This window comes from Herpailurus yagouaroundi, unplaced genomic scaffold (genome assembly GCF_014898765.1).
Source record: "Herpailurus yagouaroundi ecotype Mexico unplaced genomic scaffold, PumYag 28, whole genome shotgun sequence".
NCBI classification, from domain to species: domain Eukaryota; kingdom Metazoa; phylum Chordata; class Mammalia; order Carnivora; family Felidae; genus Herpailurus; species Herpailurus yagouaroundi.
In genome coordinates, this window is record NW_024412376.1 from 3,303,372 (window position 1) to 3,375,460 (window position 72,089).

The 72,089-nt window shown below is 43.6% G+C and overlaps 1 long non-coding RNA gene across 1 annotated transcript; it reads left to right on the plus strand.

The window, feature by feature from the left end:
• The first annotated feature begins 1,733 nt into the window (after positions 1-1,733).
• LOC121015376 (uncharacterized) lies at positions 1,734-49,420 on the plus strand. The gene is made up of 3 exons (XR_005783814.1): positions 1,734-2,321; positions 41,472-41,807; positions 48,651-49,420. It is a non-coding gene; the product is annotated as an uncharacterized LOC121015376 (long non-coding RNA).
• Positions 49,421-72,089: the final 22,669 nt, after the last annotated feature.

Here is a 72,089-nt window from a genome sequence, read left to right on the forward strand (position 1 = left end):
CTGAAAAGAGGCAGAGAAGGATTCTTCCTTGGAGCTCTGCTGACAGGTTGATTTTGGACTTCTGGCCTCCAGAACTATGACAGAACACATTTCTGTTGTTTGCAGCCTCCCTGTTTGTGGTATTGTGTCATGGCAGCCCTAGGAGGCTAACATGAGCGCTTTTGACAGATATGGAATAAAGGCTCTGAGAGAGTCTGTAACTTGCCCAAGGGCACACAGATCCAAGTAGCCTAAATGAAACATAAGCCCACTTCCTGTTGTAAAGCCTGGGCTCTCTCCTGCAGACCCCAGCTGGGAGACAGTAGCCTCATGTTTACACACACTGGCCCTCACTGCTAACAGCGCTATTCTCCCACCTCTCCTTCTCCTAGATGCTTTTGGGAACTCAGTTCCCAACATGGGCACTAAGATGGTATTTTGAAAAACGTACATATGGAGAGTGCCTCACACATAAAATGTGTCATTATATTAAAACAAAAAGAGAGTTAAAAATCTGAGCCCATGTAAGCAAATGCACATGTCTGAGGCTGTGGCTAGGCCATGCCAGCTGTTTGAATCACAGAAGTGGTAAATGTTCTTTGGGCCAGTGTTCTCTACTATAAAAATAGCTTTGGGGCACCTGGGTGGCTCAGTCAGTTAAGCGTCCCCGATTTTAGTTCAGGTCACAATCTCATGGTTTGTGAGTTGGAGCCCAATATTGGTCTCTCCGCTCTCAGCCTAGAGCCCGCTTCAGATGCTCTGTCTCCTTCTCTCTCTGACCCTCCCCCATTCTCTCTCTCTCTCAAAAATAAATAAACATTTTAAAAAAATAATTAAAAAAAGCTTTAATCTGGAGAGCGTTGAACCTTGTTTGTGGAAGTTCATAACTGATTCAGTTTGTAACAGTGAAGGCAATTTTTTAAAAAATTCTTTCTCCTTTCTTGGTGCCTCTGGGACTTAGTTCAACACAACAGAAATCAGGTCAAAGTTTGATCTCTGAGGTAAAAGTTGACGCTGTAGCTGCTCTGGACAGGCGCCAAGTTTTTGCTGTAACTCCCGGGGTCCCTGGGGTATATCCATTTAGGTCTTGGTGGGGCTCCTCCAGTAAGAGTCAGGTTGCCACCCCAGCTGCTGTGATTGCTGCTGGCCTGACTTTCTCACAGAAAGGACAGACGCTCCTTGCCTGGCCGACTAATACACACTTGTGCCAAGTGTCAGAGAAATGGCAGCTGCAGTCTCTGATTCCAAGGATTTAGGATCTCAGCAAGGAGTCAGGACTCATTTCCTCAGTACAAGTGAGGCAGCCAAGCTTCAGGCCTGGAGAGGCTAGAGGGTTTCAGGGAAGGGGTGTCCCTGTGGCTTGTAGTGGACAAGGGAGTCTTCATGAAAACGAAGGTGGGGCCATGCCCCACCAAGGGGAGGATGGAAGTTTAGGAAGGCAGAGGAGAAAGGAGGGAACAGATTCTCCACCCAGTGGTCCAGGGTCTGGGGATGCTGAAGAAACCGGGTAGCGGGGAGACATGGTTGAGAGGTAGTGAAGACCAGCATGCCTACTGACTTTGCAAGTCACATGGAGGGGTAATTTCGAGACAGGTAGCTACTTCTTCCCAGTTGCTTAATGAGGGGCTCTGGGCCAACTTTGGGGATGGAGGTGGTAAAGGATCTGGGGATATGGAATGAGTCCTTAACATAGACAATGGCCAAGATTTTGTTGAGGCTCTGGGGAAGGCTCTGGTAGGTGCATTTTGTTTTGTGTTTTACTTGCCCTCACGGAATTATTCTTATTTACTTGCTTTGTTTTGCTATGTTACATTCTTAAGTACTTCAGTTACTAGGGCTGGAAGGTGCAGTTGAAAGTGGGGAAGCAGGTCTCTTGTGGGGAGGTGAGTGTGGAGCGGGTCCCTTGTGAGGAGGTTGGTTCATGGTAGTTTCTGGTGTTCAGCCATCCCATTTATTTGGGGAGAAGTTAGTGTGTGTGTGTGTGTGTGTGTGTGTGTGTGTGTAGGTGTTGTCCTAAGCAGACACACTCACTAACCTTATGCTTATGTCTTCTATGTCTGTACAAAATCAGGAATAAAATGAAGCACCAGGATTATTATCCAGCCTAAACCCCATGGCAGAAAATTAAGAAAGGCTTCCAAATTTTTGGTTAATAGTGATATTGCTAAAACTCACCCCTGCAACTGGTAGGCTGGCCGCCTTTCCTCTGACTCAGCCTTGCTCCCCACTGCCCTTTCCCTGGATTGATTGAAGCCATGTGAGAAATGAACCCGTGCAACTTAGCCACTGAGAAACTACACAGAAGCAAAAGGGCACCAGGAGATGCTTGTTTCCTGAAGCTGGTGAGGTTCCTGATCTTTATCATTAGTGTTCTTGTCACTCTAGTGGTCGCTCCTGTCCCTTTGGGCTTCATCTCCCAATGCCCCCTTTCTCTCCCTGTCTTCATTCTTCCTTGAGGTACCCCTGGGAAGAGCTTGGCATGAGTCTGTCATGGTACTTTCTGGGCTCTGGAATACTCAGGATTGGGGTTCCCAACTCTAGCTCTGCCATTTACTATGTGACCTGAATCTCAGTCTGTTTCCCCTTCTGTAAGAATACCTGTGTTATGGGGGTTGGTTTGATGCTTAAATAAGGTGTTTTGCTCTCAGTTGGGGACTGTTTGATCCCGATGCTGGCTTTCCTGCTGCTTATTCCAGTCACAGTGTCTTGGAGAGTGAGGTCCTGACCCCGGTGGACTCTGGGGACTATCTACTGCCTAGCATCTTAGGGCATGAATATCTGAGTCAAATCTGACTATCAAGACAAGCTTAGAGAACCAGTTTCTTTCCTCTGCATGTTTGCTGATTGGTACTTCATCTTGCAAAGGATAATTTTGCTTGGAATTTTAAATGCATCATCCAGGCCACTCCTAGCCCTCTCCTAGCCTTCTGATCAAGATGGAAGAGAAAGCCTCCTCCACCCACAGAAAGTGTTTATACTTTCCTTTCCATTTCATATTCTGCCCTCTCAGTCATCCTAAATGTTTATTTAACGATGCTCAAAGACCTTTTAAGCTTCCTTGGTTTAATGTTTGCTAAACACCCTGTCACTTCCACTTCTACTGATAATTTCCTGCTTGCTGCAAAATTGCCCTTGGTTACGCACCGTCTGGAAACTCTTAATAGAATGACTAAAGGCTCAGTCTCTCAGCGATGGGCTCCCCACAACTGTGTGGGCAGCCCATGAGGTCAGGGTGCTCTCTGGGGCAGAGAAATGAAGAGGGACTGTGGAGTCGGAAACTCACTTGGAATTCAGGAGTTCCTAAGATTTTTGGGAAAAGTTTCAAATAGTTGGTGACAATTGTCAGAATCTCAGTCAGCAGCATGTTGGTTCATCCCAGATGGCCCCAGGCGCTTGGTTTGGCCCAAAGCCTGGCCCAGAGTTTCTTCATCTTGAGCAGGGAGTGAAGGACATGACCAGACTCCAGGTGGTGGTTTAGCGCAATTCTTGGCACATGAACTACAGAGTGCCGAGGAGAAGAAGCTGGCTCTTTCTCAGGCCACAGGCTGAATGCTCAAACTCTAAGCTCAGCTGATGTTCTGTGTGATCTCTTTTTTCTTCCTAGTGGCCATAAATATACAACCATAAAAAGATGGACTTCTGGCCACCTTGGCAACAGGAAGTTGGACAGTACTGACAAATGCAGTTGCACAGGTTATGCACTGAGCAACTCTACAGGGCTAAGCCACATTGTAGCCTAGGTGAACGGCACTCTCTAGAGTTGTGTAGTGACACACATTAGGTGTAGATCCAGAAGCAAGCTGGGCAGTTCTGTGTTGAAGAACTGAGGCAAGTTCAGTTCTGAGGCTGAAGGTGATACTTGTATGGCCAAAACAAGGGATCTCAAGCAAGACTGTCCTCACCATGCCAGCCCCAGGGACATTCTACTCAGTACAGCAATTCTAAATGGGAAAGCTGCTAAGAGGTATATGGTAGCCTAGGATTGTTGGCACTTAAGTATGGCACCCAATCATTCACAAAAAAATATTTTTTGAAAAATGCAAGGGATTTCTCCACTTCCAAGCTTACAGTCTAGGGGAAGTCATAAAACTGAATCACCAGCTACATCAGGACTTCAAGTTCCTCCAGTAAGGATATTAAACAGCAAGAACTAGACTATTTCAGAGCAGAGTTAGACCATTGTCAGCTGCAGTGGTTAGGAAACCCTTCTTGGAAGAGATGGGTCTTCATATGTGGCTTGGAGAATGGGTTAGTTTGGATGGGCATGGGGGCCAAAGGAGCAGTGTTCACATGTGCAGTGACTGAGGTGAGGGCCAGAGGGTGGGAAGCATGTGAACTTGGGCCTGGATTGAGAAGTGAGCCAGAGTGGGAGTGAGGAAACATGTTAGTTGACACTGTGTCCATGCCGAGTGGTGGCAGAGACATTGGGATTGTCAAGTGGGGCTATATTTGAGAGGTTTTAATCCATAATACACTCTGTTGGGGAGCATAGAAGGCTTCTGAGTGGGACAGGCTTACGAAACAAGAAGAGTGCTGCAGATGGATCCCCCCTCCTTTTTCATCCAGGCTTCTCCCACTTAGGGAGAGCTCAGGAAGTCCTCTCAAGAGACCCTAATGGGGACAATTAGCCAATTGTCTTAGGCCCACACCTCTGCCCTTCCCCAACCCAAGTTCCATTCTCTGTAGGCCATAGTAGAGCTACCCACAGGGACAGTGGTGGCTGTCTTTCCTGGAAGCACAGCCAAATCTCTAACAATGACCACTGCACAGTGGGTGAAACAGGCCAAATTCTCTCTTGTTGCTCCTCATTGTTAATGGCTGGCTACTTCTAAATGACTGAGAAACTCTGCCATTTCATGTGGTCTGCAAAGGCCTTTCCTGACCACTGTGGAGGTGGGGAACCCAGGTAGGAAGAACCTCAGTGAACCCCAGGAGTAGATCTCAGCTAATGAGGGGCTGCTGCCCTACTGCTGTCCCTCTCCAGGGTGTCAGTGTCCAATGGCACACCCATAAGTTGCCATTGGCGTGTTCACCAGAGCAAACATGTATTTGAGATGATGTTGCATGAGATGGCTGTAGGCAGTTTGGTTACTTCAGTCCCAAAGACCTCAGCCAGTATTAGGACCAGGGCTTCCATACCAGTTAGCTTTTCCCTCAAGTCCCTTGCTCCCCAGTTTGAGCTTGTGGAGATCTTTCATCTCATCCTGGTGAGGCTGAGGCTTCTCTGGGAGTTGACTATCCCAAGCTTAGAGCCTCCCTGTCAAACTCCTATTCTCAGTCTGAGAGCAAATTGATGAAGGACAAGAGCAATGGGCCTGTCTTGCTTCCATTCAGTCTGTCAGTGAGCAAAACCATCTGCTCCCAATTATAGCTGTGGAGGCTGAGCAATGGATTGATGGGGCTGTCTCCTAAGCTGATAGGAAAACCCCATCAGTCTGTAGCTTCCCAGAAAACCATCAATGCATCTCCTTATCAGCCTAGAGGAGCTGCCACTGAGCTTGAATGGTGACTGTCATTGGCTAGATTCAGGCTCTGCAAAGCAAAAACAGAAAGTGGTTCCATTTCAGTAGTTCCCAATTCTGACTTGTGAGGCTCACTTGAGAACTGATGAGGGTTTCCTATTCAAAACAATGGAGAGGCAGATCAGCAGCACAATCCATTATGTCTTCTGACTTCAGCATGCCACAGGGAACCTGGTGAAGCCAAGATGTATCATTTTAGAGCAAAAGAAGGTGCTTCAAAGTGTCAGAGCCTTACAACACTGTTGTTGAGGTCTGGAGTGACTGAGACTCTAGGACTGTGGAAGATTCTAGAAGTGAGAGCCACTTCTTGTCTTCTTGGGTTAGGAGGCCTCTAACCTTTTCTGTTCCTTGTAGAATGGTATCTGAATTTCTCCTTTGGTGGCCTTAAAGCAGATCATGGGATGGTTAGCAATTCTCTTTTCTTTTACTGTTTGTTATATCAAAGACAGATCTTAGATCTCTTCCTATATACCCCCTGGACCTGGACCCTAAGAAACTGGGGCTTAGGAGGTGGAGTAACACATTGAGGGTCACGCAGCTAGTGAAGGAGGAGTTGGACTTTGAAACCTGATCTCTTCACTTTCAACCCAGGGTTCTTTCCCTCCCACCAAACTGCTTTCCACTTTCTGAATGTTTACATCTCAATCAGTGCCAGGAAGGAGGTGGGGATTCCACCTTTTGAGCCCTGGCAAAAATATCTTAAATCCACCATCCTCCCCATGCACAAACACACATAGACATGAACACACAATTGATTCTAATGGAAGGTAAAGTTGAAAACAGAAATTCTGGGGCAGATGCCTGGCCCCAGCCCTGACCTATTAAATCAGAATGTTCCATGGTGAACACAGCTCTATAGGAATTCTGAAGTTCAACCAGCCTTGAGAACCATGGCCCCATGAGTGCTTTCTGGGGGACCCCAAGGACAGCAAGGCGGATCTGATGGAGGTGAGGGGCAATTGAGGCTTCTGTAGGGCAGTTTGAACAAAAAAATCTCTGCTTTTCAATTCTTTCGAGTGAGGATGGCTTATGATAAGGAGGGAGCAGGTGGGAGTAAGTGAGACCTGATGCCATGACCATGCAAGTCTTTGAGGACAAGAAACCTCTTGACTGTACAGTCCTGGCTCAGTGCTGTGGACATGAGCAACCTCCCTGACTATTATTAAATGAATCGATGCTGCAGCTGGAGATTGTGCCCTCGTGCAGCTAGGAAAGGTCTCCATCCTGCTCTGTGGATGCTATCCATTCAATCCCAATCGACTTAGCCAAATTCAACAGATGCTGGTGAAACCTCTGCCGAGTGTAGTCCAGATGCTAGGGACCACACACATCTGGGTGAGCTGAGAGCTCTGACCTCAAGACCCCTTGTGTGGAGAGGGGAAAGCCTCAAAGTGCCAGGATCCCTGGAAGAATGGAAAACTGACCCCAGAAGTATTGGGTTCTGATCCATAAGTGCAAACCCAAATCTTAGCTGTTCTTCAAATAGCTTTACTGGGAAGAGTACTGTCATGTAGGTCTAATCGTGTGTGTGTGTGTGTGTGTGTGTGTGTGTGTGTTACAAAATACTTTCTTAGGCAGCCTGAAGCACTCATTCACTTTTGTTGACCTTTTAGTTATCCTTAGCATTTTCAGGGTGATGATATCATTATTGGAAATGAATGGCTCTGTAGAACAAGGAGGTGGCTATGTCCAAAACTCAGTCTGTCCATCCATCCATCCATCCATCCATCCAAAATTTGTCACTAATTTTTGTCTGAAGTAGACAAGGTGGGTACGTACATAGGTTCTCAGACAGTTGATTCACTGAAATGGAGGAAAGCAGCTTGGAAAAATGCAAATCCCGTATATGGGGAGGTTTTCAGGGGAGGTTAGCAAAACTTCAGAGCTTTTACAAAAGTGGAGTTCAGAAATGTTGAAGAAGTTTTAACTCTGTGGCCTCAGGCCAGTGGCAGGAGAGCTGACAGGGACTTTGAGTACATAGAAATGACTGCCAGGTCCCAGGTAATCCTGTGTCTGATAAGGTAAGGGATTCCAAAGTTTAGGCAAGAGGGAGACTGAGACCTGGAGGAAAAATAGTTGCTTTTCCTTGTAAGAGTTGTAAAGAATTTTGCTTTTTAAAGTTGGAAAGATGATTACTGGCTGACCAAACTATCCTCCAGGCACCTGGTTAGTATGGTTACTTTCTGGGAGACCCCAACTCCCCTGCAGAGCCTGGGGAATTGCCTGTCAAGCCTCATAAATGTTGCCACAGGCCTCGGGACTCCTCAGCGGGTCTGTGCCTATACATGGTCTCGCCACCTTCGGGACTTGTTCTCAGCGAGCACTGTCTCCTTTCAGGTTTGGGTTTCTCCCTGCCCACACTGGGCCCACCTCTGCTTCTTGGCAGACCCTTGTGCTGGTCACGGCCACAATCAAATCATCCCTGACATTTGTATAATCTCTTTATAGTTTACAAAGTGCCTATCCTGCACCATCTCATCAGCTTCTCCCAGCAGCCGTGAGCAAAAGGGCATGGGTTAATTAGGCAGAGTCAACACACATTTATGGAGAGCAGACTGTGGGTGGGGGCCAGGCACAGCTAACTGGGTTCTTGTCTTTAAGAACTAGATTGTAGGCTCTCCGAGAGCAGTGCCCTTGTGCATTTCTCCTCAGCATGCTCCCAGCTCCTAGCAGAGTGCTTAGCATACAGTGGTGCTCAATGAAAGGATGAATGAATGAAAGCTGTCAAGTAAACTCTTAGTTCTCCCTGGGTGGAAGAGATGAGGGACAGAGAAGAGACTGGACTGGCTTGCCTGTGGTCACGCAGGTAGGGCATGGCAGATGCAGAAATTCCTGCCTCCATACCCCACCCATCCCTTCCCCTCCCTACAAGCCTCTTGAGAGCAGCCTGGGAGCAAGCAGGACCTGGGTGGTGTGGCTGCAGGAAGCTCCACCCTCTCCCCCATAGAGTGACTTCAAAGAGGTCTGAAGCATCAATGCATCGGGAAAGCCAACACAGGCTGTTCTCAGGATGTTCCCAGGAACTCTGAGCCTCTTCCCAGAATGTCTCAACCTGAGAAAGCACATCCCAGGCTACAGCCACTTTCCAGAGGGATGCAGCCAGCTGGCAGGCCCAGAGCTGCTCAGGCTTGCTCTTCCCTCAGGAAGCAGCCTTGCTAGGATTGGGGAAGGGGCCAAGCTGCCCACCTTCCAGTTCCCCCAGGCCTTGGGGCACTCAGGGGAGCAGGGAGGGTGTGTCTTGGAAGGTGAGGCTCTTCAGGGGATGACTTATCTCTCATGCACAGGGCTCCTTCCTGCAAACAGCTTCCAGGGGAGGCTCCTGGTCCCATGGTTGGCTGCACAGTTGCCTGTCCTGGCAATCTGTGTTTGTGGAAGCTTTGCAGAGCAGTCCCAAGGGAAGAGAATGTGATGACTAATGGAAACATGTCCCGGCAGAAGGGTGGGCAGGCCTGGCAAAGGACAGGCTTCTTGCTGACACAACACGGGTTCACAGCGCAGGCTGGCTGTGGCCCCTGGGAGGAGGTGGGTGCAGGCTCCTGGTAGGTGGGCACACAGGGTCTCTTCCCACAGACTCACAAGGGGCAGCATCTATTTGAGGACTGATCAGACGGGAACCTACCTCTCCCTGCCACAATGGCTGGAAAGGAGAGAAGCATGAAGCAAAGTGATGGAGGTAACTAGCTGGCAGGACATAGAGCCAGTGCCATGCCCAACTCCCAGCTGGGTGATAGGAAGCAAGCTTGTGAATGGCTCTGAGCTATGGCTTTCTCACCCATGTTGGGAATATAACGGTATCCTTGACTTAGCTCCCTCTATCACAGAGTTGCTGTGAAGGTCCAGTGAGGTGTGTGGGTTTTTTGTTTTTGTTTTTGTTTTTTTAACCTCATTAAGCAATAACTTGACAAACTGAAAAGTGTTGCCTGACATAGGGGTTTCATGCTTCTACCCAATGGCTGGTGGCAGGCAAGTGCAAGCCAGAGTTATTGATCACTTTAAGTATTGTGAAATTCACCACCATCTTAGACTTCAAACATGTCTTATGTCCTCTCCAGAGTTTTTCCCGGTGACTACTTTCCTCATCTCTCCAACATATTATGCCTGGCAGCCTTACCTTTGTGGCTGTTCCTGTCCCCAGCCCTGTGCCATCCTGGGCTCTGGAGATAGTCGCCCTGCCCCATCAGTTCCTGACATGTGACTTCAAACAGGACCCTGGCCTCTGCAGAGGCTCGGCTTCCTCTTTCTACAATCAAAGATGTTAATAAAGCTGTTTGCTTTAAAGGACTGAAGTGAGATACTGCATGAGAAAGTGCTGGAAAGCTGTACAGATGTCAGTTTTTCTCATTGTCATTGCCAGTTATTCCTCCTCAAACCGGAGCGCTATTGGCAGTGACCACTTCTGTGAGCCACACTCCAGACTGCACTGGGGGGTGCTTTTCTCTTCCTCTTCCTCTTCCTTTCCCTTCCCCCTGGGCGAGTCCAAGGGCACAGCATGATGACCTCATTGTTTGATAGCTCAGAGTTGGGGTATAAGGCAGGAGGTCCTCCTGCCTTCCCAGGCCTTCCCAGTTACCCTAGATTATCTTGTGATGCAGTGCGCATTATTGTACACAGGAGTCTCCAACAATCAGCCAGGTGCAGGCAGGCAGGCTCCTGGAAGATGCCAACATGACAGACACTTCCCAAAGAAAATAAGCTGAACCGGGAGGTTACTCATGCCTACGACCTCCTGGAGCCAGGGAGAAGAGGCTTTTATGGAGCTGTTTCCTGCTGTTCACTGACTCTCCTCCTAAAGATGCCTGAGAGGTTGGCCACATCTTAGCTGACACTAAGGGAAAAATCTGGAAAAAAAACAAAAAAACAAAAAAAAAACAAGGAAGATTTCTCTATGAGAAAGTCAAGGGTCTTGGGTAAGGATGTGTTTCTCTGGAACAGGGTACACCTCTTGCAGGACGTTTTAGAAGATGGGGAGACATCGGGGCGCCTGGGTGGCGCAGTCGGTTAAGCGTCCGACTTCAGCCAGGTCACGATCTCGCGGTCCGTGAGTTCGAGCCCCGCGTCAGGCTCTGGGCTGATGGCTCAGAGCCTGGAGCCTGTTTCCGATTCTGTGTCTCCCTCTCTCTCTCTGCCCCTCCCCCGTTCATGCTCTGTCTCTCTCTGTCCCAAAAATAAATAAACGTTGAAAAAAAAAATTAAAAAAAGAAAAAAAGGAAGATGGGGAGACATGCAAGGCTGCAAAACCAGATATCAGTTACCATGTCTTTGGGCAAAGGCAAAAAGTTCTGGGTGTGAAGTAAGTCAGCACACAGAACACTTGTACTGGAATGAAGATTGTAAGATTACATAACCATTTTCTAGGGGCACGGGGTGGGGGGGGGGCACCAGATTTTATCATTTTATTTTGCCTAGTGTGAGACCTTTACTCTAGTTCTGTGCTAGTCACTAGCCATGTGTGGCGATTTGAGTTTAAACTACCTGAAATTAGACAAATGACAAGTCCATTCCTCAGGCCCACTAGCCGCATTTGAAGTCCTCCACAGCCACATCTGGCCAGTGGCTACTGTCCTGAAGAGCACAGATGTAGAGCATTCCCACCACTGCCTGAATCTCTCTTGGACAGGGCGGCTCTCATCTGCCCAGACATTCTTCTGTTTGGGGGTGGGAAGCCACAGAGGAAATGAGAAGAGTTATTCAAGAAATGTGAAGAGGAAGAACAACTTAACATTCAGCCATTGACGTCCAGAATCTGATCCTTCAACAATAAAATGGCTGTGCAAGCCAGACTGTTGTCCTGAGAAACAAATTTCCGTATCTCTTTACCCACCCCACCCTGCCCCCTTTAACATTTCAGCAACTGAGCATGCACAACTCAGCTTGGAAATTTCTCCACAGCATAGAAGAGAGCCAGGCTTAGCTGCAGTCAGAGGGAAAGTGGGTGTGAAGTAGGAAAAGCAAAATACAAACCAGACTATGTATTTTCGGAAGCACAGGCAGGGTGTGTGTTCTGCCTGAAGAATGTGGACAGAAGAGAAAAAAAAGTGAGAACTGGGAAGCACCTGGACCTATGTTTGTGGAACCGTCCTCTCCAGTCCTGGGCTGGTGAGGGGCAGGGGAGTCCAGCAGGATGGAGGCCATACTGAACAGAGTCTGCAACACATCAACCTATGCACAGCCATGCTAAGGTCAACCTGTGGCATACATAGGGTAGCCTTGGAAGCCCCTGTGGGCTGACCTCCTCAGGCTGCCTTTGGTCATGTGTGGTGTGGACACTGGGCTGGCAGCCAAGGGGTCTTCCATGGCATACACCATGACAGGCAGAAGTGGCCCACTGTAAGGCTGGTGTTGGACTTCTAGGGCACTGAACCAGATGGTGGGTAGGCAAAGTGTCAGCATCTGTATCCAGTAGTGAGGCCAAGGCAATCTGAGGTAGATACTTAATTCTGCTTAAAGATAAGCAAGACCAGCCTGAGAGAGATCTACACTGCAGCCTTCTGGTAGACAAAGGATAGTATCCAGACACTGGAGGAGGTTGAGAACACCAAACCCGAGGTCTCTGCTCCATTCTTGCTGACATAGGATGAGCAAGTGCCCCTCTTTTCATGCACCCAGAGAACATTTTATAAGGAGAAGCAGGAGGAGGGAAATTTTATCTTAGTAACAGAATTTTTAGCCAAAAGAGTCTGTCTGTTTCCTAAAAAAGCTTTTAACATGACTGGATTAGAGTAAGTTTAAACTGGATGTAGTTAATATTTTTCTTGTTAATCAGTAGGTGGAGACTCAAGAGGGGAAATATCAGATTAGCTATTGGCAAACTAGAAACACTACATTTTCTCTGTCCATCTGTGTTGTGGTGGGAGTTGAATCTAGAGACCCTGACATATGAGCAAAAACTGAATTGATGATCAAGAATCAACACCACTCAGAAGACCAGACATGGTAGGATTAGAGCAATGTGAGACCCAGAGAAAAGGACCCAACTGGGTGATCATGGGGACCTCCACCATACTGGTTCAGAATGATTTCTTTTGTCCTAGTGAGGAGGAAATGAGACCTGCTGTCAGAATCTACTAGATAAGTTATACATGTGACCTTCATGGTTAGTTGTATCATGTCATATCAGTTGAGATACTGCAAGTGACACAAAACCCAACTGAAATTGGCAAAAAAGGGAGTTTACTGCTTCATGGAACTAAGAGTATAATATTCTCTCCCAGCTTTGGGTGTGGTTAGATGCAGGGCTCTAATGATGCCAGTACATCTCAGTCTAAAGTTTTCTCTCATCTCTGCTGTTCTTCATCTTGACTTCACTGCCAAGTAATTCTCCAGTGACAATATGGCTGCCAGTAGCTCCACGAACCCAGCAGGATCAACTCACGTCCTTTCCCCAGAGTGCCATAAACTGTCTCATTGCATTTCATTGCCACTGATTGTTTCTGACAGGCATCTCTCATTTAATTGCTGTGACCAGAAGAATTCCGTGCTCTAACTGGCCATGTGTCAGTTCACACATCTACCTGGAGGCAGATGTGGAGTTAACCCCACGTGCAGGTGACACATGGATGGGTGGGGGAGGGAGAAAGGATGCTGAGCAGTCAAAAAACTGTGGTGTAAACTGTATTTGTTAATTGTTATACAAGGCAGTGGAGTTGGTCATTCTCAAGAGATTATTTTGTTAACATTACAAGGACTTAGGCTTTAGGTATTGGCAGATAGACTGTAGGTAAATATCTACTGACCTGACTTGGCTTTTTCATCATCATAGTCAAGATTCTGATGTTCAGAGTGGACTGAGGGGCACTTACAGAATTTGTCAGAGTACACGGTGTATTTTGAAGGCATGCCTTGCAGTACCAGTTCTCCTGAGTCCATAGGAAATATTGTGGCCAAAGGGTCATTAATGTCTAACCTTCTGTTTTATTCTGGTTGTGATTCTAAAGCCCAGACCATTGGTGACCCCTGGAATTTGCCCTTGGGTCACAGGACACTTTAAGATATTGTTGAGGAGGTTGTGCATATTTACATCAGCTTTCAAGGTGAAATATTTTTAGTGTTTTTTTGTGGCTGCTACTTGTTTTTCTTTCTCTTTCTTTTCATTTACTACCATTGATTCAAAGCCCTTAAGCCCAAAGAGGACATAAGATCAAAGAGACTCTGTAACTGGAGGGAGTGTAGCAGTGGAGACCTGGAAGGTATTCTAGAGGTCTGGACAAAGGACAACAGATAATTGTCAAAGTCTTCATTTTTATGTTCCCTAGACTTCAATTATGGTGTCAGTAGCAGATTGAATGTTGTTCCCTAAAATTTATGTCCCCTGAAACCTTAGAATGTGACTTTATTTGCATATAAAGTTTTGCAGATATGATCAGTTAAGATGAGTGCATACAGGATGAGAGTGGGCCCTAGATCCAATGACTGGTGCCCTTATAAGAAGAGAGGTCACAGACACAGGGAGGAAGGCCATGAGGATGGAGGCAGCAACTGGAGCTACAAGTCAGGGAATGCCATGGAATGCTGAACTGGAAGAGATAAGAAAGGATTCCTCCCTGCAGCCTATGGAGGGAACACTTCTGTGTTGGCTCTTGACTTTAGACTTCTAGCCCCCAGAACTGTGTGAGAACCAATTTCTGTTGTTTTAAGCCACCCAGTTTGTGGCAATTTCTCACAACAGATCTAAGAAACAAATACAGGGGCTTTTAAAGAAGTCTAAGGCCTGGAGCCTTTGATTGAGTCAGAGAGTAGACATAGTGACATAGAGGTCCCCTTGGAGGATCCTCGACAGGGTCTGTTTGAAGGATTAATTTTTGCTTCCAGACAAGGTTGACCCATCCACACCACATTCTTCTATAAGGCCACCACATTTGGCTCTACAGTTCGCATTGCTCAAGGGGTGAGAAGAGACAGGAATCTTGTCTGCTCCATCAGCCAAGCCCTGTGTGTTGGTGCAAAAATAAATACTCTGGAGGAAGGAGCTTCTTTTCTTCACTGCTCTGTCTGTTCCTCAAGCTGCGTGCCATAGGGTTGAGGTTGCCCAGATAGTGCACCACTATCTAATTCACACAAAGCCACCATATAGACAGCAGTGGCCTTGATCTGGCTCTACAGAAGCCCCAACATTGCCCCTCCTTAGGCAGGATCCTTTGTTCTTTCCATAAGCACACTCCTCCAATGCACACACTTTTTCAATATTCAGTTAATCCCCATTATTTGTGGATTCTGTGTTTGTGAATTCATCTACCTCCTAAAATTTATCTGTAATCCCAAAATCAGCACTCATGGTACTTTTGCAGTCATTCATGGACATGCCAATGAACATTTCGGTCTTCTAATGAGTGTGCTCCCAGCTGATGATCCACTGTCACCTTGTTTCATACCGTTTCAAACAAGTGTCCTTTTGGTGATCGATTTAGTGCCACATTTTTTTGCATTTTTGTGCTTTTTGTTAGTGCTTTTCATGTTTAAAATGGCCTACAAGGGTGAGGCCAAAGTGCTGTCCAGTGTTCTTAAGCACAAGAAGGCTGTGATGTGCCTCCAGAGAAGATACATGATCGATAAGCTTCATTCAGGAGTGAATTATCTTGCTGTTGGCCTTGAGTTACACTAATGAATCAACAATAAATATTTTTTTAAAGGTGTCTTTAAATTGAAACAGGCATCAAATGAGGTTATGTATTAATAGGTTGATGAGAATGTGACTAACCCTGAATTTTCTCTAGGAGCAATGGTTCCACACTCATTCATTCTGTGTTGGCAGAGGCTTTATAAAACATAACTACTGCGAATAGCAAAAACCGTGTGTTTTTCAACTAGGGCCTGTGAGGAGAATGGGGATGAATTGGTAAGCATTTATACCCCAAAGGGCCTCTCTCTATGTAACAAAATGAAGAAAGCCCTAGATTACTGGAGCTCTAGAAAGTTCTCGGTTCGCATGTGCAAAGATCACTGCTTTCATGTAGCCAGCAACTGCAGAGCACCCATGACATGGGGGAGGGCAGTGCCAGTGCGAAGTTAAGTTTCCTCCTTGAGAACTGAGCACACTCTCCACAGCAGTGATTTACTCAGCAACCATCTGGGCCCCCCAAACAAAGTGAGGCAAATGAAAACAAAATAAAAAATAAAACAAAACAAAACTAGAGATCTGGCTGCAAATAGGAGTACAGAAATCAGAGCAAAAAAACAATAAAAGCAAACTATTACTTAATAACAGGCATCTCACAGGAAGCCATGGCTATTGAGTCAGCTGAGTTACAGGGAGCAGATGGGAAGAAATTTCAGAATAGAAGTAATGGAGAAATCCATTCATTCTCTCTTCAAGATGTATCAGAGTCACTTTCATTATTTTAATTCTCATTAAAACCAAACCAAAACAGCTATACCAAAATACCAAAAAAGGAGAAGAAGATAAAGGGTCTCCCTGTTCATCATACCAACTAGTCTGAGAACTTCACAAAGCCAGTTAGAAAGCAACTGTGAAAATTCTAAGACTGGAAACACTGGCCCAGGGACCTGATTTATAGGAACAGTAATTCACCCACCAGTAATTCAGAATTTGGATTATTTTCAGAGGGTCAACATTTAAGTTTACCCTGGAGCTTACCTGAAGAAATTTAACCTTAACAAATGACTCATTTCACATTTTAAAAAAAACGGAAAGAAATGACTCATAATGCAAACTAATATTGGAAAATAATTTACTCAAGGGGAATGTTAAAACACTATGGAAGAGAACAATCTTTTTAAATTAGCCTCAGGCAACAAGGGGCCAACTAGCACATATTTATGGTATTTTTAGTGCCTTCTCATGCAAAGTGCTCTGTAGATTCCTAGCTTAAAAGCAGTTTTTGCCACTGAGTAACCTTGTGTGAGTTAGGTCAAAGTCTTATTGAGCCCGAGTTTCTTTACATGAAAATATCTAAGTCATAGGGTCATTGTAAAAGTCAAATGACAATTCACAGGAAAGAGCTGTAGCAATTATGAAAGGCCATGCAAATGGTAGTAATTATACTTACTGCAGCCACCTGAGTGTTACCCCAGGCTCATTCCCCACCATGCTCTTCAACTGGCTCTGTGCTCCAGTGGAGCCAGACTACCACATGTTCCAGGTACTCTCTGCATTGATTCAGACTCTTCTCTTCCTTCTTCATGGGTCCAAATGCTAACCCTTTCCTCATGACCCAATTTATATTTTATTGCTTCATCCAGTTATATGAAAACTCCCCTTCCTGTGAACTTCTATAGTATGTTGTCTGCACATAGATTAACTCACATGGCTTGCTGAGCCTTATATGGCAGCCATTTTGTGTGAAAGTTTTATATTCTCTACTGAGAATATAAGCTTTATACTCTCTACTGCAGGCTCCTTGAGGACCAGGATGCCTCTCTTCCACATATTACTTAACCCAGTGACTTCCACGTAGCTTGTACACAACACCTTATTGAATGTGTTATACATTTCCTAGGAGGTCTCCTTTGAACAGGCTGTAACTTCAAGGGTTCTTTGAAAAGTATGACTGTCTCAGAACACTCAATTCTGCAGATGTGGTCTGATCCAAGGGTTTTAGGAAGGCTAATCCAGACTCAAAGTGTAGGTTGGAACCAAGGTACAGGTCCATAGCTCACATAGATTTAGGCTAGCAAGGGTCAGAATCAGTGCAGTGGAAAATGCCAAGGAAGAATTTAATGTGCTAATCCTTGCAAAAAAGGAGTTGCCCAAAATTGTGTTTGTAAGGGTAGTAATTAGCAAAACTTCTTGGTTGACTGCAAGTATTACAAATAATATCTGTTCCCCTTTACCTACCAGTACCTGTATTTGTTTTGCTTCTGAAGGGAAAGAATTTATGAAGAAGCAAGGAACCCCCTCCACCATCTGTCCCCTCAAAAACAGTGGAGGGTGGATGGATGTTATGGAATCTGTTTCCTCGCAGCCTTGTGCCATCAGTTTGATCTTAACAGACAGGGGACTGGAGGTTAGTACTCACTGCTGATAGAAATATTTGAGGGACCATAGGACTCTACAGTCAGGCCAAGATGCTTCAGCCCCTAGCAGGGTTCTTGGCTTTTCTGCCTTTCCAGGAGCCAGCATTCCAGGGAATGGAAATATTGGGAGCGTCTGGAGTTGCCTTGGCAGAAGCAATGGGCAGAGGTGAGGTGATCTACTATAAGAGGCCTTCTTGGGGGAACCATGGGCAGATGAGAGGGTGAGTGGGAGCAGAAGGACAAAGCAGACTGGTTTAAGACCACCTGAGAAGTGGCAGTGTAGAGCTCCTAGAAATGCCAAGAGTATATTTGGGCTTGAGTTCCCACTACTGCTTGGGAAGTCACTATGGAGCTGGCAAAACTTTGGGTGCCATCTTACTTACAAAGGGATTTGTGCTTCAGGCACACTAGAAGCATCACTGGTCACCAACAATGGAGGCACTTGATTAAAATGTTGTATTTATTTTGATGATCAAAATTCAAATGGTATGAAATAGTATGCAGTCTGCATCCAATCCCTCTTCCCCAGACATCATTGTTGCTCTCTAGAGGCAATCAGTGTTACCTTTCCCATGTGTCCTTAGAGACATTTCATACATACAGAAGTAGAAGTATGTATTTTCCTCTCCCACTTTTGTTGGTGCAGATGACAACATTGTATGTCATATATCATCCTGAACTTTGCTTTTTTTTCCACTTTAACATGATATCACTAGCAGCTTAAAAGCTGCCCTAAAAACTACCCATCCCAATGTCTTGTTTAATAGCTACATAGTAGTCCAGTATATAGATGTACCACAATTCATTTGAACAATGTTCCCTATTGATGAACATCCAGGTTTCCCCCGGTACTTTGCTATTCTAAGCAGTGCTAGAATGAATAATCTTGGGTATATGACATTTCACGTATATGTGAGTTTATACTCACAAATACATGTGTTTGACAATTGCTTGCAAATGAAGTTGCTATGTCACAGGTGTATCCAGTTGTAATTTTGATACATATCGCCAAATTACACTTTAGAGAAGTTGTACCAAGTTATATTCCAAATAGCAGCTCATGAGCTTGCCTATTTCCTTACACCCTTGCTCACAAAGTTGGCAACAGGTATGGCACCAAAATTTTGTATCTTGTGCCTATCTGAAAGGCAGAAAAACAGTAAAGGATACAGTTTTAAGTTGCTTTTGTCTTATTGTGAATGAGGTTGAACACACTTTCCTGTGTTTAAGATCCATTTTTATTTTCTTTCCGATGAATTTTCTATTCATGCCCTTTGCCTGTTTTGTTATTGGTGGTGGTGTTTGGTCTCTTAATTTTGCAATGCTTTTTGTATATTAGAGAAATCTGAATTGCAAATCTTTCATCAATTTGTTGTTTGTTACAGATCATTTTAAATAACAGTAAAACATACCATTGGCCTAGTTTAGCTACTTTATTTAATCAAAATGTACACAATTACATTCCTGAAAAAGAGTCCTATACAAGTTAAATGTTCACAAGTGGGGAGACTTCCCTATTCAGATGCAGAGCAACGTGATAAATACTGATTTGCAAGAGTCAGAAAAGCTTACAGAACACCTGTGTTTGGCACTGTGAGAAATACAAACAAGTAGGTTTTAAAATCCATGATTGCATAAGCCAGAAGTGGTGGACCAGTAAAATGGTTGCAACTGGGAAGAGAGGCGTGGACAGAGGACAAGGGTGAGAATCCCTTTTACCCTGTAAAAGAGGACACTGCATGAAGGGACTCAGGAGTCCCTGAAAGGGCAGGAGTAGTGTGGTGAGGTAGGGGCTGTGTCAGCCACAAGGCAAGGCCTTGGAGAGGTCAGGTCAGCAGCAACTGGTCACTACTGACAAGGGAATCAAGGCCCAATGCCTGGAAGGACCAATTTCCTCACCAGCAAACTGCCTTTGCCTCTTCTGTGGCTGGGTCCATAAATAAATCTCTGATCTCTTCCACTGCCATCCCCAGTTCAAACCATTACCCAGAGCTCCTAGAGTAGGCTTCTAGAAGCCCCAAACCAGTTCATAAGGTAGGTATAGGTCTAAGCCAGTCAAGGTAGGTAGTGCAACTTCATACCATTCTATTTCCCTCTTCAGTTCCTGCCTGGGGCTCCATTCCTCTGTTACAAACGCTAAGAGAAAGGGAAAAAGCAACAAAAAAATTTGTTTTTCTCTGAAGAATAAAACTAGCTGGCAGAACTCAGGCCTGCTAGGCATGGTGGAACAAGATACTAAAAGAACTTCAGGAGGCCAATGCCAAACACAAAACCAAGATATATTATCTACAGTAGTAGTATCATTTGTTGATAGTTATTGTAGTTATATCTCAGTAAATAATTTTTGTTGATTAGACTGGTTAGAATCTTTAGTCTATTTATATTCTAGCCCTGCAGAATTTCTGTGGTAAGACTAAAAATGTTGAAAATCTGCCTTTTTTGGTAAGGTCTAGGAATGCCTCCTTTCCAATTCCTCACTTTTTGTATTTCCTATGCTCCTTGGCTAAGTTTCTCAAATTTGGATACAAATGAAGGTGACATTCCTTCCTGGACACATAGAGTATTGGAATAGTCAAAGCCATCTTCAAATGTGGCCTCAAGATCATCAATAAACAAGTTTTGTCTATAACAATGTGATAATGGCCTACTGATCACCTATTTGTGATAGATACTATGTACTTTATCTCTAAGTCTCTCAATTATCCAAGGCAGGAATGATACTCTGTTTCATTGGTGAAGCAACCAGAACTTAGAAAGGTGAAACAATCTCCTGAGATCATATAGCTAGTGACAGAGCCGAGATTTGAACACAGTTTAAAAAACTTTTTTTAAATGTTTTATTTATTTTTGAGAGACAGAGAGTGAGCAGGGGAGGGGCAGAGAGAGAGGGAGACACAGAATCTGAAGCAGGCTCCAGGTCCTGAGCTGTCTGCACAGAACCCGACATGGAGCTCTAACTCACGAACTGTGAGATTGTGACCTGAGCCAAAACTGGATGCTCAACCGACTGAACCACCCAGGTGCCCCTGAACTCAGTTTTGTAAACCCAAGACCTGAACAGTTGTTACTACCCCCTGCTATATGCTCTACTGCCAAATTTCTTTTCTAATCTACCAGATTTAGAGCTCTGTAGCATCTCAAGATTGTTTCAGTTTTCTATACCCAAAATAGTAGGTCTTGATCTAAATGGTAAGCATTGTTCTTAAGATGCTGGTGACCTCACAAATGAAAACAATTTTCTGTTCAGTGCAACTGGAGGGTAATTAAACACACACACAAACAGAGACCCTCCTACAATAAATTACTGAGCCATATGTTATAGATGACAAGCACATTAGAAGCTTAGAGATACATTTAATATCAAGAATTGAAATCTCTGGGGAAGCCTTCCTTGAAGGAGAAAGTTTCTGTTTTGGACCTCAAAAAGTGATTAGGATTTTGAAAGGCTAATAAGAAAGAAGAGGCTAACATTGGCTTATGGCAACGTGGTCAACTAGATGTCCTAGAAAATCTCCCATACAATATAGCTAACCTTGCTGGATGCAAAATTCTTTTGAAGTGTATCACTGAGTTTGCGAAAAGGTGACAGTAATTCCTAGAGGCTAAAAACAGAAAGTTACTGATGCCTTTGGCAGTCTTGGTTGTCTAGATCAGGGATTAGCAAACATTTTCTGTAAAGGGCCAGACAGTAAATATTCTTGGCTTTATAAAACGACGTGGTCTCTGTTGCAACTACTCAACTCTGCCTTTGTAGAATGAATGCGGCTATAGACAATACATAAACAAAGGGGTGTAGGAGGATTTCACTTGCAGTAAGCTGGAACTAGGCCATGGGCCATACTTTGCCTATCTCTAATCTAGAATTTTGGAGTTTAATTCCTTTTGTGAATCTTATGATCTCAAGCCCATACAAGGTGAGAAGATAGAACTGAGACAACACTCACACATCAATAGGATCCCCAGGGAAAATATGGATTAAGAGAATGTGGTCCCTGGCAAAGAAAAACAGACAGGGAAACTTGTTTCATCAGGTTGGGCTCTGGGGGAAAAAAGAAAAGTATCTCCACTATGAATTTGTTACTATAAGTAGGTCTACTCATATAGTATTGGGTTTAAATTTATACTACCTGCATTATGCAAGAAACTTCAAACTGCAAAATTAACTGAAAGTGGTTCTTGATTGGTAGTGTCTTAGAGCATCTTACCAAACATGAGTTCATAAACCCAAACTACAAACCACATAAGGAAATAAGCCACTGTGAGCAAGAGTCAACAGAAACAACAAATTGCAGAATTATTCTGTTAAGGATTTGATGTATTGCAATTCTTGGTTACAGAAAACGTTTAAAGAAATTTTAAAAGGAATAAGAAAGAATAAGAGGCTATTTCAGGCAATAGGAAGAACAGAAGCAAAGATTCAATGGTGGGGATGAGAACATATTAAGGTACAAGGAAAAAGTAGTTCTCAATAGGGTTCATATGAGGGTATTAACAAATGAATGAATCAAGCATTGATTAAATTCATAGTGTTCACCCAGCACTATGCTAGGCACTAGTAGAAGAGATGAATAAGAGAATCTCTGTCTTCAAGGAGATTCCAATGTAAGAGAATCAGGTAAATAAATAAACTCCATAAAATGTGATACTTTAATTAAATAAGGTACAAAATATAGCAGAGGCCAATGTGGAAGTTGTCCATTCTACCTAAGGAAGTCAGAATCAGTTTCTTGGTGGACCTCATTCTTGAGTCAAGCTCTGAAGGATCTGTAGGAGTCTGGGCTTTATCCTGTAGGTAATGGGGGAACTACTGAATGGTTTTAAGAAGGGAAGTAAAGTATCAGATTTACAATTAAAAAAAATAATTATGGCTGCAGTACCATGAGTAGAATAGAGAGTAAAGAAATGAAAGGAAGAGCAAATGTGACATCATTTGAGTAGTCATGAAAAGATAAAGAAGTGTAGGTAGATTTGAGAGATATTTGGGAATTTGTTCATTTGGGGATAACATAATGGCAAATTTAATGGCATTAGCTCCACTGAAGACTCTCCAATCTCATAGCACCTGCCCCCATGTGTTTTGGGGGGTTCTCAGGGCTGTCTCGAAAGTGCTCAAGAATGAGTGTACTTCCCCTGCACGGTTTCTCCACACCCTGCCTCATGGTGCTTCTGCCACCACAGGCTGTTGTGCTATGACCTGGGCAGGGTGGGAGTAGGATGTCTCTTTTGGTGTTGAGCATTCTGAGGGCACGCTGCTTGTTCCCTAATGATTATACAGCTTTTGTGGAAAGGTTCTTCGAGTTGGTATTGACAGACTCCCTACTCTCCATGAGACTCAGAAGAGGACAGTGGGGTAGAGGTCCACCTTCCAGAGCCCATCCTCACAGCACACCTCATTTCTGACAACCCAGACCATTGTACCTGGTTCCTTCTTCCCTTAGGACATCCAGCAAGAACTAAAGCTGGGGTGTGAGGAAAGAGATGGGTTTTATTCTCCCAGGATCATACTTAGCTCCCGTGCAATGAGCTTCACTGAGCCTTCTCTGTCAGTTTACCAGAAATACATCCCCTGAGACTTAAGTGGGCCATGCATGAGTCCTAGAGCTCTGAGTCACCAGTGAGATATGGAGTGGGGGCAGAAGGGAGGCTGCAGAAGTTTTCAAGATTAATGGGATATTTCACTGAAAAGACCAGGCAAGGTCTTCAATGCCTGCTTAATTAATCTGTTTTTCCCTATAAGTAAGTACTTTTCTAAGAGTGGACTCCTTTATAGCAACCTCTGAGTTATATGAAGAGCTGGCTCAAATTTTAAATTTTGGGGTCCTATCTGAATCAGGAACCCTGAGAAGTGGGCCTTGGGAAACACAGTTTTAACTAGTGCTCCCTCAGTGATAGTTTGAGAATCCAGACATGTTTCTGTGATTGGGTCCATATGTTGTCTCTTTAGGTAAACTGAGGGCTCCTGAGTACAGGTTCTGTGTCTAAAGCTTTTCTTGCCTCCCCATAAGCACAAGCACACAGTTGGTATATGGCATATATTCACTGACGTTGGGCAAAAGGGTGAAATGCTGAAAGCAGAATGATTGTTACTAAATTGCCCCTCTAACAAGACATTTGACACTCATTCATTCCTGTATTACTCTTTTGTTCTGTAAATACTCATTAGTGCCATCTCTAGGCCATGCACTGTGCTGGGGACTAAGTCCCAACAGAATCAAAGCAACAGGGGTACTGGAGAAGGGAGACAGGGGTACTGGAGAAGGGGGCAAGCAGATGTGATTATGGAGTGAAACTTCTCAGAAGAAAAAGCTGTGCCCTGGCCAGGGAAAGTGAAAATCCCTCAGGAGGCTTTTCTTAGCATGAGGTATAATTTCTGCATTATTCTGTCTCCCTAAATGAAGAAAGACATTTCAATTCCTTTCTAATTCCCCAGCTTCAGGGCATGGCGGGCAGTTTGAACACTCTTGGAGTCAGGAGATAAAGGGAAGCATTATGTCCCATTGGGTCCCTTTTGATCTTTATACTATCAACACGGGGTCTAAGCTTCCCTGTTTCCCTTTCCTTTTTCCAAGGTCACCCAGAAGACCATGGGCTCTTTGATGTTCAAAGAAAGTTTGAACCACGTGCCTGGTCCTTTGTGCCAGAGCATGCTGCTGGCAGACTTTTCTGACTCAAGTCAGGGCAAATGAGGATTCTTCATCTCTTTCTGAGGCAGATCCCAAAGCTGTTAGGAGGAGCATGCGCATATTCTTTAATAAACTCTCTTTTTTTCCCCTGGGTCTCAAGTGGAGTTTTGGACCCTTCTCTCAACCTTATTCCTGATTAGGAAATCCTCTCCTTAATTTTGGCTACATCAAAGTAGCAAGGAACACTTAGTGAGCAACTAGACCTTCAAGTATAGCAATACATTCAGGAAAAATGCGCTGAACATGTATTCCTGAAGCACACAACTTCAGTAACCCCAGGGGAACAGGTGCCCACAATCCCAGAAAGAAACAAAAAGCATAAAGTGGAGCCACCTTATACCTTTTCCATTAGTTAATTCTTTCAGCACTGTGTTAAGGCTATGTATTATGTGAACATTCTATGGGTCTGCCTTTCAAAGGTTACGACCAGAGGTCTCCTCTGAGAGAGGAGAGGTGCCAATGAGGGCTCAGGACTCAGCCAGCTTAGGAGAGGTACTGCTCCCCTGGCCAGGATACAGCAAGAGCAGGAGACAACTTTCCAGTTGCTCAACATGGAGAAGAGCAAGATGTAAGGCAAAGAGGGCACGCACATGTATTTACCTCCTTTGATCTCTCGGTGACTTCAAGGAATGGAGACTTAGAGCAAGGATATGTATGCAATAAGGGAGGTAGGAATGTCACAATATCCCTACACAGAGCTGCATTACTGGTCTCAAAGACACAGGAGCTTAGTTTGGGAACTGGAAAAATGCAGCTGTAGTTGCTAAGTTATTTTCACCCATCCCCTCCTTCCACCTTGACATTTATTGGTCCCTTACAATTATTATAGTGACTCATGTGTCTTAGTCACTGCTTTTAGCATGCAGGTGACTACCAACTCTGATTATCTGATCCTCTATTCTCCACATGTGTTTTATTCTGTTGTCTCAGATCTTTGGCTTACTCTGCATTCTCTTGGCCCCCATGGCCTGTCTTCTTTCTGTGTGTTTTTAAGTGCCCTTCCTCCTCCTCCAAACCTAGCTATTGACTCTCTTTCTATGTATCTCCTATTGAAGTCCAAGAGAAAGAGAATTTTATTGGGTCAAAAGAATCATCATTATCCTTCCTGGGCAATGATCTTTGCTCATAGACCCTTGTTCAACCTATAGACTGGCCAGTCTGGTCAACCTAGGGGGCAAGAGCTCACCTTTGATCCAATCAGCTTGTCCAAAGACACCAAAAACCTGTTCACAGCAGGGCAACACATACAAGAAAGCCTCTAAGGTTTACTCCCCACACGGGTGGAGTGGGTTGAGTAGTTTCTTCAAAAGGAGACTATGAGAGGCACCTGGGTGGTTCAGTTGGTTAAGCGTCTGACTTCAGCTCAGGTAATGATCTTATGGTTCATGACTTCAAGTCCTGCATCAGGCTCTGTGTTGATGGTGGGGAGCCTGCCTGGGATTCTCTCTCTCTCCCTCTCTTTCTGCCCCTCCCTCCCTCTCTCTCTTTCTCTCTCTCTCTCTTTCTCTAAATAAACAAACTTAAAAAAAGAGCACAATATATTTTTAAAAAAGAGATACTATAACTGCCATTTTGAAAAATGCTATGCTTAATGCAATGAGTTTTAGAGAAAGACAGACTTAGATTTGGATTGTAATTCTACTTAGTAGTTGCATGACCATGGGTAAATTAATCTTTCTGAGCTCATTTCCTTTCCTGGGGAAATGGGGATGGAGAACCTATTTGCATTGATGTGTGGATTAGAGATAAATTATCTGAAGTAACTGGGGCACCTGGCTGGCTCAGTTGGTGGAGCATGGGACAACTGATCATGGGACTGTGAATTCAAGCCCCACGTTGGGTGTGGAGATTGCTTGAAAATAAAACTTTGAGGGGCGCCTGGGTGGCGCAGTCGGTTAAGCGTCCGACTTCAGCCAGGTCATGATCTCGCGGTTCGTGAGTTCGGGCCCCGCGTCGGGCTCTGGGCTGATGGCTCAGAGCCTGGAACCTGTTTCCGATTCTGTGTCTCCCTCTCTCTCTGCCCCTCCCCTGTTCATGCTCTGTCTCTCTCTGTCCCAAAAATAAATAAACGTTTAAAAAAAAAAGAAAATAAAACTTTGAAAAAAATTAAAGTACTTAAAAAATAGTGGAGCTCAGATACTCTGTAGATAGCTTTTATTCTGGTAGTGCTGCATTGGTCTGTCTGATTCAAATTCCATGGTTCCTACAGTGCCAATGTTAGTGGGAAAAAGTGCTAATAAAGTAGGTGCAAAAAAGAGCATCATTAAGAAGCATTCTGTATGCATTCATAATTGTGTTATAAGTAAGGTCTCATCTACATCTGACTGAAAATAATAGGCAAGATTCGAGATGTTTCCTTTTTAGTAGTTCAAGAAGAATGACGCTGGTTGTTAAATCTGAAATGAGAAACCAGACAAGTTTTATTGGCTAGTCCCCTTCAACAATTCATTGAATATCTGTAATACCTTTGTAGTTATAGTAAGACTATTTGAGTAAAGACTTTGAGAAACAATGGAGACAATTCAGAGATACATCGAGTCAGAAACCATAATGTCTGGTCACCAGCGATTTGCAATTAACTGGCTTAGATTTATGATTGATGCAACAGAAGCTATAGTCAGCCACAATCAGGAGCTATCTGGAGAGAGGCAGGAAAAAACCCAAATATTCTATCCCAGATATGATCCCTGAGCAAGAAATATGGATGATTGATTGTCCCAGACTTCTTGCTCACTTCCCTTGACTAGCCTGGCACATACTCCATTCCTCTCCTTATTTGCAATCTCAAGATTAGATCTAGACCACCAAACAGAGTTTCTAGCCAATTCCTTCATATGAAGAATTCCTGGATAACCTGCTTATAACAGAGCCAAGCTTTCTGACTATCAATGTGATTTCCCACAGAAAGAATCCTTTGTAGGAAGATAGCTCATGGTGATCATTTATAAATGGTTTGAATTTCATCAGATAGCTTCTCTCTACACCCAGTTTGAGACACTGGGATCAGAGATTTTATGCAGCTGATTACAGTTAATCATCCTGAAGGAATGGGTCAGGGAGGTCTTCTAGCATTGATATTCCCACTGAAGTTTTCTGATTGGACTTGGAATCTGCAGAGCCCCAAGGCTCCAACTATCAGCATCTCACATGATTCATTCAGACTTGTTGACAAATATGGCATCAGTAGTACTGACACCTGATGGCATAATTAAGAAGCCAGAGAAAGACAAATACCATATGATTTCACTCATATGCAGAGCCTAAGAAACAAAACAAACAGCCACAGAAACAGAGGCAAGCAAACAAAAAACCAGACTCTTAAATACAGAGAAAATTAGTGGTTGCCAGAGGGGAAGTGGATAGCGGGAGGGTGAAATCAGTAAAGGGGATTAAGAGGTACAAACTTCCAGTTATACAATAAATAAGTTAGGGAGATTAAAAGTACAGCATGAGGAATATAGTCAGTAAGATTGTAATAGCATTGTTGGTGACAGATAGTGACTGCACTTATCATGGTGAGCACTGAGTAATGAAAACAATTGTTGAGTCATTACGTTGTACACTTGAAACTAATATAACACTGTATGTTAAGTATACTTCCATAAAAAAGAATATATATAATTATGTTAAATTTTAGAAAACATGTTAATTTGGTGAGGATATGTTTTGGTGAAAAATATTTTTCCCCATAGGTGATAAGGGCTACTGTTTTGGGACAACATTCTTTTTCCAGGAGGCTGCAAAGGCTCTTTTTGGTAGAAGTAAAATGAAGCAGAAAAATGAGGAGTGAAAGACTCTTTCCTTTCACTCTTTTCCTTTCCCTTCACTTTCCTTTTACTTTGATTTGTTGAGATAAACCACAAACTCCTGGACCTTGAGGAGGTGAATCCCAGACTAGACTAGCCTGAGAGACAATGCTGAAAGTTCTACCAAAAGTTCTTTTCCCAACTTAGATTTCTGATAAACAGAGTGTCTTTGGGAATGTCTTTCTGCAAGCTTGCCTAACTTTTGCATTGATTTATTGATTCAACAAATATTTATTGAGCAATACCATGTGTCTGACACTAGTCTAAGCAAACAAGACAGGAATCTCCCTATCGATGCAAATGTAGATTATATCCAGTTTTCCCTATTACAAATAGTGTTGTTAAAAATATTTTGCAATTCTTCTGCTATATTCATAGAAATGTAATAGCTGGGTTGCAGAGTATGCACATCTTCAACTTGACTGTAGAGTGGTAAATCAAGCTGTAAAGTGGCTGTGCAAATTAAGCTCCTGAAAGCAGGGTATGAATTCCCATCATTCCATATTACTGCCAATTCATACCATATGGTCAGATATTAATCTTTGCAATTTTGTAAGTATATAATGGTATTTCACTGTGGTTTGAATTTTTATTTTCTGGATTACTGGTGTGGTTGGGAATTTTTCATATATTGATTGATTATTTGGCTTTCCTTTTCTCAGATTCTCTCTTCAGGAATTTGACCCATTTTATTTATCCTTTCCTAGCTTCTGAGGGCTATATAGTTGAAAATAAGTTTTCACAGCTGTAGAGCAATCCTCCATCTTCACTTCATTCTTTAAAATACCCTTGACTATTCTTGACTGCAAGTTCTTCCATATAATATTTAGAATTAGATTTTTAAGTCCATTAAAAAAAAAACAACATTGAGGAGTGCCTGGGTGGCTCAGTGGGTTGGGCGACCAACTGAGCTCAGGTCATGATCTCACAGTTCACGGGTTCAAGCCCCACATCGGGCTTTGTGCTGATAGCTCAGAGCCTGAGCCTGCCTCAGATTCTGTGTCTCCTTCTCTCTGCTCCTCCCCTGCTTGCACACTGTCGCTCTCTTTCTCTATCTCTCTTTATAAAAAAGAAATAGACATTAAAATTTTTTAAAAAAACATTAAGATTTAGGCTGGTATTTTATTGACTCTATAAAATAATTTGAGCGAAATTATTATGTTTAACATACTGATTTTATAAGCCATGGTCATTATGTTTCTCTTCATATACCCATGTCTTTAATGTTTTTCTGGTTTTTTAAAACATTAGACATATAATTCACATACCATGTAACTCATCCTTTTAACGTGTGCAATTCAGTAGTTTATGTTCCCAGAGCTGTGCGGCCATCACTACTAATTCTAGAACATTCACATCACCCCCAAAAGAAATCCCATACACATAAGTGGTCACTCCCCAACTCTCCCTCTCCCTACCCTGTTTCCAGGCCCTGGCAACTTCCGATTTATTTGCTGTCTGTATAGATTTGCTTATTCTGGACATTTTATATCAATGGAGTTTTTCACTATGTGGCCTTTCGTGTCTGGCATCTTTTACTTTAGAATAATGTTTTTAAGATTCATCCATGATGTATTAGTCCTTCATTCTTTTTTATGGATGAATAATATTCCATTGTATGAATATACCACATTTTGTTTATCAATTCATCAGTTGATGGACACTTACTTACATTGTTACTATTTTTATTGTTATGAATAATGCTGCTATGAATGCTGGTTTACTAGTTCAAGTTTTCTTTGAAGCACAAATATACTCACTTTTGTAAAGCCTAATTTATCTATTTTTTCTTTTGTCACTTGTGCTATTGGTGTCATATCTAAGAAACTGTACCCAATACAAGGTCAATAAACATAAAAAAATTGGTCTATTTAAATATTTGATGGATTCACTAATGGAGCCCCCTGGGTCTAGGATTTTCTTTGTGGGGAGTTTTTGATTAGTAGTTCAATCTCCTTTCTTGCTATCATTTTGTTCAGATTCAGATTTTCTATTCCTTTTGAGTCAGTTTTGGTAGTTTATGTCTTCCTAGGACTATGTCTATTTCATATAGATTATGTAATTTGATGGTATACAATTGTTCATAATATACCTTTCTCATTCTTTTTATTTGTTCATTTGGTAGTTGTGTCCCCTCTTTCCCCCCCTCATTTTATTAATTAGAGTCTTTTTCTATTTTTTTAAGATCTTGGTTTGTCTAGTTAAAGATTAGTCAATTTTGTTGGTCTTCTCAAAGAACCAACTTTGGTTTTATTGATTTTTCTCTATTATTTTTCTATTCTGTATTTATTTCTGCTCTTATCTTTATTATTTCCTTCCGTCTGCTTGCTTTGGATATAGTTTGCTTTTTTTTTTCTAGTTTCATTTAGATTTGCCATGAGAAGAAAAGTATTGCAAAAAATACGTTTATTTACCTATGTAGTTACCTTTACCAATGCTATTTATTTCTTTAAGTGGAGTTGAGTTATTGTCTAATATCCTTTCATTTCAGCCTGAAGGTGTCCTATAAGTATACTTGTAGGGCAGGTCTGCTAGTGGCAAAATCTCTCAGTTTTTGTTTATCTGAGAATATCTTAACTTCTCAAGAATACTTTTACTGGATATGGATTTCTTGGTTGGCATTCTTCTTTCAGCACTTTGAATATTTTATCCTACGGCCTCTAATCTACATGGCTTCTGACGAGAAGTCAGCTATTAATCTTATTTGTAATTCCTTATATACGACAAATAGCTTTTTTCTTGCTGTTTTCAAGCTTTTCTCTTTGTGTTCATCTTTCAATCATTTGACTATGATGTGTCTATGTATAGATGTCTTACAATTTATCCCATTTGGAGTTTGTCAAACTTCTTGGGTACACAGTTTTATACTTTTCATTGAATTTGGCAAATTTTAAACTATTATTTCTTCAATTATTTTTTTCTATCATTGTCTCTTTCATGGCATTCCCATAATATGTAGGTTGGTACACTTGAGAGGGTCCCACAGGCTTGTAAGATTCTGTTCATTTTTCTTCTCCTCCATCATCATCATCTTTTCTTCTTCTCCTTTTCCTCCTCCTCTTCCTCCTCCTCCTCATTCTCCTTCTCCTTCTTCCCCTTCCCCTTCCCCTTCTCCTTCTCCTTCTTCTCTTTCTCCCTCTCCCTCTCCCTCCCCCTCTCCCTCTTCTTCTTCTTCTTTTCCTTAGACTGGATAATCTTAATCTATCTTCAGGTTTACTGATTCTTTCATCTGCCAGTTCAGATCCGCTCTGAGTCCCTCTAATGAATTTTTCCATTTTTGTTATTCAGTTGTTTTACTTTTCAACTCCGGAATTTCTATTTGGTTTTTTAAACATTTTCTAATTGTTTATTGGTAATTTCTATTTGATGAGAGTATTCTCATACTTTCCTTTTACTTTAAATGTGGTTTTTGAAGTTTTTTAAACATATTTATAATAGCTGATTTAAAGTCTTTGTCTATTAAGTCTTATGTTTGGGGCCCATCAAAGACAATTTCTATTGACTGCCTCTCCTGTTTATGGCCTATACTTTTCTGTTTATTTACATATCTTGTATTTTGTTGTTGAAAACTGGGTATTTTAAATAAAGTAATGTAGTAACTTTGGAATTCAAGTTCACTCCCCTTCCAACACTTGGTTATTGTTTGGTTATTGTTAGTATTTGTTGTTTCTGTTTGTTTAGTGACTTGCCTGGACTAATTCTGTAAACCTTTTACCCTCTATCATATGTGGTCACTGAATTCTTGGCTGGGTTAGTTTAGTGAGAATTTAATGATTGGACAGAGATTTCCTTAAATGCCATAAATCAATTAGTCTCCAACCTTTGTTGTGGGACTCTATGTGTGTATTTGGGACAAATTTCAATGCTCCCATGGGCAGTTTACAACTTTGCCTTAGCTTTTTCTTCCTGCTTTCACAGAACTTCAAAGTCAACCAGAGGTGAGAGATTAGGGTGTTCTCCAGCCTTTCCTGGGCTTATGTACAGTCCTATATATGCATGTGGCTTTCTAAACTCTAGGAATTTGTTGGATCTTTTCAAAGCCCTCTGTAGACATCTAATTCTTCAATATTTATTTAAAATTTTTCATTTGCTTATTATTACTCACGACTGGTAACACTGCCTTAAACAGCTGCAATTTTGAACAATTGTCACTGACTGTTTTTGACAAATGTCCTGGATAAGGCTATTCGCACACAGAGAGCTCTGATGCAAATAAAGACAATTTCTGAAAAACGAGCTTTTCAGTAAACTGCCAGACATATCAAATGATGACAATTCTCTGAGGATGGGGCTTTTGAGGAGCTCCAAATTAGTTCTGGTGACTTCTAGGCTTCTGGTTTTCACAGTCAGCATACTTGTGAGACTATTGCCTTTAAAGCTACAGGAGGGCTGGAAGACATGGATAGGATTAGAGCAATTTAAAATGACATGGAACAGGAAATTGTTCTTGAGATTCAATTGTTTTTCTTGAATTAAAGGATCCTCTGATTTAGTGCAAAGTTTAGTGGATTTCCAGAGTTCTGAATAGGTTAATTATGATTTTTTTTCTCCAATGGACTAGATTTCAGAGGTTCTTATTGCCACCATCCTGAAAGTGCTTCTAGCTTGCCCCCCCTTCTTTCTCTCTCTCTGTCATCTATCTGTCTATCTATCATCTGTCATTTAAAATCTTACATATATTTTGTTAGATTTATTTCTAGGCACTTAATATTTTGTGATGTTATTATGGTATATTTTAAAAGTCTTCCAACATTACATTTCTGCTATTTGTGAATGCAATTGATTCTTGTATAATGATCCTAGACAAAACTTAAAAATCCCCAGAAAATATATTTAATAAAACTGTCTCAAAAAGAAATATAGAAACTGAATACACCTATAATCTTTATAAAAGTTGAATCAGTGTTTAAAAAAAATCTATTCTTTCCCATCTTTCTTTCTCCCCACAGGATTAGGTGAATTCTACTAAATGCTATTCAATTTTTCCCATTATATAGAAAAGCAGAATGATCTTCAATTCATTTTGTAAATATCCCTTTATATTTAATAACAAAACAAAATAATACACATATAAGTAAGGAAATTGTGACCAATCTCACTTGGGAATATAGGTGTAAAAATCCTAAATAAAATCTATTAAAAATATATTCTAAATAACTTTAGTCTATCCTAGGAATACATTCATGGATTAACATTTTAAAATCTATTCATATTATTTACATTAACAGATGAAATGATAAGTCATATGTTTTGGTCTGCTAGGGTTGCCATAAGAATACTGTAGACTAGGTGGCTTATGTAGCAGAAATTTATTTTCTCACAGTTCTGAAGACCAGAAGTCCAAGATCAAAGTGTCAGCAGATTTTGTTTCTCCTGAGGTCTTTCTCCTTGCCTACAGAAGGCCTCCTTCTTGCTGCTTGTTTACATGGTCATCTCTGTGTGTGTGCTCCTCTGGTGTGTCTCTGTGTGTTCTGATGTCTTCTTATAAAGACGCCACCCAAAGTAGATTAGGGTATCGATAATGGCCTTATTTTAACTTAACCATCTCTGGCCATTCTTTTTTTTTTTTTTTTTAAATTTTTTTAGCACTTTTATTTATTTAAAAAACTTTTTTTAACTTCTATTTATTTTTGAGGCAGAGAGAGACAGAGCATGAATGGGGGAGGGTCAGAGAAAGAGGGAGACACAGAATCTGAAACAGGCTCCAGGCTCTGAGCTGTCAGCACAGACACTGACGCGGGGCTTGAACTCACAGTGAGATCATGACCTGAGCTGAAGTCAGACGCTTAACCGACTGAGCCACCCAGGCACCCCTAACACTTTTATTTATTTTTGAGAGAGAGAGAGAGTGAGCTGGGGAGGGGCTGAAAGAGAGGGAGACAAAGAATTTGAAGCAGGCTCCAGGTTCTGAGCTGTGAGCTGACAGCACAGAGCCTGATGCGGGTCTCTAACTCACGAGCCATGAGATGATGACCTAAGCCAAAGTTGGACACTGAACTGACTGATTAACACTTTCTCTGGCCATTCTTTCTGGCAGCTCTCATCAATATCAAGGTCATCCGGCCAGTCTTGTCCTTGATGGCAGAGCTCTTACATGGCTTTTACGTATGAATGGAGCAAAAAAGGAAGGGTTTCACCACCACTATGAAACTGGTTTATCTGCCGTGGAATGACTCTTCTCTCTTCCGCCCATCTGTAGCCCAAATAATATTCCATGCCTTTCATTTTACCTGGATGACAGTGCTCTTGCCTTCCTCCTCTAAAGTCCCTGGAAATTTCTCGTTGGAATTATTATGTACTTACATGCATTATACACACACACACACACACACACACACACACACATATATTTATTCATTTTTGTTTTGTTTTGTGTTGTTAATTTAGCTTGTTGTAGTTATAAGTTTTCTGTTTTCACTAAGTAATAATTCTTTTCAGAGTAGGGACCAGATCTTTATAAAATCTATAGTATGTGTTCATAGTAGTTAATAGCTATCATTTAAATAAATTTATGAATGAGGCACCTGGGTGGCTCAGTCAGTGAAGCGTCCAACTTTAGTTCAGGCCATGATCTCACAGTTTGTGGGTTCGAGCCCCACATGGGGCTCGGGGCTGACAGCTCAGAGCCTGGAGCCTGCTTCCAATTCTGTGTCTCCCTCTCTCTCTGCCCCTCCCTTGGTCACACTCTGTCTCTGTCTCTCTGTCTCTTTCTCAAAAATAAATAAACGTTAAAAAATTTATAAATACATTTATGAATACATTTATAAGTGAACAAATGAATGAATGACTGAAATACAAGAAGGCTGAACACACCTTAGTTTTTGGGTGCTTCTTTGTGATGTCATGATACTAGAGGCAGGAAGAAATGCCAGAGACTCCTCTGAGCCCCAGGCATATACAATTACAACCTTGTCGATGAGGTTTCAGCTCTGCTCTCCCTCTAGGGTTTATTTTACTGAGGGATTTGTCACGTCATTAACCCCAACTCTTTTCTGAAGATGAATGTTACCCCTGTCGACCAGGGTCCTCACAATCTCTGGTATAGTTATTGAGCACAATTCCGTGTTTACTCAAATCCTATCTCTAAGTAGCCAGTAGTAAGGTGCTGATTAACAACCCTTACCGTACATGGCAATAGCACTTAATAACTTCCACATGCTCCTGAACTTCATGTTATATTGTTTCAGCCACTAATTTTCAAAATCCCCGAGACAAGACCTCTCCTCTGAAACATGTGCTTTGGAGCTGTTCCTTTCTGCGTACTCTTCTAGAAAAACTTACATGTGGTTTAATTCAACAGCAGGACTGAAGGGGAGACATGTTCATAATTTTTCTCCCTCTTTTCCTCCTTTGAGTCCTGTTTCTGCCAAAGCTCTTGGCCAGGATCCAGAAATGGCACATTCAATAATACCCAATGTGTTTGGGTAATATTTCATAATTACATTGTTGTTGGGAAAATTGTTGCCTTGAGAATAATTCCTTTGCATAAACAGAAAGTCTGAGGCCCATGTGCTCTTCAGATTCCCCTTACTAGGGGGAGAGTGAGGTGAGAAGAAAGGAGAGGAAAGAGAAGAGAAGAAAGGAAGAAAAAGAGGAAGGAGAAGGAGAGAGAGGAATATAAAATTCGTCTGTTTAGCTTTAGTAAGGGGATGCATTAGAGGAAAATTTATGAAATGGTGAAGGAAGAATATTAACAGCTTTTGGGAACCCTGCCAATTCTAGGCTTGGAACTTATTTTCTCCAGAAGGTAAATAGAAAAGCACCTCCAAGTTTCTAGACGATGGAAGGGTAAATGTTGCCTTGGGCTAGAAACTTAGGAGATGGCCCAGTCCCCTGCTGCCCCACATTCCTGAGTGATTTCCCAACAATCACTGTTCCAACATGGCTCCCTCCCTCAGACTGCCACTTTTTCCAGACCTAGCATCTTACCTGGAAGTTGGGCTCTGAGACTCAAAGAGGATGGACAATTGGGAGGCCCCAAGGAAAGGCTTCTGATGGGTGAAGAGAAGGAAGACTGATGTTAATGGCAGGTTAAATTGGGAAGGCCAATTAAATTATGGTTTTTTAGCTGTAGCCCCAAGAAGCAAGTCCACATAGGACAGGACTGTTTCTGAAGCAGCTGCTCCCCAGGTTGGGTAGAAAACACCATAGATAGTGTTCAATTAGGCTTCAGTCTCCATACCTGATTATAAGAAGCTTCATTGCACTTGAGCAACTAATGCATTTAGAAGGGGCTCATGCAGAACCCCACCCCCACCCCACCTCTAATTGGCTTTCATTCTAGACCTAAGTTCTTGGTGTGAGGTGCCAGAGTACATAAAGCTCAGTCCCCAGGACAATGTCATTACTCAAAAGAAGAGACATCTATTTGGGGCAATCACCAGACTAATGATCCACAGGGACCATTGCAGAGTCTGGCAAAGAAGACAGCACCATAGCACATGGGAGTGCAGCATCAGAGGTCATTGGCCGGTTATTTGTGAGCTCTGACTTAACATTGGTGACAGCAGCTTATGCACTCATCTTCCTGACGTTTCCAAACAATTTGGACTAGATCATTAGAGTGGTTTCAGCCAAGAGGAGCTTTTAGTTACAGTCTGAGATGTCATTGAAACAAGTAAAACTTATAGTTTAAAGAACTATATCCCAAACCACCATTTTCAGATGCTCATCTTCCAAACAACAACAGCAGCAGCAACAGCAATTAACAACAACAGCAGCAGCAATATCAACAGCAACAACAAAAGTCAAACCCCAAAGCAAAAAGCCATCACATACAATGCAGCACCTCATCACATCCTCTGAAGATCTCTGCTCTCTCTCCAGCCCCCACCCAGTTGGACTGTAAGTACCAGAGGCATAGGAATTCTTGCCAGTTTTGCTCTTCATTGAATTCTTAGCACTTAGTATAGAAGCTGGAATCGAAGAGTCCCTCAAAAACTTCTTGATGAATGAGTCAGTTAATGCATTAAAAATAATTAATTAGAGAAGAAACTAAGTCAGCAAGCAAATACACAAAAACCAACAGAAGAATAAGATCTTGAAAGAGAATTTCCATCTTCATTTAAAGAACAGTGCTTGACCAGGTTGAGCATGCATTCTGCTCTGCTCGTGTGTAACTTGCCATTGAATCTATGTATGGGTGGGAGTAGTCTGTTTCCCCCTCAACTCTGGAAATATTCTTAAACTTTAATATCATTTACATTCACTGATATTAGCTGTTTCAGATGACTACTGGGACAACAGGTGTTAGATGATCCTCAGTCACCTAGCCCTAACCTGTGGTGCATGGAGGAAATGATTCATATTCATTTTAATAAAGCTTTTATATTTGTGGAGGCCCTTACAGATATAAATTCAAAGGAATTTTCTCTCTGGAAGTGTACTGTTGGGCCAGAGCTATGGGTCAAATGCTCCTGCCACCATTTTCTGAATTCTCAATTTCCATCATTTCTGCTCATGATGGTCTTGGGTTTTCCTGTGGGAGAAGAGAGAAGCTGACAATCCCACCTGAGGCCTGGAGCTTCACTAAGAAAAGCCAGTGGGAAGATTTTGATTGATACATTTTATAAAGCATAGGACCAGAGCTTTTAGCAACTCCTTGCATCCAGCCAGAAGCAAATTCACTAAAACATGCTTGCTGTCTGAGATTCTGCCTCATTTTAACATGAAGTGCATTTCTTTCTGTCTCCCTCCCTAATTCCCTGTTGTCTTCCCCAACATCAGAAGCCAATAGGTTGGGCTGGTGAAGGAGACTTTAGACCATGTTACAGCAACAGGCTGCTGAGCTGGGTAAAATGCCAACAGGACTTGATTTACAGGAACCTGGGGGGCCCCCGATAGAGCAAATCCACTCCCCCTAATTTACCTGGCTGGAATTTCTGCCACAGAGATTACAAAACTGGGAGCAATTAGGTAGAGATATTAATAGGTTCTGTCATATGAAGTATTTGTAACAAAGCCTTCAGTCGAATTCCAAAGTGAAATTTTTTACTCCTGAAGCCAAAGAAGCCTTTGTTCTGGGGTTGACATCATGAAACTATTTTTAGAGTCCAAGTCTTCTCTGGAGGGGGCACCAATGGTTGGCTGTCCTTCCTTCTTGCCTCCAGGTCCCTGTGTTAACACCCCTCCTCCCAGATCCTTTTCTCCCCCAAGCTGGGCACATGGCCCAGATGTGACTGGGAAGGATGAAGGCTTCTGGAGGGTCAGCCCCCATGGGCTGCTGTCCCTGGGTGGCTCCAGACAGATGGGGAAAGGATCACCACAAGACTCAGCCCAAATAGACAAATTGTCTGAAGCTCCTGGAAACTGGGGTTCGGAGTTTTGAGAGAGTGGAGGAACTCATTTATATTCTCCTGTCAAGCTGAAATGGGGGACTTTTGGTTTCGCATCAACAAATAGTTCCTATAGCTTCCTTATGGATGCCTTCACTCTCTCTTTGTGTCGGACCTATTACAGGAGCAAAGATCAGAGTGAAAGAAGAGGACAGGACCCTTAAACATAACAGCGCCGCTCTGTTATTTTGTGTTTGTGTACTTCTTTGTATTTTTCATATCGATTTTATCCATCTTGTTTCATGTGATTGTCCAACTACTCTGTGTGGGACTTGGTACTCTAGAGATGGGGAAACTGAGGATTGGAGAAGAAAAATTGTTTTCCAAAGTTGGTTGAAGGAGATAACAACCCAGGTTTCTCAGTTCCTATTTCAGGGTTTTCCAAGCATGCTGAGCATGCTGGCCCAGCTGGAGAAAAGCTTTCCAGGAAAAGACAATCCAAGGGAGAAGTGTTCTCTTTTGGCCTGGCCTGACCCACCACAGAGATGGCTGGGGTGGGTGACATCCTTCAAGCATGTTGGCTCTCTCCCATCCTGTCAGACTACTGGGCTGGGCAGGTCTCTTCCCATTTCTTCTTTCCTGGTGAAACTCCTGTGCTAAGTCTAAATCTCACAGAGCCCTGGGGAGTTCGTCTACATTGTCCAGGGCAGTCAGCCCCTGACACCTGAGGGCCATACAGACTTATGGGTCCAGGGCTGCTCCCTGTCTGCCTACACAGTGCTTTTGTGTGAATTAGGAAAAGGCACCTCCTCCCAGCAAAGGCATTCTCCCAGGGCTTGGGAGAAGGGCCCTGACTGCATCCAGCCTTCCCTGCTTCTTGGAGTCAGTGACTTTGTAATGAACATGAGGAGAATAGAGCTGAGACCCCAGGCTTCCTTCCCTCCCCAAATTATAGGCACAAGGAGGCCAGGAAATCACTGCTGGGGCAGGAGTAGGCAGTTCCCTTATACAGTGCATGGCTGTACAGCCTGACTGAGGAATTCATTCCCTGTTGTTTTCCAGCCTAGGGGAGCCTTCTGAAAGAATGAGTGGTATTTCCCACCTCCTTTGAGGACAGTCAGGACTCTGTGCTCTGGAGAGCTAGACTTCTCTTGCCCCAAGGGAGAAACAAGCATGGGCTTGTGCAGGGGAGGAGTTGGCTTATCCCAGAGTGGGATCTCTCAGGTTGAAGGGAGGGGTTGCCTAAACCAAGAAAAGATGCCTAGAGTGGAAGAAGGAGGGGTGTTTGGGATCCTTGGGAGTGAAGACCCGTGCTCTGCCTGTACACAGTGGCAGGCAGTGGCAGGACCTTGGACAGAATGAATGTGGAGATGTCTGGGGTGAACAAGAAGTTCATGTACTTCAGAACTATGAAGGGTTCCTGGGGCTTCTTTCTTGGCTTGGGGGAGGGGGACTGGAGCAGTCTTGGAAGGGACCGCACTGGCTTGGACTCTGAGCATCAACCTGATGACCAGCAGGTACTGAAGGCAGGAAGTACTTCCTGTTTCTTGGATCATATAAATCCTGGTTTTTGTTTTTTTAATGACCCAAAAGGATTTGAAGTTAAGCTGATTTAAGAGGCTGAGTCAGATGTAAGTTCATTTAGAGAAATAAAGAAATGAGTAGTTGCTGTACCCAAGATTTGTGGAGTAAATTCGTATTGTTTACAAGCCCCAAGAGAAGCTTGCTTGCCCTTCAATCAGCCCCTAACCTCTTCCAACCAAGACTCATATATGTAGGACAGCCTCTTACCTTCATTGCACCTTCCCCAGCATAACACAGAAGGACTGTCCTTTTGAAAAGTATTTTTTTTTCAAAGCAGCCATGTTTTTAAATTTTTAATCTGATTTCACATGTAAAATATTTGTGTGGCTATGAGAGAGCTCACAGAGGGATTTGCTTTTATTCCTTAGGTCCATCCAGCTTCTGGGAAAAATGGTGGTACTTCTGGTCACCCAAGACACAGATATCATGTCACAGGCTTCTCCAGAGTTTTGAGAAGCGCTAGACTAATGGGAAGATTATAGTACTTGATTAGAGTGGAGAATGGGACTTACCTCACTCTCAAAGTCAGAGGGGGCAGAGCCTGGGAAGGCAGCCCCTCTGGAAAGAATGCCTATAAATGTCCCGCATTATCTGCAAGTCTCTCTCATCATGCCACAGTCCATCTGGGCCGTTTTCCAAGACTTCTGTCTAACCTCACACCTTGACTAGGGGATAGGGGTTTCTGCCTCTCTTTTTCTTGAGTAGTAGAGGAAGCTATAGATGGCCTCTATTCTCATCAGATCTTAGATTTTAAATGGGAGGCGTTGTAAGGGAAGCAATTATTTTTTCTGCAGAGGTGAAGGCTGCATCATATCCAAAGAAAAGAGTTACTACCCCTGACCACCTCCTTCTCCTGCTAAACATGAACCTAATTCTGAGGGTGGTTTTAAATCTGAAATAGACAGAAGTATTTCCAGTTCAATGTTCTGGTGTAAGCTCGTTCAAATATTTGTCCTTGGCCTAAACAAAGCTCAAACCAGGGTAACTTCAGGCTCACTTCAAATGTCATTAATATTTATTTTGAGCCTCTAAGACAAAGAAATGGAAGACCCCCTTGGGCATTCTGTACTGTCTTAGCACCAATCTCTCCCTTACTCACTTATCTGGAAAACATGAATGGACTCGACCAAACTCTGCAGAGCAAAGATTTATCACTTCTACCTCTACAGAGCTTCAGAGCTACTGGGTCTGTTTAATCCCCTCTCCACCCAAAGGCAACATTTCTGAGCTGTCCACATGGACTTCCGTGTGGTTCCTGACCTGTTCTGCTCCTCTAGGATTGACTGTTTTCTTCATCCACACCCTGGAGATTGATGTCCAGAGTTCTTCACTCTCTTCCCTCCATCTGTTAAACAGAGGCTGTTACTCTTTCATTAGGCCTGGCTGATGGAAGGTCCTTTCTCTTTTCTTTACCCTAAAGGTCACTCTTGAGTACCAATGGGTCCAGAGTTTTCTTGATTTCTAGGGCCACTTAGCCAGCTGGATGCACTTTCTTCCTTTGTTGCCATTGCTCGCGGGCTCAGGGAGTTTGTTAGCCACCGCCCCCAGAGCATTAGCTCCAGCCAAACCTCTGCTCTCTTTCAGTTTTCTCCTTCGCTCCCTCCCCCCTTTCCTTTAGCACTGCACACTTTGTTCTTTCTTTCTTCCCTCCAGGCAAAGTTCTTGTGCTTCTCTGGACAATGACAGTAATCATAAGCAACTGGGGCTCCAGAATGAAGAAGAGGGGTAACGGCTTAAGAGGCAATGGAAGCATGCTACAGAAGTGCCGTCAAGGGCGTTATTAGCACTGGGCTGACTGTGCTTGCTGAATGAGGCTGGACAACGCTAAATTGTGCACAGAGTTCATCGATTAGCACAGAGAAATCCCAACAAAAAGCTGGATGTGGATGTGGATCTTGCCATGGTTGTGTTCACATGAAGTATTAAAGTGTTGAAATTTCCCTCTACACTGAAAAAGCAATGGGGGAGACTGCTGAAAATCCAACCTGTGTGAGTTTTGCCTCAATCTCTTTCAACTTTTGAAAGATGGGATAGATCATGTGGGAATGGTTGCACTGGCTTTAATTCTCTCTACCAGGGCTGAACACTATCTTGTGGGAACTGTGGGAGAAATGAAAGGAAGAGGATGTTGGGCATTGCCAGATAAAAGCCTCAGCTGCTGGGGTGTCTGGGTGAATCAGTTGGTTAAGCATCTGACTCTTGACTTTGGCTCAGGTCATGATCAAATGGTTGGTGAGTTTCAGCCTAGCATCGGGCTCTGAATCCCGATTCAGTGCAGAGCCTGCTTGGGATTCTCTCTCTCTCCCTGGCTCTGCCCTTCCCTTGCTGGTGCACAGTTTATGCACGGTGTGCAGTGAGTTTATGTGCCTTAAGAAGGTCAAAGAGCTGAGAAGTTAGTGGTTAAGTGGGACCAGAACCCAACTCTACTATTGTTAGTATAATCTTCCTTTTTCTACTCTACCTTATGAGAGCACAGAGCTAGTTTTAGTTACCATGTCTTTTCCACTAAAGAGAATAATCTTCATCCTGGAAATGGTAGAATAAATATTGACTAGAAGAAAGTAAGGCCAAAGATAGGGAATATAGAATTTCACTTTAGATCAATGTTTTAAAAATATTTATTTATTTATTTATTTATTTATTTATATTTGTTTTGAGAGAGCATGGGGAGGGGCAGAGAGAGAGGGAGAGAGAGAATCCCAAGCAGGCTCCATGTTGTCAGCACAGAGCCTGATGGGGGACTGAATCTCACCAACTGAAATAAAAAGTTGGACACCTAATGGACTGAGCCACCCAGGTGCTCCCACTTCAGAGCAATTTAAGACTAAATTGTTGGGAGTTTTGCAAGAGTTACAGATCAATCTCCCGCCAGGGTACAGAAAACATGACCCTTCCTGACAGCTGCAGCTTCAGGAAGGTTCTTTCTTCTTTTTCAAGCCATTGGTATATTTTTATATAGGACCAGGTCATTCAAACGAACAGCTAAGTTGAGGGAACCGTGTGTGGCTCAAGGTCATCCATATCCACAATGACAAACCTGGAGCACAAGACCTGCCTTCTGTGTGGCCTGGAGGAAGACCCTGCTTCCCAAAGCATGCCCTTTGTCCATGAACATGACACAATACCAGAATCTACTTTAAGTGATTATTCCTGAGATTTTCAAGGATTTCCTGTCTTCCAGAACTCTCTCTCTCTTCTTAAGTGTTTCAGGCAGTACACATGCAGAGAAAAATTGGTGAGAAGAGATCCAGAAGGATAGGCCACCAGATAAACTTCACCCACTTCCAGTGTGCTTAGCCCAACCCTGTGTCAGGCATCCTGCTTTTTGTGAGGCCTGATATTAACACAAACAGACTAGACAGGGCCAGACTTGCAGTAATGATGGCTAGCCCATCTGTATTGGGTCTCTGTCCCTCACCAAGGATGTGCCTAACAAAACCCATCATCCATCCTACACACTTCACATATTCCAAACTCTGAATCACCACAAACTGAGATGGTCATTATATTAGTCAGGAATCTCCAGAAAAACAGAACCAATAGGAGGTGTGTGTGTGTGTGTGTGTGTGTGTGTGTGTGTGTATGTGTGTCTATAGACAGAGAGAGAGAGGGACTTATTTTAGTAAATTGGCCTACATGTCCTAAGATCTATAGGGTGAATCTATAAGCTGGACGCCCAGAAGAGTTGACAATGTGATTCCAGTCTGAGTCCAGATGCCTGACAACCAGGAGAGCTGATGGTGTAGTTCCAGTCCGAGACCTGGCTCAAGACCCAGGAAAAATTGATGTTTCAGTTTCTGATGGCAAGAAAAAAGCTGATTTCCCAGTTTGAAGGCTCTTAGGCAGAAGGAATTCTCTCTTATTCCGGAGAGGAACAGCAACTTTGTTCTATTCAGGTCTTCAGAGGATTGGATGAGGCCTCCACATCAGAGAAGGCAATCTGTTTTACTCTATCTGCCAATTTAAATGCTAATCTCACTGAGAAACACCCTCCCACTAAGAATAATGTTTGACTAAGTATGTGGGCATCAGATGGCCAAGTCAAGTTGACGTAAAATTAACCATCACAGTCTCTATTGCAATGCCACTCTATTGGAAGGGTAGTAGTGAATGGCATGTGGTGTAGCAGAGGTGAATGTGGCAAAGTAAATACTTTTTGGGCAAAAACATACAACATAAATTAGGATTTCAAGTCAAGAGACTCAGAGAACTAGAACTAGAACTGGAACTAGAACTAAAACTCTGGATTTTCAAACATATATGAACTAAGCTCCTTAGTATTGCTCTTTGTCCCAACACACACACACACACACACACACACACACACACACACACACAATCTGCCACAACTAACTGATTTGCAAATCCATGAAAATATGATTGCTGTTTGAAGTCACTGAATTTTGCCAGGCACTATTTTTGTGGCAATGGGTAACTTTTACAATTACATAAATAATAAGTGAATTCTAAGTGTGATATGTGTCATGAAGGAGAAATATGAGGAAATATGAAAATATTTAAGAGAACAACTTGACCTCATCTGGAGGATTGAGGAAGGTTTTTCTGAGGAAAGAACATTTAAGCTGACACCCAAAGCCTGAGTAGAAATTAAATAAAGTGATGTTGGACTGAATGGAAGAACATTCCAGGCAAGGAAACAGCAAGCATAAGGTCTTGAGGTTGGAAATGGTTAGAACACTTGAAGAACTGAAGGAAGGTCAATGTGGCTGGAATGTGGAGAAAGAGATGGAAGCTAAGAGTTAGGGGATGAAGATGCAGTTGATGATGAAATGGTTGGCAGTGCTCAACCATGAAGTGCTTGGGAGCAATGTCAAGCATTTTCTTCTTTTCTTTTCTTTTCTTTTTTTTTCTTTTCTTTTCTACTACTAATAATTGGGATTTTGTAAGTAGTTTTAAATTAGGGAATGACACGATCAGATTTGTACTTATGCAACAATTTTCAACATAGTATGAAAGATGGACAGAAGTAGGGAAAGAGTGGTGTTGGGAGGGGTGCCTGGGTGGCTCAGTTGGTTAAGCATCTGACTTCAGCTTAGGTCATGATCTCGCAGTCTGTGAGTTTGAGCCCCACATCAGGCTCTGTGCTGATAGCTCAGAGCCCGGAGGCTGCTTTGGATTCTGTGTCTCCCTCTCTTGTTGCCCCTCCCCACCTCTCTGTCTCTCTCTCTCTCAAAAATAAAATAAATATTAAAAAAAAAAGAGTGGTGTTGGGAGAGCAGATAGGAGACTCTTTTATCAGTTCCAGGAAAAGATATGTGACCTAGATGGTAGTCCCAATGGTGGAGATGGAGAAGAATATTTAGGAGATAAAGATAACAGGATTTGGCAATTGGTGAGATAAAGGCTGGGGAAGAGGCAGTGTCAAAAGCATCATCCAGGCTTCTGGAACAGATCATTGAGTAATTGGTAGATCCAATTATTGGTATGGAGTAAATTGGAGGAAGGGATATCTGAGGGAAAATTATGGGTTCTATTTTTATGGCTTTGGCAAGTGATAGCCCCTGAGCTTCAGGTTTTTATCTGTAAAATGGAAATTCTTTACTTGAGAAGATCAAATGAAATGATGCACAGAAAGGAACTTTGCAAATTGGAATGCACAGCTCAAAGCAGGATCTTCTTGTTGTAGCAGAGATAAAAGGGATGGGAGAAACAGAAGGTTGATAAGCTGAAAGAGTAAAAGGACAGGTTGACCTGGAACTAAATTCATCTAGTCCTTTTGGAAAAAAAAAAAACAGTGAAAGGGAAAAGAACCGAACTTTGAGACCTCATCCGAGATGTTCTTTTGTAACCAGCTGCAGACCCTAGGTCCCTGGTGGCCCTGCCGTTTGTAATTGCTACAGGCTGGGAGCAGAGAACAGTTCCCACTCCTGACTACCACCATTAGGACACACTGTCCCCATTAGTACAAATCTGGACAAGTCTTCTGTGCACCATGGAAAATCCTTGAGGTTAGACCCTGCTGGTGAAAATCTGCAGTGGGGTGGGCACGGGAGCCAAGAGACTGATGAAACCCTGCTGTTTAGGATTATACAACTTTAACCTGCTTAAAGTATAACAGTATGGGCTGCTTGCTGTGCTCCACAAACCACAGAGTTTCTTGTAAGGCCAATCAATGATAATTTTTATTTATTTAAAAACATTCATTGACCTACCCTTGCCATATTCTGCCCAATTTTAGCAAATGAAATTACTGTTCATGTAGTTCCTGAGGCCAAAAACATAGGGGTCCTTAATTTCTCATTCTTTTGCCCCCCACCTCCCATACATTATTAAGAACAACCAAGTCTATCTCTAAGACATACCCTAAATGCCCCCGTCTCCCCATACCCACTGCCATGACTCAAAATATTTTCATCTATCAGAACTACAGGAGATATTGTCCCCCAATCAATTTTCAAATAGCAGCTCACACTATTTTTAAAAATATGAGTAGTCTACTTCACTCATCTGCTTAGAAGTCCCCACTAAATCTAGAATAAAATCCAAATTCCTTGCTATGGCCCACAAGACCCTGTTCACCCCTCCCTTTTTTTTTTTTTTTTTATTTTGAGAGAAAGAGAGAGAGAGAGAGAAAGAGAGAATGCATGGAAGGGGCAGAGAGGGAGGAAGAGAAAGAATCTCAAGCAGGCTCCACGTTCAGTGCAGGCCAGACTTGGGCCTCAATCTCAGGACCATGAGATAGGACCTGAGCCAGTATCAAGAGTCAGATGCTTAAGCTGACTGTCACCCAGGCTCCCCTTACCTCTCTGACCTCAGGTCACGTCACATGATGATACTGAAAATTTTCACTCTCTGGTTCTCATACACCTATCCAATTAGAATGGACAATTGGCCAATCAGAACAGATGTTAATCAAAAAACAAGCACCTGGGCAGTAGAACCTACTGGCTGAGTATTAGGCCTGCTCATGCTATTGAGTCTGCCTCATCATGTCTGCCTCCATGTTACTCAAACACAGAAGGTCATTATTGCCTTTGGGCTTTTGCAGGAGCTGTCAGGAGCTGTCCGCTCTGGCTGGCAGTTTCCTCCTCCAGCTTCTCATAAGGCTTAAACTTCCCTGTCATTCAGGCCTCAGCCCCCAGTTTAAAAGGCCTTCACTAGTACTCCCCACCTCTTGCCAAAGTTCTTTCCTCACAGTGTCCTGTGATGAATGATGTGGAAGTTTCTTCTTTTTTTTTTTTTTTAGTTTATTTATTTATTTTGAGAGAGAAAGAGAGAGAAGTAGAAAGAGAGAGAGAGAGAGAGAGAGAGAGAGAATTTCAGGCAGGCTCTGCACTGTCAGTGCAGAGTCCAACATGGGGCTCAGTCTCACGAACTGAGAAATCATGACCTGAGATGAAATCAAGAGCCAAATGCTTAACCGACTGACCTATCCAGGTGCCCCTGGTAGTTTCATTTTTACTCACTTGAAGTGAGTACTGCCTGTCACTCTCTCACAGATGGTAAACCCAGAAGTAGAGGGTGTTTGGTGCCATCAATGTATCTCAGGGCTCCAAACAGTGCCTGGCACAGAGCAGGCACTCAACAAACACTGGGTGAGCGATGAGTTCCTAGAAGTGAAGCAGTATGCTCAGCTTGGGGTGTGGAAAGGAAGGCAGGAGCCATCAAGGAGCATCATGGGCTACTGACAGAGTAGATCACAACTCCACTATCAAAAGAGTAGAGCACGGAGTGGTGGACAGTGTGGGCTGACTGTGAAACCCCTCTCAGGATTCTCATTCTGAATACAGGGTGATAGCAAGGAGAAGTAAATGTGAAATTCCAATTCAGTGGCCTTGTTAAAATAAGGACAGCAGACCTGGGTCTGCAGGCAGAAGAGCATCAAAAGGAGCTGCTTGAGATTGAGTTTCACCCTAGGGGCTGTGAGAGTAGATGTTCAGTGAGCTCACTTGGAAAAGTCAATTCCATCCTCTGACAAAAGGCTGATTTTAGCTTTGCCCTTAAGAAGTTTTCATAGCGATTCCAGCGTGAGAAAAAAGGGAGTTTCCCCACACCACCAAGCAATTCTTTTTGCTTCTACAAAAGTTGAATTCCACAATTCAACTCAATTCTGACACTATCTACCTGGACATAATGTCAGATCCCACAGGTTCAACGTTCAGTCCTACAAAATTTCCCCCCTTCAACTCCACTTCAGATGCCAATCCCAAGTCCAAGTTGTCACCTGTGCTCTGACCAACTGGCTATTGACCAGAGGTTCTAATGACCTCCACCAGTTTGATTAATTTGCTAGAGTGGCTCACAGAACTCAGAGAAGAAATATTCTAGTTACTAGACTACCAGTCATTTTAATAGGAAAATCAGATGGAAGAGATACATAGGGCAAGGTATGGGGAAAGGGCAGAGAACTTCCACGCCCTCTCTGGGTGTGCTACACTCCCCAGATCTCTGCAAGTTCACAAACTCATATGCTCTCCAAACCCAGATCTTTGGGTTTTTATGGAGATTTCTTTACAGGGGCATGATTGATTAAATCATTGGCCATTGATGCTAGGTTCAACTTCCAGCCTGTCTCCCCTCCCAGGAGGTCAAGGGGTGGGACTGAAAGAGGCAACCCTCCAATCACATGGTTGGTTCCCCAGCAATCTGCTCCAACCTAAGGGAACCTGGGGACAGTCCAAAAGTCACTGCATTAACATAACAAAAGACACTTTATGGCCTTCAGCACTTAGGAAATTTGGGTGTTAGGAGCTCTGTGCCTGTATCAGAAGGAAGACCAAATATATAATTATTGTTATAAATCACAGTATCACAGTCCTGGAAGAGGATTTATAGCACTAAGTCACCTAATCATATTGATTCTTTTAACAGTTCCTTAGATGGTGACTCAATCTTTACTCTTCCTCTTCCCAGTCCATCTCATACATGGATTCCAGAAGCTCTTCCAGGAACAGCTACTTTTATTACATTACCGCTCAACTTGCAAGTCCCAACAAATGTGAACTCAGGTCTAAACATCCCATCCTGGTAATGATGTTCCAGTCCGATTGGGTGGGAAGGGCACTGGGCTTTGGGTCAGACACAGTGACTTTGCATCACAGCCTACCATGTTCCCCCGGTTGGGACCCTGAATAAGCTGTCACCTGTGGAAATCTCTCTGTCCTTATTTGATAAAAGGGTAATGAAGACCGAATCCCTAAATCACAGAGCCCTTCTACCTGAAACAGCTCCCAGTGTCTGCAGAGTGAAAGAGAATCAGCACGATCAGACTGAGCTTCTTGAAAGCAGGAATTGAAGATCATATTTTCTGTTCTTTCACAGAACCTCACGATGTACTGTGCAAGGAATTCATGTTCAGTGAACCTTACTGATTGGATACATACTCCCTCAACCTCTAATATTTCTTACCTAATGCTGAGCAGTGTTTGCACCACACCTGTCAGAATGGTCCTGATGCTGAGGTGGTCCTGAATCCAGAGGGAGAATTGCTGTGAGGATCTCTCCAAAGGGCCAGGACACCACCAGCAGATCTGGGAAAGGGCCGAGTGTGCCCCAAAGGGCATGGGTAGTGTGTCTGGGGAGGAGGATGGCAAGGGAAAGTGCTGAGGACAGGGGCTCATGGGAGTGGGGGAGGAGGCTGGGGGCTCTGAATACCTTGTGAAATAAAGAAAAAGGAGGTGGATCTTTGGAAAACTTCTGAAGATCTCCAGGAATGCAGAGGGACATCCAAATAGCTTCCAAGAGCAAGTGAAAACAGCACTAAATATGGGATAAGACAGCTTCGGTGCCTGTCCTGATCCTTTCTGAGAGAGGGTATTCATAGCACTGCCCCAAAGGTCCTGTCCACTGTTTCCTGGTTTCTGTTGGAGTGTCTGAGGGGGCCAGTGTGTCCCCCAGAGATGCAGAGAGATGGATGGGGTTGAGGATGGGGAGTGGCTGGTTACATAGAACCTGCCTGTGAGAGAGAAGATTCCAGACCTGCTCAGAGCTTCTCAGAACAACAGCTCTGTCCTTGTACAAAAATTATTTTTGAGCAGAAAAGCCTTTGACAAGTGCCAGTCTCTAGTTCAAGTTCTGTCAGAAGGAAGGTTTAAGGCTTTAGTCAGGATGTACTAAATTTCAGACAAGTAGCACGGGTTCCAGACTGGATCACAGTAGAATCCTTGACCAAACTGCCACCACCTGCCACACAGGGATTCTGGAAGGTTTCAAATTTTTGATTCCTTAAAAAAGAAGCATGGCCCCAAGGGGAGCACAGAGCATAAGCCATTTGCCAGCAAACTTGTGGAGAACAAGTGTGGGGTCCAAGTTGGTCACTGCAGATTCCACTGATGGGGGCACAAGAGGGACCAAATCCTCTCCCCAGCATCTTGGGGTGCTCTGCCCCCCTTGTGAGTCTACCCCTGTGGGGTCCCTCCCTAACACCCTCCCAGATCTAGGCTCCTCTGCACAGCTTCCAACCAGGGATCCTTCTCAAGGATCTCAAAATCTCAAGAGGTTTTGAGCCTCTTGAGCTTAGCAAGAATTTTATTCTCAGTAGGACACCACATGTACCCCTCAGCCTCCACATTCGCATCCATGTCTAGAAGGAAATTACTTCTTAGGCCAGAGGGAGGGTAAACACTGAAAAAACTGACACATCTTCCATAATTCCATAAAATAACACCAGCTAAATGTGGCATGTTAACCTGATATTCGAGTGCAAGGGTCTAATCCTTCCAGTGGCTCTGGAAATATGTCTGTTCTGTGCACATCAGCATGATGTTTCTCTGAAGGAAGACTGGCCAGGGGGAGAGGATAATGTTATTCCAACTAGGTGGGGCAATCTGCACTTGGCAGTAGGTTAATTTTGTCTTCTCCTCATGACCCGCATTGTGTTAGAAGGACAAAGAATTCCTGACTCTTTTCTTCCTAACCCCAGCCTGCCTCCTGCAGTTTTGTGTCTTCTTCAGGAAAAATGGCTGTGTTTCTGCAGACAAGTGATCTGGATGTCACATGTGAGAGTTTTTCTTTAACCTACCAACAAGGTTTTGAGTGAAGTGATATCCTCCCCATTCTACAGATTAGGAGCTGAAGGCTCCTAATAAACCACTCTGATGTGGTTTATCTGTGTGCCCAAGACTGCCAGGCTAGGGGACCACAGGCCACGTCTGTGAACCACAATGCTCCCCTCCACCCTGTGAGACTGCGGCTCTGAAGCAGTCCCTTGAGAGTAAAATACCTCTGCACCATGGTTCGTATGTGAAGAAAGGAGGGTGGTACTTTCATGTCACCTTTGCAGGCCAATAAAGCTACTTAGATGGTTAAGTCAAGAGGAAAAACAGGGAAGAACAATCAAAACAATCCAAGGAATGAGTGGCAGGGAGTCAGAGAATCTACTTCTGGGCACACGGTAGATGCTTTGCAAACATATGTCAATTGGACGGATGAGATTCTAAAGCAAAATGACCTAAGTCTAATTAGCTGATGAGTGGGATTAGACAGAAGAGAGACTTTCCAGAATACCCAATTTAGGCACACTTTTGGAGGAATTACAAATTAAGGAAGTACTGCTCTTTCATAGGTAGTAAATTTAGAGAGCTCAAGAGTCAGCATGGATTCAAAACACCAATCTCTGCAGAGAAAAAAAAAGACATTAGAGCATAATGAATCCATAAAAAACAGCCAGGGGCAACATCTCCTGCCTTGGAGGCCAAGGTCAAGTAGAAGAACCAGATCATCCCCAGAATACCCCTGGGCTGAGTGAGCAGTGGGCTAAATCTTGTGTTCTCAATCCACTGTTAACTTCAGAAAGTTTTCATCTCCTCCCTCCTTAGCTCTTTGGCACATTCTTGCTCTGTGTTTTGGTTTCAGGGAGTTAGCAGTTTGATAAACTATAGGAAATCTGCATGAATTTTGCATCCAATTTATAGAGCTCTGACTCTAACAGGGCCTAAGTAATCCATGATGAGGCTGCTAAATTGGCCATGTAATCCATTTGGGAATGACGAGTCCTGGCTTTTGAAAGTGTCTATGTGTCTGTGTGTATTTTCCTTTTCAGTGTTTCTGTGCTTGTACTGGGAGAAGGGATGGGGGTCATGATTGTGATGCCTTGCTCTCTTGTGTCCAAGATGTTAGCTTTCTTCCCAGTATAGTCCATCAAGAGAGAAGGACCTTTTTTCTGGGGCCTGGCAACCACTGTTTCTTGCAGGTTTCTCCAGCTTCTGGCTCTTTGCCTAGGACCTTGGGTCTGGCCCCAAAGGCAGGGCAGGACTTGTCAGTGACACCAGGCCCTGAATCTGACCCCACACCCTGCTGGGAAGAATTGCAACCTTTCCCTGACTGCTCCACAGATGTTGGGATTGACTAGAAGTCTGTGGTGAGGACTGGGGGCCCACTGGGAGCATGCCTGCTCTCTCCCACTCTATGAGGCAACTCTGATTAATTTCCTCATGCAGCTCTGCGGCAAAAGCTGGCAGGTTGTGGGGTAGACTCTTTCCCCATTTGGAGTGCAGGTTCTTTTTGCCTTTTCAAGGGATCTGGACTAATTTCCTGGGCTTCCTGCTTTTGCTGAGGCCGAGGGAAGGATTTGAAGCTGACCGCTGCCACACACATACCACCATAGTCCTCTGCCTCCAGACATGGCCTCCTCATGCATGTCTTTCAGCTCATCTTCAAGGCCCCATTCAGCATTCTCTGTTCAACCAACCAGGAGAGGATTCTCCTTTCCCTCCAAAGTTCCATAGCACATACTGCCTTTGACATTCATTTGACACATGTTATATCTTGGCCATCAGGAGCCCAATGGTAAACAGGTGGCACGTTGAAATAGGGTAATTTGAGGGATATTTAATACAGGGTCTCTTACAAAGGTGTGGGAATAAAGTAGGGAAGGGATGAGAGATAATGTAGAACCCCAGAACTGGCATCAGGGGATGCCTTAACCATCCTGAAGCTTGAAGGAACTAGGGCAGGAAACGGTATCAGAACCAGCTTGTGGGAAGCTGGTAGAGGGAGGCAGCCAGTCGGTGGTGACCCCACAGGGAGGGAGATAAGAGAGTAAATTTCCTGATCTTACTTTTTCCCCCTGTGTCTGCCATTGGTGAACCCAACAGGAAGTCAGAGGATGGGAGCTTGCTGTTGTGGTTCATATAGTTCATTCTCCAGGGGCTTAGAGCAGGGTGGAGATGAGTGGAAACTGGATCTAAAGGCAAAAGCAGAAGATATCCAAAATCGTGTGTGCATGAAACCATGTGCACTGCATTTTAGGGGAGACCTCAGAGATTTTTGGAGACCTGTCTTACACAGCGTGATTGGCTTCTCTGTACTGCCCCATATTGTCAAAGGTCTTGTTTTGTGCATTTAGCTCAACTCCTCCCCAGCGATGACACTAAGTTCTGATTGGCTCTGTTGGTTGAAACACAAGCAATTTGAGGACTGAAAGAGTCCTGGGTTGTTTTAGACTGAAAGCTTCTTCACTCACAACCTGAGCTTGCTCAAAAGCAAGTCCCTAACTGTGACCCTGAGCAGTTGTCAGGTTTGTGGGTCTCAGTTTCCTTGATGCTAAAATAAAAAGATTTGTTTAGATTAGGGGTTAGCAAATTATGGCCTGGGGCCAAATCCAACCCCCCACCACCACCCTGTTTTTGTAAATAGAGTTTCCTTGGAACACAGCCACACTCAATTTTTTGATATATTGTCTACAGCTGCTTTCCAATGACAGCAGCAAAACCGAGAAGTCCCGCTAGAGACCGTACTGCCCACAAAACCAAAACATTTACTATCTGGCCTTTTACAGGAAATACTTGCCAACCTCTGGTGAGATGATTGCAAAGGTCCTTCCCTGTTGCAGGGACCTGAGATCAGGCATTATGCCTTACACTGCTTTGCATTTCATGGCCTACACAGTGCTAGGGAGAGAGTCTGTGAATGCCCCTCCATCTACCTTAGAGATAAAGAGGCTGCCTGCAGCCCGGACCTTCCCCCTATCCATGTTCTGCTCGTGGTGCTGTGTCTGAAGAAACACAGCTAGCAGCCTGGCTGGCAGGTTGGACATGCTGCTCAGTCATCAGCCCCCTGAGCAAGTATGTTTGAGGAGGGGTGGGAGCTGGGAGTAATTAACCCAGCTACCTGGCTTCCAGTGGGTCCAATCTAGGGTGTTCCAGTGAGATGAGAAACTGCCCCACCTTCATGGGCTTTCTTCCTATCACTGTCTCACCTCCCCATGCCCTCCCAGTTTCCTGATGTCCCTTCCATTCCATCCCTTCTGGAATCAACTACTTGCACTTAAATCCTTGTCTCAGAGGCTGGTTTGGGGGAAAACTCAAACGAAGACATGCTATGTGGTTAACACACAACATGTTGTCCTTGCCAGCAGTCTTGAGCGTTGCATTACTTATCATATTCTGGACAGCAAACGAGATTGTTGGAAGTTTTAGCTAATGTTAAAATAAAAAAATTTACAACTGAGAGAGTGGCGTATGGTTCTAAGAGACAAGGCTGCACTCTGTGAACTTGGAAAGCTTGTGGACCTTAGTTCCTGTATCTTTAAAATGAGAGGGTCAGATTGCACCAATTGTTTAATTGTTCCAAGATGCTATGAAATTGGATCAAAAGTTGCCTTGCTAATCTTATGGCAGTAAATAAAAGTAGATATAGTCACAATCTCAATTGCCAAGGTGTTTTGTGATAACAGATTGTTTTTTTTTTGTTTGTTTGTTTGTTTTTTTTTTTTTTGGCTTTTCCTAATAGGATGGAGGAGGGTAGGGAAGTAGCTGATAGGAAAGACAAAAACTCAGAATTAACTAGTAACCTTTACCTCTTTCTCGGGCAAACCCTTTGTGCCACCGTTATCACCCATCCCTGAATTCATCTCTCCATCCTTATGAGTAGCCACTTTAAAAAATTATGGTTAGTATATAGCTAAAAATAATGGGTCCAATCCTACTGGTTTGGCTTGTGAAAACAGGAAAATTTAGGGAAGTCTGCCCAAAAAGACTTAAAAAAACTTCTTGGTAATCTGGGACATGACTTCCCTTTTTATAAATTGTACCCTTTACCCCAAAACTCAAAGATTTGAAGGAAACTGGTTCATTTAGTAGTAAAAATGATCAAATGTAAATATTTATTAAACACTTGCTATGTGGCAGACGTTGTGCTAAGAACAAGGAATATAATGGTAAGAAAAAGGCAATTACTCGGCAGAGGGGACACTCACAGAGTGAATAATCTCTCAGATCAATGTAACATTGCAACCCCGTGATAGACGCTGTGAAGAAAAAGTACAGGTAGGTATGAAACATGTGGTGGGAGCCTGAAATCGCTTGGGTAAGTGGGTGGTGCTGGGGGTAAGTTGGTGGAGGAGAGTTAGGTGTGCATGAACCCAAGAACAGAAAGTCGAGCAAGGGAACTAAAACCCAGGCCACCCAGGCACAGAGGTCAAGGAAAAGAGCTCAGGAGACTGAGCTGGAGAGGGTGAGGCACAGAAAATATCACCATTTATTCGTTCACTGAGTCAGTAAACATTTATCAGACTCTTACTGTGGTGGGCATTTGACCACACTCTGCAGCTACAGCACTAAGTGAGGTGAGCTGTTGTCCTGCAGAAGCTTAAATTCTAGCAAAAAAGGCAGACCACGAACAGGCAAATGAACAAATGTATGATATAATTCAGGCAGAGGTAAGCGCTCTGAAGAAACAGAAAACGAAGGAATGGCAAAAGGGAGCCTGGGGTGAGGTGGGTGCGGGGAATATTTCAGACAGTGAACTTGGGACCATCGAGTGGAGACCACAGGGAAGACCTGACTTCTGTGGAGCCTTGTGATTCTATGAAGGATCTGGACATCCCCCAAGAGCAGTGCTGGCCTCTCTATCTGCTTTTTAAGCCAAGAGGAGCAAAGAGCAAGAATCCCTTACTCATTCTGGCCAACAGAAAATATTGGGGGAGAGCATGATCATAAATCTTTTGATTTTAAACATTTTTATGCATTTATTTTCAGTCCTAGAAAATGTAGAACCTTTGTGAGAGGGGAAAATCCCAAAGAGCAGGTTATGGATCCAAATTTGAGGGAGACAGATAGAGAGATTGGGAAAGAGAGAGAGAGAGCGAAAGGGAGAAGGGTTTCTGCACTTTGGCTTTGGACTGGCTTGGAGGGAGAGGTGGGCTAAAGCTGTTCTCGAGCTGGGGCTGAACAGACAATCAATGGGGAGATGAAGTGGGTGTGGCTGAGGCACCTGACAAGCTGGGCTACTTGTCCGCCTGAGAGATTTTCGCAAGTAAAATGTTGTCGACACTAGAGGAAGAGAGGATTCACATATGCCTTAATTTGAGTCTGTTTGCTATCAACTTGATGTTATGTGGTGATGTCTGTATCCCTCTCCCAGCCTCCAGCCTGCAGTCTGCAATTATCAAGTATGAGACTGGGCAGTTTGGACCACTTTTGTCTACACAAGCTCCTTTCTCTACAACCTGGCTTTTGGAAAAGCATCCCTTGGGTGTTGGGAGAGAACGTCTGACCCTGACAGCTCTCCTGAAGATTCCTGCAGAGTTTAGTTAGGTTAAAGGGTGCATTTGTAAGAGCCGAGGTGTGTATGTGTGAGTGTGTGTGTGTGTGTGTGTGTATACTCACCTGTGTGTGTGCCTGCGCAACCCCTGCCTGTGCATGTGGATTCATCAGTTTTACAAATATTGTAGAGCATAAAACTAGCACCAAAGAAGAATGAAGCCTAGCTGCCTTTCTCAAGAAGCTAACAGTGCAGGGTGGAGGCCCAAATATTTATAATTCAGAATAAGTTTAAGATTCTCTGGAGTATGTCACACTCAATTTTGGTAGGTCGAGGAAGAGTTTCTGGCATAAACAATCAACTGACATCTGATTCGAATACAGGTGTGTGTGTGTGTGTGTGTAAGAGACAGAGAAAGAAAAGAAAACTCTGAAGTTTAGAATCTGTCCTGGGGATTAAGTGAATTCAAAATGAAGCTGACTTTATAGATGAACCCCTGTATGCTCTGTGTATTTTTGTGTGTTTGCTGTCATGTAATTCACATGTACTACATTGATTGTGTGGTTTTTAAGTCAAATTGTTAGTGGTTTTTAAGTTGTTAGTAAATTGTTTAAAGTTGTGTTCCTTCATTCTTCCTCTTTCTCACTATCAGAGGCTCTATGGGTTGTGTACAACCCCAAGAGGATGTAACAAGGGATGCACACAGAGACCCACGGCCAAGGTCACAGGCAACAGAAGAAAGGTCTCTGATGGCTGTTGTTGCCACAGTTGCAGTGATTTGAAATCGAGATCATTCAGTATCATCCAATCTGTAGGCCTTCAGGAGGAAAGGTCAACTGGTAAAAAATAAATGTTTTGGCTAAATACTTTTTTTTCTCATCTATTTGCTGAGAATTTGATAGAAAGGCTTAGTGATCAAAGTGAGTTTAGAGAAAAATGTTAAAGATTTGGGAGAATGTGGCTTCTGGGGCAGAGTGTCCTCTGGGTGCTGTCTCCCCTTTGTTTACCATGACCCTCATCAGGGAATACTTAGTAAGTCTTTGACTCCTCTGCCTAAATCAGAAAGGTGGGGGGATGTGGGGGGACAGATGGAGATAAAGGGAGCCTATGGATTTGGGGGAATCTGGAACATTCTTTAAAGGCAGTATTTCAATGATAAAGCTGGGCTTCTCATGCTTCCCCGAACCTCCCTAGCTGAGAGCCACTGGAGGGCTCTGCTAAGCCCCTGCATACCTGCTCCATCACCCTCAGGGCAAAGAGGGACTGTGTCCTCATGTGCCAGCCAATTAATGCAGCCTGTGCTGATGTGTGTGGAGGACAGCTCCAGCCCCAGATGGCAGAAGGACACAACCTAGAACAGGGGTGCCACCCCAGACATTCTCAGGGTGCTGAGACTCCCTGCAGAGAGCAGCTGGAAGCTAGAATCCTGTCCACGCAGGGCGGCGCGGCCCGTGGGCAGAGGGGCAGCGTCAGTGTGGGAAACCTCCCCTTTCGGCTGCCACAGTCCTGGGTGACCCGTGGAACCGTGGTGCCATCTGATGGCCAAGACAGGGAATGAGCTCCGGACGTGTAGAGGGACAGACCCTGAGGATCAGTGTGGCCCCAGCTCCGGGTGGGGTTTGACCTCTAAGCCACCACAGCGCTGACCAAAGCTGTCGGCTGCAGGGCTAAGGCCCACAGGCTACAGCGTGGGGCAAATTTGGAGGGGACCCACCATGGGCTTAGTTGGGTAGGGTTGGAGGGATGGGGGGGGTGTGTGTGGAGGGTAATCAAAAAACAGGAAAGAACCCTTAACCTCAGTGAGTCTATACTTCAGATGAGGATTCACAACCAAGCCCAAGAAAATGACATCAAGATGATATAGGTGAATGAAGGTGTGTCTTTCTGCCCAGTGGCTGTTTCCTGTAGAGGGAGGGAGATGGGGGGGAAGGCAAGTGTGGTACTGAGAGCAGACCTGAGCCCCCTTGGGCAGGGCCGCCTGGGGGGAGAAGGGTTGGAACCTGCACCGGTGGGGGGAGGGGTGGGGAGCAGCACCCTAACAAAGACAGCCATGTTGGAATACCTCTTCCCTGTGCCTTACAGTCTTGCTTTCTCAAACGTGTTTTCTTCTGCCTAGATGAGAAGAAGACCATCTTGTCACCTTCAATGTGATGACTTTGAGGGATGTTCTCAGCAGATGCAACTGCTCCCAGTGTCCCTTTCCATGGCTGGGGTTACTAAGCAGCCTTTGAGCCCAAACGAGGTCTTCATAGATGGCAGGGAGGGGGGCTTGGCCGATGGGGCTCCAGGTCAGAGCACCCGAAGGGCAGCTCTTTTTAAAGCTGAATAAATTCCACACAGCTCTGGTTCCCAGGAGTCAGTGATGATAGAGCATCAGTAGCCACAAATGGGGCACAGGTACATGGTGGTGTGGGAACAGAGAGTGGCAGTCCCTAGGTAGCTGGAGGATTTTCTTTCCTTATCTGAAGCCCCATCTCCTTTCTCTCTTCCTCCCTATTTTTGGTGTCCTTCATCACGTCTTTCCTTTTTTTATTTTTAAAGTTTATTAATTTATTTTTAGGGGGGAGAGGTAGAGACAGAGGGAGAGAGAGAATCCTAAGCAGGCTCCACACTGTCAGCATGGAGCCTGACTTGGGGCTCGATCTTAAGAACCATGAAATCATGACCTGAACCAAAATCAAGAGCCAGATGCTGAACTGACTGAGCCACCCAGGCACCACCTGCCCCTTCTTCATGTCTTTCTGCTTTCTGTATATAATCCCTGTCTTGAGCAAATCTTTGACTGGAGGACAAAATCAAGTTCAAGTTCTTTAAAAACTAGGCTTTTGACTCTGTTTTGGCAATTCCCCAGGAAAGGAATTCTAACACCACTCTCTGGAATTTCAGGCTGTCTTGTGCTGGTTTTCCACACAGCAGGTTGTCCAAAAGGTGGCCTGAACCTGCGCTCATGGACGAGTACAAGCTGTTTCTCTCCAAAGCGACTCTTTTAAGCTAACAGTGAACAGAGGCAAGCCATTAACTTGCTGAGTTGCCATCGAGAGGCGGAGGGAAAGGCTCCTCTGCTAAATAAACTTTAATGGGCTAGTGGGAGTCAAAAACTAGGGAGGTATGCTTTTCCATATTCCAGTAGTTGTCTTGTTCAACATTCCAGCCCTTCAAATATGAGGCTGTAATTTGTTCTAAGGGGCAGGCGGTGGTGTGGACTGAAGAAGAGACTTAGCCTCTGCTTTATTTGTAGGCACAAATTAAAGACAGAAAAATTCTTCTCCAAGTGGATCTATTGGCCGCTCTCTGAAGACAGGGTGCAAAGCAATAGAGTTGGTATATATGTGTGTGTGGCGGGAGGGGGGCAGTATATTGTCAAGCAACGTGGGTCACTGCAGGTGGACAGGACTGCTCTCCATGTGAAGTTGGTGGCTTTTATCTTCACTTTCTGTAGCATATCCTTATTCCATTTTTATTGAATGGAACTGATGGAGCACCGATTACCTGTAAGGCTTTTTCTACTACCAGGGCTTTGCTTTCAGTGTTTCAGTGCTGGATGGAACCTCTCTAGGCTGGAGCAGTCTCTTAGATATATATATATATATATATATATATATATATATAATTGCAAAACAGTAGGAGCTTAATGTCTAAACAATTACATATCCCAGGAAAGCATCAAAAGCAGGGAAATCATGACCTCCCAGAGGTGATCACTGATCACGGGCATCTGTTGCTTCTGCCTGTGCTGCATTCCCTTCTTGGGGAGGACACCTCCCCCCACCTCCCATCGTGGTCCTGGTTAGGCTGTCAGTCCCTGGACCATGTCCATAGCCGTAGATATATACTCCTACTCCTGCCAGGACTCTGCCAGGAACTGGGATGGTTAGTAAAGAGTTCAGGAATAAAAGTCAGCTGGAGATGACTCATTCTGATGTCAGCAACAAAATGGGACTATTCACAGTTTCATCTCCAGAAATCCTCCAAATCTTTCCTTGCACTTGCCCTTCCTGGTTGGTCAGCATGTTTTCCCAGTCAGTCCATCAACCCCTCTTGCTCAAACTGTTAAAGTAGATTGTTCCAGCTCACAACCAAAGGCTCTGAAGTGGACACACCACTGTTACATTTCGGCCAACTGCCTTCTAGTCTTTTCTCCGTTGTTTGCGTGCTTTGGTGGGATAGCAGAGAGGGCTTGCAGCAGAGGCTCCAGAGGCATGCAGCCTCCGTGAACTGGAGAGCACATGACAACTTTGGCTCTGGAGCTGGAATTAACTTGAGGGGTCCTCCTGGGCTCTCCCCAGGTTGGGCAGCCAAGGAGACTGAAGGCCCCAGGGAGGGGCTTGGTTTAGGGACACACTGCCTGTTGGTTTCACAGTGGGGCCAATGGTTGCTGATACCAGAGCTCTCCAGAGCACACAGCTGAAGGAATCCCAGCCTGCAAGCCAGCAGGTGGACATTGGGCCTTGGGGCTTTCAAAGGACATGATGGGATTTTATATTTTCTTGCTGATCCATATCCCCCATGAAAATACAGAAGAGGCAGTGACTTCTAATGTGACAAGGAAGAAAATGAATTTTCTTGTCTTGTTGGTTGGTTTTTTAAAAAATCTCCTCAAAGCTGTTGATGTGAGAGACAGAAAGTGAGGAGGCAGGCATGTGATATCTGCCCGTGAGAGATGGAGGGGGGGGGGGTCACTTTAATGCAAAGGACTCAGAAATCCCATCCACAAACTCCCTCTGCATCTCTGGGTCTCAGTAAGCACTGGAAAGTAATTAGATTTAATGAGGCTGTTATTGTTCTCAAAACCCTCCTTTCCCTCCCCAGCTCCTCGCTTTGGCTGCCCAAATAGAAGAATAAGGACTCTTGTTCTTGCTGTGCATTAAAAATACATTTTGAGGGAGATTTTAATGGCCAGTTTATAAGGACTGTCTCTTTTGAGACAGAGTGGCTGGGATCAAGTTTAAACCATCTGCTTTTAAAAGTAAGGAGAAAGGACGACTAAGTACATTTAAAATAGGTAATTTATAGCCAGCGGAGCCTTGAACCGCCCAGGGTGAGGAGACAGAAGTGCCCTCTCTCTCCAGAGGCACAGGCAAGGGCCCCAGCCGGGGAAGAAACAGCCCCTGTTTGAGAGAAGGCCCAGAGTGGTCTTTAAGTTTCAGACATAGGTGTCTCTGGAGTGCTGTTTCCTGTCTGTAACGTAAGTTTTAAGCTCTTGGTGTGTTTTTTTGCACTCTGAAATAAACAGAACACCTGGATTTAATCAGTGGGATGGTAACAGAATCAGGCTTCCAGTCCCCCGTGGAAGTCCCCACCCCTAGGTATGGGCTGTGAGGTGGTGCAGTAAGCCGGGTGGAGAGTCCTGGACAATGTACTTCCCTAAGGACTCGTTATGAATGAGCACTCGGAGCCGACTTTGGCCCTGGGGCCTCTTTGTGGTATTCTTGGACTCTTCTCTAGAACCCTGTGGGACCTTAGAGGGAGGGGGCTGTTGAGTCGGGGCCCGTAGCCCTTGGCATGTGTTACCCTAGCTTCAAGTTCCTGTTGGTCAGTGGAATACATTTTATGAATCACATTTAACCTTCAATCTAAAAACATTCTGGCACTTTCTTTGGGCTTAAAAAATGTTGCAGGAAGAATGCGTTTCCTTCCAAATGAAGAATTTTTGCATTTGGATGCCTGCTCCTTCATTAAATTCCTGAAGTGAAGTCACAGGCTCTGATCTAATAAAGGACTGGCCACGTTGGCCAGCACGTGCCTGGCTCTGCCTGCATGCATGACTGCTGTAGATGGGGCAATCGGTCACAAATTTGAGAAGGGTGACGCGTGTTCCATTCCACCTGTGGCACAGCAGTGCACTGGGAACCCACCTTTGCTAAGGGTCTTAAATGAATGGTATGTATAAGCAGCCGGAAAAAGAAGCAGGATGACCAGAAGCTGGTAGATTTATTGAGAAGTTGGCACAGGTTTGCCTTCTTCCTGTTCTGAAGGCTGGTGTTATGGATAACGTGTGGGGCATGAAGTGGACTGGTTTGGTATCTCTGGGTTTCAGCACAATCTTTGACCAGTGCTATCTCTTGGTAGGTAAAATGGAGACATGAGGGCCCCTTAAGAGCAGGCAATCAGCTGAAGCACCTGACAGGCCAGTGCGACTCTGCAGAGAGCCCTTGAGCATTTGGCTGGGGCCTCGGGCTCTGTCCTTGGCGATGACTTCTTCCACTGTCAGGTTCGTTATTTTGGAGCAGTCATCTTTTTCTTTTAGTCTTAATTTCATAAAGCAAATCTGTAATTTTCGGTTTCTTTTTTGACTAGTCTTTCTTTCTTTCTTTCTTTCTTTCTTTCTTTCTTTCATTCAAGTTTATTTATTTTGAGAGAGAATGAGAGAGAACACAAGGGAGGGACAGAGAGAGAGCGAGAGAGAGGGAGAGAGTGAGAATCCCAAGCAGGCTCTGCGCTGTCAGTGAGGACCTAGATGCCAGGCTCACATCACGAATCGTGAGATCATGACCTGAGCCAAAATCAAGAGTCAGATGCTTAACCCACTGAGCCACCCAGCTGCCCTCTCCTAGTGTTTCAAGATTGGAATGAGAGCTGGAGAGAGGGCACACTCATTTTTCTCCACTGCTTTTCTCCCCCTCATCCTTCTTCCCCTCTTTGTGTTGGTTTTCTTACAGATGTAAACTAAAGATGGAAAAATATCTGACAACTCTTCACTTTTATTTTTTAAAATCCACAAATTTGGGGAAATCATTTCAAAAGCTGGGTTCTAGATGTGTGTAATGCATCTCATAGCTCACAACAGATAATGGTAAAGTGGAGATTTTGGAATTATTTCTGTACATGTGATCTGATGTCAAGGGAAAAAGAAAACACTCAAAAACCAAAAATAAAATAAAACACACACACATAACACATAACAAAAAGCTATCAGTGTGGTTCATCCTGCTGTAATCGTGTTGGAGACAAGCAGAACTCACTTCCCAGTGATAATTGCTTCAAACCAGGACGTTGTCACTCACAAAGAATCAGCAACTGGGGTTTTTCTTAGGTTCAAAATGCTTATCAAATCTTGGATTTCTTGACTTTTTTTTGGAATGTATGTAAACATTAATCAAGCTTATTTCATTTTTTGAACCATGTCAGATAGCAGGAAGAAAACAAAACACATTCCTTTGGGGAAAAAGAAATCTAATTTATATACTTGAAGTCAGGAGGGATGTTTTTTTCCTCACCTTCTTTACTGAACACAGTTATCCTAAAATATTTTTCCATAAAACTAGAATTCGGGAGAACTAGAAGATCAGAAAGGGAAATTAAAATAAATAAATAAATAAATAAAAAGACAAATATATGAACTTATAGCACACAAAGAACTGAGGCTGGTTAACTTGTGTCTATGACAGGCTATGGTCAGATTCCTTGAAACCTAAGGATGGAATTTATAATACTACAGAAGCTGGGTTTGTGCTATGGAGGGAAGACTTATAAGAACTTGGCTGCCTTTGGGGGTGCCTAGGTGGCTCAGTCGATTAAGTTTCCAACTTCAGCTCAGGTCATGGTCTCACGGTTCATGGGTTTGAGCCCCTCATGGGGCTCTGTGCTGACAGCTCAAGCCTGGGGACTGCTTCAGATTCTGTGTCTCCCTCAAGAGACAGGCAATCAGACCTAGATCATGTACTAAATGACATGAGGAATAGGCATATGTTGCTGTAAGAACATGAACTATGACTAAGCAGACATCTGGAGAAAAAATGGGTGGTGCACTTAAAGGGCACAGTATGTGCAAAAGCCCTGTGGTATTGGGAACATAGCATGTTTAACGATCTCAAGGAAGGCCAGTGTAGCTGGAGTACAAAGAACATGGGGTACAATGGATGTGGTGTGGGATTAACATGGAAGGGTTTGTCTCTTTGCTTTCTGTTATTGATGTTACACTTGCAGAGGTTGGATTGTCACTAATAGAGCTGTTCTAGAGGCAATTCACACATGAGAAAGTTTAGCTAGAGTCAACATTTACTCCGCAAGTATTCATTGGGCAGCTATATGATGTTGAGCAGTGTACTGGGAGCTGGAGATGCAGAGACAGATATGGTCCTTGATCTCTTGGGGCCATACAGACAAATAAGCAAGCAGCACAATATGCCCTCATAGGGTAGAACAACACTGGGACACATGGGAGGGCTACTGAACCCAGACCTGGAGCTTAGCAATGGTTTCTTGGAAGTGATGATTGACTGAGCTTGGAAGCATGAGAGGGAGTTTGCCCAGTGAATGGTCAGGAAGAATATTTCATACAGTCTAAATACCATGGATTGTGTCCACTGAGCCTAAGATCACCCAGGAGTATGATTCATTTATCTTTCTCATTAGTGGTATTTAGTCCTGAGAAAGTTTAATAAGCTGTGGAGACAAGCCAGGCTTTGACAAATGGGCTGGCCTTCTAACCTTATCACTGCCAAGCAGTTTGACCACGGACAAGTACTGTTGTTCACTTATTAAATGGTGGTCATAATATTTGGGGCACTGAGTGGCCATGGTGAACTAATAGAATAGGTGTCTAATAAAGGTCTGCTTCTCTCTCCTTCCCCCAAAATATCTTCTTGTACTCTTGCGGTTATGTCTCCAACAGTCTGCCCTGAAGTGGGTAGAAGGAATTCAGTGAAGAGACAGAGATGAGAGTTGTTTGAAATAAACCATTTGACAGAGGATCTGAACCTCTGGATGTGATGTAAAAAAACACTGATTTCCCATGCCAGAGGTGGGGGGTGGGGGAAAGGGTAAACAAGGGGTCTGCAGCCCCCAGGAGTTATTGCTTGGGGAAGTAAGTACTCTAAGTATCTATCTGTCATCCTCAGGGGACCCTCCAGGTTCAGACTGCTTATTTTAATACAGAACTTGCTCTGACTTTTTCAGGAAAATTACAGTTGCAGGGGAAGAGAGAAAGTCTGAGCGCTCCCCATTCCTGTGGACAGTGAGGCCACTAATCCCTATGTCCTGACCATTTGTGCTCATTCAGGAAAGTAAGGATATTGTTTCACTGGGCAAGGAAACCAAATAACTTGATTTTCTCACTGAGTTGCCTGCAGCCTACCAGTCCCATAAGAGCAACAGGACAGATTTGCCCAAACCACCGTGGAATGCGTTGTTCTGTCTTTGGGGAAGAGTGAGGTTGGCAGCTTTAGAGTTGCTGTAGTGTTGTGTCAACTTGCCGAATTTCCTTTGTTGGCCATCTTTGCATTTCCTCCTGCTGAGCCTTGTAGTCCTCCTCTAGAAGTATGAAAAGCTGGATCATAAGATAACAAGGACCTGAGTCCATAACATGATCTCACATGGCCTTCATGATAACCCTCTGAACTTGGAGGTTCATGGGCAGGTTATGGACAGGTATCTGTCCCATAAGGATGAAACAACTGAGTTAGGGAACTCAAAGCCATGTGATCTAGAAGTGGTATAACCAGTCTCATTGACTTCAAGTGCAAATTCAGTTCTGATAGGACTTTTTGAAACAAACCATCACTTACCAAAACTCTCATTATCTCCTTGCCAGGGGAAAGCAAGAGTAAAATATGGGTATATATATGCGGTCTGATTAGCTTTTTGATAGCAAGGAACAGAGACTTTTTAGTAGACCTCATGTAGCAGGATGTTCCCACAAGGTTTCTTCTGCCTTGTGGTTCCCACAGCCTCTTAGAATATGCAGTGGCGTCTCTTTTTGGATCTCTCAGTATTTGTTCTGACTGTTAACCAACCAACCAATCAACCAACCAACAGCAGTCAAACCTCATAATTTAAGGATTCTCTATCTGCAAAATCTTCTGTTCACTAAAATTTATTTGTAACACCCCAACTCAATACTCTGTTGCTTTTGAAGTCATCTGTGGACATGTACAGAACAATGACAAATTAGACTAGCTTAATGTGCATGTTCCCATCTGAATTCTCATACTGCAAACATGTTCTTTTTGCAGTATAGTGCCATGTTTTTTTTTCTGGCATTTCTGTGTTTTTTGTTGGTAATTTCACTGTTTAAAATGACCTTCAAAGATATTTCTAAAGTGCTGTATAGTTCTTAGGGCAAGAAGGCTGTGATGTGTCTTATGGAGAAAATATGTGTATTAGATAAGCTTCGTTCAGGAATGCATTATAGTGCTGTTGGCTGTGGATTCAATGTTAACCAACAATATATATTAAATAAGGTGTTTTTAAACAGAAATATACATACAATGAGGTTATGTGTTCATGAAATTATGATCAAAGGCTCATAGAAACCTAACCCTGTATTTCCCCTTGGAACAATGGTTCAGTATTGGCTAATTCAGCATTTACAGTAACTTTATAGCACATAACTACCACAAATGATGAGAATGGACTATACAACTCAACAAAACTGCTCATGAGACAGGTCTTGATTAATTGTGCTGTTCCTTCACAGCCGTTTTTGGTCAGAGCTTTCTCAGGTTGTCTGCCTTGAGGTCAGGTCCCACCCAGAGAAGAAGGAATTACACAGAACCAAAGAGCAGGCAAGAGATCCACCCAGGGATGCTTCTCTGGGCACAGACTTGAGTTAGGGAACAGAGGAAGTTTCCTTCAAAATGGAGATGAGGACTGGTTAGGGACCCAAAGTGGGTGACACTTCTCTTCAGCATACTCAGTGTATTGAGTGACCACGGGGCCCAGAGGCCCAGTCACTCAGTAGAGTGTGGGAGTGTGAATGAAGAAATAAAGGAATCTGGAGAAGAAGCAAAATCAGATAAGAGGATGAATTGAGTCAAACTGGACTTCTCCAAGCAAGCATAGTTTTAATACTTTAATTGACCAGAGGTAAGACATCTGGAGAAGACTTGCGAGAAGGGAAGAGAGGCATGTCTAGACATGGAGTAAGATCCTGGGGATGCAGTGCTTGGGAAAGATGGTCTTGGATGGATACTTGTGAAAGAGACAGCAGCTAGGTCAGGGCTTGGGGTTCTGCAGAGAGACAGCTGAGATCTGGATTGGGCTTGAAGGTGGATTGGGGCCCGCACAAGGGTGCAGAGTGTCCCTGGGAGCCAGGGCTGTAATGTTGGGGATTTATGCGGGCCAAGAGAAAACCATCATGAACAAGACTATCCCTAGCTTGATAAGGAAATAAACTAGCAAAAGCAATAAGAATTAGTTGGACAATTTATTACCTTTGTATAAGTTGTAACCTGAGATCTTTGTAGCTGGTAATAAAATAGTTCTCTGTCGGCAATCAGCGGATCGAATGTGAACAGGGAGTCATCAGACAAGATATTTTAATATCAGGTAACTAGTTATTGCCTGGCATCAGCCCTGACCACCTGTATGGTCAACCACTTTTGTGGTCAGAGTCCTACCTGGATTGGAAGATGCAGTGCCCTAGAGAGAGGGAGGGCACAGTCTTCCTTAACCAGGTGTAATTCTTCATGGTGATCTCCCTCGTCCACATGGCTGGTATCAGGGTGAAGATGGGTATACTAGTATAGACTTCTGTAGGAAGCAGAGTTGAAGACTCACATTATTGATTCTCTCCTGTAAGGGGAGAGAGGCTGGGGACATGGTGCCCAAGAAGACACATTTCACTGTGCCTTAAAGATCGGAACATTTGTATGTGGCCTGCAAATAATTCTATTTGGGGAGAATGGAGAGAGTTTGGAAGAAAACTCTCTATTCCCTAAGTCTACAGATTGGTTTTTATCACTTTCTTAATCTTTCAGGGCATCTTTGTAAATGTCATTCAGGCATTCAGTTATGAAACTCCCCCTACACTCATCCACCAGCCATTACTATAGCCTCTTTTCCATGACATGCAGTCTCCCTTAGGCAAGGGTCCACTGAAGTCTTCACCAAGTCCCCAGACATCAGTATTGATGACTTTTTTAAATGTTTATTTATTTTTGAGACAGAGAAAGACAGAGCGTGAGTGGGAAAGGGGAAGAGAGAGAGAGAGGGAGACACAGAATCTGAAGCAGGCTCCAGGCTCTGAGCCCAAGCACAGAGCCTGACATGGAGCTTGAACTCATGAACTGTGAGATCATGACCTGAGCCGAAGTCGGATGCCCAACTGACTAAGCCACCCAAGCACCCATGTATTGATGAGTTTTGACCACCAATACTCACTGCAGATCAATTAACTCCCATCTTAACTGATGTGTTTGTGAGAAACAATTTTACCTCTTATGGAATGAAAATTCCACCAAAAAGACAAAGCATGCCATTGGGTTTCCATGCTGATTGCCATGGAGATGTGGCAAGCTTTTGCTTTCCCTGTTTCAGATACATCTGCTTATATAATCAGTATTCTGTGTATCCAAGTCAGCTCAGCATCCTTATTCCTCCTTACCCTATCACTCCTCATTCTCTGCTGAGCCTAAAGTTCTCCTAGAAAAGAACTTTCATCTATAATGGGATGAACAAAAATGGCTTCCCTCTACTCCCCATCTACAAGAGAGAAATTTGGCAGTCAGAGAGAACTGTCTGAGGGTAGCTCTGACACAACAAAGGCTTTCATGCTTAGCAACCCCGGAGTGGGCTCTGAGTAGAGAAAACAGGCCAGGAAGGAGCACCAAGTGCCTTCAGTACAACAATGGTAGGTTTGGCAAGAAGTCCATGTCATTTGAATGAAAAGGACATGTTTTCCTCATACTCCATAGAAAGCTAGACTGTGAGATGGTGTGGCCTTTGAAAGACAATTAACCCACATATTAGTACAATAGGGTGCTCCTAAATAATTGAGAGAGCTTGCCATCAATTGCCATTGTTGATGGAGAAAGACAAAACTAGAAGTGAAGTACCATGCACCATCTGCTCCCTGGGCCTATCATTTCCAACCCTTAGGTTTAGTGAAAGTCATTTCTTTTGCCCTTGAAGTCAAGAGAGGCTTGAGCAGAGGAAAATCCCATGAACATCTAGTAGGCTACAGGGATTGTCAGCGATAAGGAAGACCACAAGCCTTGACCTCACTATCAACTTTGTGGTCCCCAGAGGCCACTCCCTGGCTCCTGGGACTGGTTCTCCCCCTGTAGCCATAGTGATCATTAAGTGTAGATCTGCTCATTTTACCCCTTTGCTTCTGACCCTTCAGTGGCTTCCTATCACTCTTAAGACCTAAACCCAAATGCTTCCAAGGCCTCTGTCACCTGGCCCCTGTCCAACTCTGCATCCCTTTTCTGTACCACTCTTACAGAGGCAATTGTGCCACCTTCTTCTGGTTCCCAGGACCCTTCCTCAAAGCTCTTACACATCTGATTCCATCTACCTGTACCACTTTTCCTACACCTCTCCACACACCCTTTCCCTGTGTCTACCTAATTCTTATATTTTTCTTTGGGTGGGTCTCACGTACATAGAATTGGGTTAATTATAATCTTTGTTCCATCACATACTGTCACTATGCACAGCTCACTTTTATACAGTTAGCTATTTTTGATGCAATAAGCACTTGCAAGTCCACCATTACAAATGAGAGCCAGTGCCCTGATAATAATGCACATCCATGGTCTTCCCATTCCATCTCTCTCCTTCCTTTCACCTGAGGAAATCCTGTGTTCATTATGTCCTTTTCATGTGGTAAATATTCCTAGTGAGTACACATATGCAGAGTCATTTCATTGCTCTTATGTAACCTGTAGCCTGAGCTCTTTGTGACTCGCAATAAAATGGTTCTGTCCCTGTGATCAGTGGATTGAACGTGGGCAGGGATAGGCATTAGAGCAATATCTGTATGCTACTGAAACCCAAGTTCAGCTGCTCACCCCTGGAAAGCCAATACTCCAGAGACAAGTATTGGTTGAAAAGGAAGGTTTGCTTTGTTCAGTAGGCTGGCTCCTGGAGAGATGGTGGGCTGATGTCCAAAGACCACCTCCGAGATTCTGGGCTGAGGAGTAGGGTATTTATTTATTTATTTATTTATTTATTTATTTATTTTTTAATTTTATTTTTAAAATTTACATCCAAATTAGTTAGCATATAGTGCAACAATGATTTCAGAAGTAGATTCCTTAATGCCCCTTACCCATTTAGCCCATCCCCCCTCCCACATCCCCTCCAGTAACCCTATGTTTGTTCTCTGTGTTTAAGAGTCTCATGTTTGGTCTCCCTCCCTGTTTTTATGTTACTTTTGCTTCCCTTCCCTGTATTCATCTGTTCTGTGTCTTAAAGTCCTCATATGAGTGAAGTCATATGATATTTGTCTTTTTCTGACTGACTAGTTTCACCTGGCATAATACCAGTTCCATCCACATAGTTGCAAATGGCAAGATTTCATTCTTTTTGATTGCCAAGTAATACTCCACTATATATATATACCACATCTTCTTTATCCACTCATCCATCAGTGGACATTTGGGCTCTTTCCATACTTTGGCTATTGTTGATAATGCTGCTATAAACATTGGGGTTCATGTGTCCCTTTGAAACAGCATACCTATATCCCTTGGATAAATACCTAGTAGTATAATTGTTGAGTCATAGGGTAGTTCTATTTTTAATTTTTTGAGGAACCTCCATACTGTTTTCCAGAATGGCTGCACCAGTTTGGATTCCCACCACCAGTGCAAAAGAGATCCTCTTTCTCCGCATCCTCGCCAACATCTATTGTTGCTTAAGTTGTGGACTGGTGGTACAGATGAATCCTAACATGTTATTAGGTTAAGGGACATCCCAAAAGATTACATGTAAATGAGACTCTTTTGGTAATTTAAAGTTAAAAATGCAAATAAAAAGTTATACACACACATATATTTGTGTGTTGACATGAAACCATGCCCCACAGGGTTAATGAAGTTGAAACTAACAGAAATTTAAAACTTGTTTTTCAGAGAATTATTTCTCCCTAATCAGCTACTGTGTCTTTTCAGACCTTACTAACAAATTCACTAGCTGTCTCTGCATAAGCCTGGACTCAAGGTCAACTGATATGGTTCCAGCCTATGAACAAGCAAGGCCCTGCATTCCTTTCCTTACCAGAGATAACAAGAGCCCAAGACCCCATCCAGTTTATACCAGTTATTGGAGCAGACCCATAGCCTCTTCTTCTTCTCCTAAGATAACCTCCTGACAGCAGGGGCTGAATTTTGCCTCATTTCAGTATTAAGTCTCCACCCCCCAATGAACATGGGATGTATGTTACATATATGTTTGCTTAATGCACATGCTTCATCTTTCCTCATGAACAGTTATAAGTTTCCCTGCCTTTTCATCAATACATATGTAATCTTCTACCCTGAATTGCTCCTTAAAAACCCTACTCCTACTATAGATGCTGGAGAGGATGTGGAGAAATGGGAACCCTCCTGCACTGTTGGTGGGAATGCAAACTGGTGTAGCTGCTCTGGAGAACAGTGTGGAGGTTCCTCAAAAAAGTAAAAATAGGTCTACCCTATGACCCAGCAATAGCACTGCTAGGAATTTACCCTAGGAATACAAGAGTGCTGATGCATAGGGCCACTTGTACCCCAATGTTTATAGCAGTGCTTTCAACAATAGCCAAATTATAGAAAGAACCTAAATGTCCATCAACTGACGAATGGATAAAGAAGATGTGGTTTATATATACAATGGTATACTACCTGGCATGAGAAAGAATGAAATCTGGCCATTTCAACGTGGATGGAACAGGTGGGTATTATGCTAAGTGAAATAAGTCAGGCAGAGGGACAGATACCGTATGTTTTCACTCATGTGGATCCTGAGAAACTTAACAGAAGACCATTGGAGGAGGGGAAGGGGGAAAAAAGTTACAGAGAGGGAGGGAGGCAAAACGTAAGAGACTCTTAAATACTGAGAACAAACTGAGGGTTGATGGGGCGTGGGGGAGAGGGGAAAGTGGATGATGGGTATTGAGGA